The sequence below is a fragment of the Paroedura picta genome, chromosome 3 (genome assembly GCF_049243985.1).
Source record: "Paroedura picta isolate Pp20150507F chromosome 3, Ppicta_v3.0, whole genome shotgun sequence".
Lineage (NCBI taxonomy): Eukaryota > Metazoa > Chordata > Lepidosauria > Squamata > Gekkonidae > Paroedura > Paroedura picta.
Window position 1 is genome coordinate 5,103,136 of NC_135371.1, and position 70,214 is coordinate 5,173,349.

General features: G+C 46.8%; 5 protein-coding genes across 5 annotated transcripts; all 5 read right to left on the reverse strand.

Moving 5' to 3' along the window:
- Positions 1-9,998: 9,998 nt before the first annotated feature.
- Positions 9,999-13,160, reverse strand: LOC143833861 (vomeronasal type-2 receptor 26-like). The gene is made up of 3 exons (XM_077330086.1): positions 13,018-13,160; positions 12,198-12,220; positions 9,999-10,909 (listed from the first exon to the last, which is right to left on the reverse strand). Exons 1-3 carry the CDS (start codon positions 13,158-13,160, stop codon positions 9,999-10,001), a joined length of 1,077 nt encoding a protein of 358 aa, XP_077186201.1.
- Positions 13,161-25,693: 12,533 nt separating this feature from the next.
- On the reverse strand, positions 25,694-29,394 carry LOC143833862 (vomeronasal type-2 receptor 26-like). Its single transcript, XM_077330087.1, has 2 exons — positions 29,343-29,394; positions 25,694-26,604 (listed from the first exon to the last, which is right to left on the reverse strand). The coding sequence occupies exons 1-2, from the start codon at positions 29,392-29,394 to the stop codon at positions 25,694-25,696; spliced, it is 963 nt and encodes a 320-aa protein (XP_077186202.1).
- A 9,898-nt stretch (positions 29,395-39,292) lies between these two features.
- On the reverse strand, positions 39,293-44,040 carry LOC143833863 (vomeronasal type-2 receptor 26-like). Its single transcript, XM_077330089.1, has 5 exons — positions 43,926-44,040; positions 42,731-42,813; positions 41,661-41,888; positions 41,302-41,428; positions 39,293-40,203 (listed from the first exon to the last, which is right to left on the reverse strand). The coding sequence occupies exons 1-5, from the start codon at positions 44,038-44,040 to the stop codon at positions 39,293-39,295; spliced, it is 1,464 nt and encodes a 487-aa protein (XP_077186204.1).
- A 3,865-nt stretch (positions 44,041-47,905) lies between these two features.
- On the reverse strand, positions 47,906-57,289 carry LOC143833864 (vomeronasal type-2 receptor 26-like). Its single transcript, XM_077330090.1, has 6 exons — positions 57,271-57,289; positions 56,841-57,009; positions 55,658-55,946; positions 50,156-50,383; positions 49,824-49,950; positions 47,906-48,816 (listed from the first exon to the last, which is right to left on the reverse strand). Exons 1-6 carry the CDS (start codon positions 57,287-57,289, stop codon positions 47,906-47,908), a joined length of 1,743 nt encoding a protein of 580 aa, XP_077186205.1.
- Positions 57,290-60,928: 3,639 nt separating this feature from the next.
- LOC143833865 (vomeronasal type-2 receptor 26-like) lies at positions 60,929-66,634 on the reverse strand. Its single transcript, XM_077330091.1, has 5 exons — positions 66,592-66,634; positions 66,161-66,243; positions 63,970-64,197; positions 63,611-63,737; positions 60,929-61,839 (listed from the first exon to the last, which is right to left on the reverse strand). The coding sequence occupies exons 1-5, from the start codon at positions 66,632-66,634 to the stop codon at positions 60,929-60,931; spliced, it is 1,392 nt and encodes a 463-aa protein (XP_077186206.1).
- Between the last annotated feature and the right edge of the window lie 3,580 nt (positions 66,635-70,214).

Below are 70,214 nucleotides of genomic sequence, written 5' to 3' on the forward strand. Positions count from 1 at the left end.
AGAATCATAGAGTTGGAAGGGGCCATACAGGCCATCTAGTCCAACCCCCTGCTGGATGCAGGATCAGCTCTAAGCATCCTAAAGCATCCAAGAAAAGTGTGTATCCGACCTTTGCTTGCAGACTGCCAGTGAGGGGGAGCTCACCACTACTTAGGCAGCCTATTCCACTGCTGAATTACTCTGACTGTGAAATTTTTTTTCCTGATATCTAGCCTATATCGTTGTACTTGTAGTTTAAACCCATTACTGCATGTCCTTTCCTCTGCAGCCAACAGAAACAGCTTCCTGTCCTCCTCCAAGTGACAACCTTTCAAATACTTAAAGAGGGCTATCATGTCCCCTCTCAACCTCCTTTTCTCCAGGCTGAACATTCCCAAGTCCCTCAACCTATCTTCATAGGGCTTGGTCCCTTGGCCCCAGATCATCCTCGTCGCTCTGCTCTGTACCCTTTCAATTTTATCTACGTCCTTCTTGAAGTGAGGCCTCCAGAACTGCACACAGTACTCCAGGTGTGGTCTGACCAGTGCCATATACAATGGGACTATGACATCTTGTGATTTTGATGTGATGCCCCTGTTGATACAGCCCAAAATGGCATTTGCCTTTTTTACCGCTGCATCACCCCAAGGTCTCGTTCACACACAGTTTTACCTATAAGCGTATCCCCCATCCAGTAGGCATGCTTTTCATTTTTCTGACCCAGATGCAGAACTTTATACTTATCTTTATTATACTGCATCTTGTTCTCATTTGCCCATTATTCCATTGTGTTCAGATCTCATTGAACTCTGTTTCTATCTTTCGGAGTATTTGCCAGTCCTCCCAATTTGGTGTCATCTGCAAACTTGATGAGTATGTTAAAAAGTACCAGGCCGAGCACCGAGCCCTGAGGTACCCCACTACTCACCTCCCTCCAGTCTGATGAAACACCATTGACAACAACTCTTTGTGCGTTTCTCTAACCAATTCCCTATCCACCTAACTATCTGAAAATCCAGATTGCAGTCCTTCAATTTAATCTAGATTGCAGCCCTCCAGGTTAGGAGTCAGCGTTCTTAACCACTACATACAGCTGGTTCTCTGGAGATCCCTTCTAGCTCTGTGGAGTCAGTTCGGTTCATAGAAATCAAAACACAATCTTTGGATCTGGAAACTGGGTTTGATTCACTCCCAGCCACTTGCAAGCTGCCGGGTGACCTTGAGCTAGTCACAGCCCTGATAGAAGCTGTTCTCAGAGAGCAGAAACATCAGGGCCTCTCCTGTCTGTTGTGGGAGGAGGAAGGGAAGGCGATTGTAAGCTGCTTTGAGACTCAGAGCAAGGTATAAAAACCAATTCTTCTCCTTCTTAATAATCTCTGTGATAAAGAAGTCTGTACATTTTAAAAGCATCAACTTCCTTCAGACGATGGATTTCTCAACCTATGATTGGAGCCCTGTTTTTTATTTGGCAGATTCTAGCCTAGCAGCACCGGAGAACCAAGGAGATTGGGGAGGTATCAGCAACTGAGAGTCAAAGTTCCCTTCCTGCTACTCAAGTGGGACGAGGGATCCTTGAGTCCTCCCATCCCCCTCTGGCCTCTTCTGCTGAAGACCAGCACAGACACCCTATGAAAATATTCTACATTGGGGTGTTGTTATCCTACCGTCAGGTCTTGTTCTCCAGGCCCGTCACTCCAGCCCAGACAAAATTGAATGTGGTAAGGAGGAGGGTTACAGTTCAGTTCAAAGGATGAGCAAGAGGGCCCCCAATGGGAACTACAAGAGATGTTTTCTCTTAAATTCACGAGAGAAAAAAACATTTCTACAGTCCGAGACCAGCAGTGGAATTGTCTGTCTAAGGAGGTGGTGCGCTCCCCCTCACTGGGAGTCTCAAAGCAGCGGCTGGACAGATACCTCTCTTGGATGCTTATGGCTGATCCGCCACTGAGCAGGGGGTGGGACTAGATGGCCCATATGGCCCCCTCCCACAGTAGGGTTCTATGATTCTATGAGGGAGTTCCCCAAGAGAGACAGATACAGGACAGGCCTGAGACATTTGCTAAAGGCTGTGTGACAACCAACTTGATGCACAATAATCCTTTCAAAGAGAAACTGCTGGTTGGCATTCTTCATTCAGGGGGTAATGGATACCTGCCAAGGCTGGATTCGCTCATGTTCTCGTCTCCTTCCTCCAACACTCGTTGTCCTCTCAGACCTGGAGGAGTAGGCATCATGTAATGCTTGTGCCACCGCCTGGATGGAGGAGTAAACATTGCAGGCCCTGGGGGGCAGAAGTTCTTTGAGGACCTCCCAGGGCCTGTCTTGCAGCCCCTCTTTCTCCCTGTACCTCCGGCCCCATCTCCCAGACAAAACGGTTGTTGTGGAGACAGGATCAAATCCTTTTCCCACAAACTCCTCAACAAGAGGGTGACATGCTTGTGAATAGAGAGACATCCTTCTTTTCTTTTTCTGGGTCTCGACGGAGAGAGATCCATGCATAGGGAACAGGTCCATGGGAGGGATACATGCCAAGGTATGCAGATTGTCCAGTAAAAGATTTGTGATCCAAATTTTACCTAGTCTGACATCCATGGCATTTTCAGTATCTATAATTTGTTTTTCAAGATACATTAAGAGGAAAAAATTTCCATAGAACACAAATACATTGACTTGGTCTTGACTGAGGAATGACCTCAAGCGTTGCCTTCTTTCTGTTGACCAAGAATTTGAATAAAGGCCCTCAAAGGATACCCTCTCTTCAAAGGCAATGCAGATGCCGCTCCTGAGCATGAGAGGGGTCAAGGTGCCCTTGAACTTTTCCCCACTGTCAGTGTCTGAAGAAAGGAGACCAACCCACGTCCATCGGAAGTACAGGAGCAGCCTGACCATTCCCCAGTATTGGACTTCTTCTGTGGGAACCAGTTGGTAGAAAAAAGGAAACTGAGTGTTATCCTTAAAAACAATCAAATCCGAATCATGACTGACCTAATGGGGAAAAGGACACATTCTGAATTCATCACATTCAATAAATGTCAATCAAAAGCAAAGTACCTCATACAGCTTTATAATGATGATGATCCGGAAAAAACCCTACAACGGCAGGGATCCATTTCATCCCAGACCTTTTCTGAGAGAGATTTCTTCCTCTGTAGGGGTCCATTTCTGCAGGCGGAGGGATCTGACCTTCCAGCATCCAAATTGGAGGTGGGATTCTGTCCTACGTTTGAACTTATCCCCTAACAACCCAAGACATGCAACCCTCACCAGATCATTGGTGAAGAATCCCTGGAAACAACATTGAAGTTTTAATTAGAAGAGATCCCTTCTGTGTACTGAGACTCAATCCAAATTACATTGATATACAAACTTCTTCCTCACAAAATATCTTTTGCTCCAAAGGGCTCTTCCAAAGACTGTCCCTTCCTGCAGAGAGAGTTTCACTTTGTCTCCCTGCTGCTTCCTAACTCAAAAACGTATGTTCCAAAATCTTGTAAAATCATCTAGAGGGATGCAGATGGAACACCAGAGGACCTGAATCTTCTCTCACATCCCTCTCAACTCTTCAGAAAGTTAGTTTTGAGCTATACCAGAAACATTTAGAAATCCACCCATGTTTCTTCCGAGACACTGCCCCTTTCTTGATTCATACCTCAGGGATTTTGTAGGTGCTCAAGAGTGTTGAAATGTAATTGGAGATGGCAGAATGAGATGATTCAAGAACAGCCAAGAGATTATTCTGTCTGCCACATTTGTAGTTTGGAACAGTCTTCTGGGCAGAGTGTAGCATGTCTATCAAAGCCACATAACTCAGACTGGCATGCACAGTGTTCTCATAGATGGTGTAGCCCAGCGTTAAATTTTTCAGTAAGAGCCTGGGATTTTGGTTGACCTCTTGAATGGCTAAAGAGAAGGCAAGGAGGTGCCATTGCAATGTTAATTGCCTGCCAAAAAACACATATAAATATCACGTAAAAGTGGGTCTTGCTGAGGCCTTACCTGGCATATTCTGATGGTTTGCAGTGATGATCACAATAACTGAGTTAATAGGTGGCAGCCAGGAAAGAGAATATGTATGAGCACAGTTGAAGCTGTCGTTTAGTGAAGAAGACCTCTGCCCCATCAAAGTCAGGACTGTCTGCAAATATTGAGAAGCCGATTCTGCACGGGGACAACGCCCCGACATACCGCTCATCCGGAGAAACTCCTCTCCCCACATGACTTCGACCCCGGCCAAGAGCTTCCCCGCCACCAGCCTGACTCAGCTATGGGGAAGTTGTAGAACAGGGAAACGCATATATCTCCAGCTTTCCCGTAGGGAGCCAGGGCTCCAATGGGGCCTCTGCCAATGCATGGCCGGGTGTCAGAAGACAGTCAGGAACCATGATGGGCCTTTGAGATGCACTACCATCCAGCAACCTTGTGTGTCTGCAGTGCTTCTGGCCACATGGGGAAAAGGGCGGCGTGTGATGGAAGGAAACTCTGAACCACGTCCTCCCAGTGGAAACGCCGGTAGGCAGCCCGATGTTATGCCCTCGGTGCAGAATTCGCCACAGTGGTTCTCCAGGATCTCAGGTTGAAGTCTTTCATGTCATAGGCTGCCTGGTCCTTTATAACTGGAGATGCCAGGGATTGAACCTGGGCCCTTCTGCATGCAAAGCAGAGGCTCCTTGACTAAGCCACAGTCCCTGCCTGTCCTGGTACATGGATGGTATATTTTCCAGTACCCTTAGGGGCAGTATCCCAGTGCTGGGGTACCTGCCGAAATGCAGTATCTATACTATAATCTTACTATAATCATTGCAGCTTTGATTTATTTAAAGTTAGGTACACCAGGGCTGCCCGGCTAATCAAAGGGGGGTTGAAATTTCACCTGAAAGATCTTCTCTCAAATAACAACTGGAAATCTGACCTTGCCCTTTGAAGAAAAGCAAGTCCCCCTGATTCGAACAGAAGGGATGGGGCTTCCATCCTCCCCCCACTCATTCTGCGAGGACACTCATCGGATCCTCATTTTCTCTCGAAGGAATAAAGCTTAGAAATCACCTTGCTGGGGCTCTTGGCTAGCTGTTCATTTTGGTGTTCAAAGACCTATTACACACATTTCATTGTTTCCCCAAGGACTGCCTTACCGGTGATATTTTACATAGGGAGGCTCCCTGAAGGTTGGCCATGGAAGTTCCTTAAGCACAAAAGTGGTAAGGCCAGCAATGAGGTGGTCTCCTCTGCGGAAGAAATTCAAGGGTTCAGGCTCATCCCTGGTCCCAGTGAATGGGCATTTGGCACTCTCCACCCTGCAGGCTGGAAGAAGCATCAAGAAAAGGCGAAGCAAGACCATTCTTGCCTCTGTGCACCTTTCCCCCTTCCCAGAGATGGCTGTCTGAGACTGACAGGAGTTGACCCTGGTAAGACAACGGCTGCTGTCACTGGAAGGGATCACAAGCCTCACACTGACAGTGTCCCCTCCTGCCAGATAACCCTTGAACATACCGGGAGAAAAGTCTTTTATGCCCCAGACTTTCCTTCCTCTTGCAAGACATTACATTACCCTGCTGTTTCTCATGTTTACATTACTACTTTCAGAGTGAACCTTTGAGAAATCCCTTGAGCTTTGCTGGTCTACAGAATAAATCACCATGATATGGATAATTATAAGGGGAAGAATCTGCCCTGGCCTGGACTCTGTGTTTGACCACCTGTGCCGAGAGGGAGAAAACATGTTTCCAAGAAGAGGCAATTGAGTTAGGCCTAACTTTCAGGGTGAAATAACTTTCAGAAGAGGTCGGCATGGAACAAGTTCTGACCAGGGTAATGGGAGGCTGGGTTAAGACCCGGGGTCGTTTGCTTTCCCACTGGCTGCCACAAGAACCACACCAGGTAACAGTAGAGTCATGACCCTAGAATCAGAGCTCACCTTGAGTATCCATCAGCCAGAGGAGCTTAGTGCTGCTAGAGAAAGGAGGACCCTTTTAGCCACCAGGAATGGCCAGTTTCCACCTTGAGGAGCAGATGAGAAGGATCCAAATTCCAATCAGGTAAGCAGGCCACAAGCCATGTAAAGATTTAAAGGTCAAAACTAGTACCTTGAACCTGATCCAGAAGCAGCCAATGGAGATGTTTTAGCAAAGGCTGAACATGGGCCCTCCAGAGTGATCTGGCCAAGACCCGTACCGCCGCATTCTGCAGTAGTTGCAATTTCCGGGTCAGAGACAAAGGTAGGCCAGCATCGAGTGAGTTACAGAAGGTTCACTAGATTAGAAGTTCGCACTCCTAACCACGACACCAAGCTGGCTCGGAGACAGTCTTGCTGGTACAAGGGCCCACTAGATTGCTGCCTGCTCAGTGATTTTGCTGGGGACAGTGCAGGTGGGGGAGGAGTCAGGCCTAGAAGGGCCAGCTCTTCCCTACACACACTAGCCTGTTCCAGCATGGCAGTCGATGGCGCCCACAGCGTAAAAGGGAAGGAGGAAGCTATCCGCATTCCCTTGCAGCAGGGCATCAGAGGCCCTAAACTGAACAAGGCCCAGGAATGGGACGGACCGATGGTAACATCACACGTAAGTGGGGATTAGCCCCACTGCCATGTGAGCACCAACCTGGCCTATCCCCCTGTGGCGGAACCGGCCACCTGCTTGCCAGATGCCAAGTCTGTGGGCCCTGTTCCAGCCCTCCACTCCTTCCTTGGGTGGGGCCTCTCTCTTCTGGTCTGTCACTGCCACCACTCACTGACTGCAATACTTCTTCCCGAGGGACACTGAGACCCCCTCGGCTGGGTTCTTGGGTTAAAACCATCAATGTTTGGGCCCCCCCTGGAGAGTTGGCAACCACCCAGTTTTGCCTTGTTTTCCTCCCCTGCCCCCCCCCCCAACACATTAGTAGTACCAGAGTAGGTGGTCCAAAGCACCAGCCACTTGGTTATATGCAAAAAAAGTTTATTCAACTATTTACACTAAGTGATAAATTTACACTCCCTCCTGCACAACAAATGGAATCAAGCTGAAGCACTTATACACCCTCCCTACTGAATACAGGGAGAGGCTCCTGTGGACACTTGCCTGCCAGGCTCACTGCCCACCTTCTTGGTGCCTGCTTCTCCAGTGGCCAGGCCAGGCCCTGCCCCTCAACTAGAGTTCTTGCAAACATTTTATTCCTTGCTGGGTCACTGTAACCCTGAGTCCACTAGAGGGAGATAGAGAGTTGGGGTATTCCTTTTAAGGAAGAAAAGGCGCAATTTCCCCGGAAGGATTGGAAGCCTGAAGCTGCAGGGAGAAGCCCTCTGTCCTCAGAAGCACTCCTCTGTTTGAAAACTATATATTAAGACTTTAGGTAGGAAAGGTTATTACACTAATTACTGGAAGGGGGGACTGTGTTTATATCAATTGTCTGTCATTCAGGATTTTGATTGTTGTGGGGAATGTTTGAAATGAATGTTATATGAAATGTCCCCACAAGGATTGGAGGCCTGAAGCTGCAGGGAGAAGCCCTCTCCCCAGGGAAGCACTCCTTGGTATGAAAACTATTAATATTTTAAGTAAGGAACCCTGAATGAAAAGATACCAGAGACTTCTGTGAAGGACATGTTCCAAGACAGTACAGCTGCAAGTTGGTGCTTCTTGAAAAGACTGCCTGGACAGAAGTCAGAACGACTGAGGCCCTGGTCTGCCCAAATACAACAGGCCTGAATTGTGAAGCCTTGGTTGCTGTTAGATGTGTTGAATATTGTTCCAAACATGATATCTGTTGAAGTTGGGTTATACCCAGCATCACAAGGTGGGAATCAGTCATGGAGTGCCAGATTGAGGTAATGGTTAGGAGTGCGGACTTCTAATGTGGCGTGCTGGGTTCCATTGTGCGCTCCCCCACATGCAGCCAGCTGGGTGACCTTGGGCTCGCCACAGCACTGATAAAACTGTTCTGACTGAGCAGTGATATCAGGGCTCTCTCAGCCTCACCTACCTCTCAGTGTGTCTGTTGTGGGGAGAGGAAAGGGAAGGCGACTGTAAGCCGTTTTGAGCCTCCTTTGGGTAGAGAAATGCGGCATATAAGAACCAACTCTTTGTCTTCTTCTCCATAGATGTGAACTCTCTCCCTTCTTCAATTAAAAAATAGTATTTTGACGTTGTTTAAACTGAATAGGTTACATGAACATGGCTCTTTATAGTTCACTCATGCGCAGAACTAACGGAAACACATGACATATCACAGAACCAGAAACAATTATTCTGTAAGAACCCATCCTACCTTCAGAGCCCGAGAAATCACGACCTCAAATGCAATACATCAAATGGCTAAGAGAATGTCAAGTGAGTTTCTCTTAACCGGCCCCATAGAAGGAAATTGTGCCCAGAACACTAAAGTGGAGGTCGTGGGAGACTCTAACCAAACCCATGGCAGAAAAGCTCCGTTTTGCAAGCCCTGCAGAATTCAGACAGTCTCATAAGGGTTGTTCGGGAGCTCATTCCACCAGGTAGGGGAAGGACTGAAACGGCCTTAGCCCTGGTCACCAGATTCATATCTGAAGACAGGAGAACCTTGTGGAGAGCATAAGGAGGTAGGCGGTCCTGTAGGTAAGCAGGGCACAAGCCATGTAAATATTTAAAGGTCAAAACTAGTACCTTGAACCTGATCCAGAAGCAGCCAATGGAGATGTTTTAGCAATGGCTGAACATGGGCCCTCCAGAGTGATCTGGCCAAGACCCGTACAGCCGCATTCTGCAGCAGTTGCAATTCCCGGGTCAGAGACAAAGGTAGGCCAGCACTGAGTGAGTTACAGAAGTCTAATCTAGAAGCGACAGCTGCATGGATCACAGATTCCATAAGTCTCCATGAGCAGACGATAATATGTCCCTCACCCAAACAGGGAGGGGGTGCCATCCTCAGCTGAGCCTTCAAGGTATGGTGGTTTGTCCAAGGACGGCGTTGTTAGCCGTTTGTGTCTGATGCAATTCATACATTCAAGTGTTTGGTGCAACTTTCTTTAATATTCAATCATTTCAATCATTTCAAAAATTCTCCAATCTATTGCCCACAAACTTAAACATAAACTTGAATGATCCTTGCCTGGGATACAAAGTCAGAGGGCTGATTCTCTGTCATTCATTGATTTGTTCATTCGTTCGTTTGTTCATTCGTTACAATAATGTGCCACCCTTCCCTGTGGTTCAGGGTGGTTCTCAGGGAATGGAAAAGAACAATGCATCAAATTCATTTTTTGCGCCAAATAGAAATACAGCAAAGGTAACAACAACGACAACAACAATAGGAAATAACAGTTTTACAGGATAAAAAGCAAACGGGTCTATGGTTCAGTTCAGGGACAAGGATTCCTGGGAGCGAGCATCAGGGGCCAGCGGGTATTGCTGCTTCCGGTCAAAATCAAACAAATGCCTGCCAGAAGAGTTCGTTATAAGATTAAATAACAATTTCAGTAATGTCATTACCGTACAGTAGTCTAGAGTTTAGGAGAATGTGCTGCTTTGAAATAGACCAAGAAACTCTTGATTTCAAACATGCTGGTCCTAACAGGGATGCATTGGAGACATAAAATCAGTGGTAGTGGCAGCATTACCCATGCTGCAGTGAGTCACAATTAGATGCCACTGCCCTTTCCTGCCATTGGTTGACCGAGCTCCATCAAAAGATTACCATCTCTTCATGTTCATTGCTTTGAGGAATGTGAGCGGGTGGGAAAGTCTTAATAGAGCTGTTCAAAATAAACAAATGAATGAGACAGCAGGTAATCTTCCACAAATGTCCCCTCATCCAACACTCAAACTCATACAAGACAAGAAGTTCTATAATATTCAAAAGGATACAGGAACACAAATCAACTGGGAAGCAGGGTGAGCTTTAAACAAGTATTATGGAATATAGATGTTGTCATAGCTATAGTGTAAACGTCATGATTTGTGACTCCCAAGCTGGATGTGAAGAAAATTTCCTTCAGTATAACGGCTGAGAGTTAAATTGTAAGTCCATTTCACAGAGAACACAGGTTTAAAGTGAAAAATATCTCCAGAGATTCAACTTCCATCTTGACCTTTCATCCTGAGATGGTCCTTGATATTCAGACCAGACTTCATTACAATGACGTAACATTTGGGGAGGAAGATGCAGCCCAGCAGCCCAGCACTGGAGGCCAAGATGGAGAAGACCTGCACGGCAACCATGTATTTCCCCTTGGTGCTCAGGTAGGTGGGCACAAAGGACACCCAAACACTGCAGAAGACCAGCATGCTGAAGGTGATCAGCTTGGCTTCGTTGAAGGCCCCAGGAAGCTTCCTGGCCAGGAAGGCCACTGTGAAGGAGATGGCAGCCAGGAAGCCCATGTAGCCCAAGGCACCATAAAACATGGCCACAGACCCCTCATTGCATTGCAATATAATCTGTCCATGCTGGGAGTGCATATCACACTCTGGGAAAGGGGGAGAGATGCCCAGCCAGAGGGCACAGAAGCCAATCTGAACAGTGGAACAAGAAAGGACAATGGACTTTGCCAGACTCTTCCCCACCCATTTCCTCATCCTGTTCCCTGGCTGGGTGGCCATGAAGGCCACCACCACAGTGATCGTTTTAGCCAGCACTGAAGAGACAGCAACTGAGAAGATGGTGCAGAAGGCTGTTTGTCGGAGAAGGCAGGTCACCCTCCTTGGCTGACCGATGAATAGAAGGCAGGACAGGAAAGAAAGCAGGAGTGAGATGAGAAGAATGTAGGTGAGGTCTCGGTTGTTGGCTTTGACTATCGGTGTGTCCATATATTGAATGAATATTCCTAGAATTACAAGTGTGGCTATGGACAAGAGCAGGACCAAAACGATGAAGGTAACTCCCAAATTCTCCTCATAAGAAAGGAAAGTCACCTCCTTGGGAATGCACTGAGTGTGGTCAGGATTGGGATACTGATCTTCTGGGCATCTGGTGCAACTTTTTGCATCTGGAAAGGAAAAGGAGAGACTTCAGCATCATATTGATCTAATTCATATCCACCACAATGTGGACTCCTTTGCAATCCATAGAGCGAAATTTCATCAGGGTAAGATTTGGGGTTTTTCTACCTTTATACTAATAACTGTCCGTTCTCTCTTTGGATTTCGTTGTTACTGGTGTAGAATGTCACCAAGAGGACCTGAAGGATCTACAGGTAACAGGATCCATGTAAAAATGCTTACAGTTTTGTCTTCAAACTCCAGTGAAGCCTCAATTGCCCAAGAGAACTGACTGTCATGGATGCCTTCCTGGTACAGCCAGGTGCTCTTCACTTGACTCCTCTCTGATCCCCACCCTCGGATTCTAGGCCAGTGGGCTTTTCTGTACTCCCCCCTTCCCCCTGCTCATCCCACAGTTCATAGCCTACACCAGGGGTAGTCAAACTGCGGCCCTCCAGATGTCCTTGGACTACAATTCCCATGAGGCCATGCCAGCATTCACTGGAGGGCCACAGTTTGACTAACCCTGGACACAGTTGGCTTTCCCGCTGTGGGGAGAATTCCTTATCGCACTCCATCCTTGGTTCCCCCTGATTGTCTTCCTTCAAGCCTGTCCTTCCCGGAAACCAAAGCAATACACGGGGAAATTACTTTAACTCCTCTGCAGATCAAAGGACGCTCTGATCCTACTGTCCTGTGTGAATGCCCGATTCCCACCTATGCTTGTCTCTTGCCTTGCCCCTTTCCCACGGCCCAGGTATATAGGTCTTGCCGCCCCCTACCACGATGTCTCCGTCAAAGTTTCCTGTCTGTGAACATGTGCAGAGAATAGACTGTATTGGCGGAACTTTTCCAATAAAGACTTTATTCTTAAAGCTTCATCCTGAAGCCCGGGAGTGATATCTGTGGAGTGAGATTGCTGTGGTTCAACCGCTTGGCTCCTGACAGTGCCCCCCTATATATAGGCCCCGGGGGGCTTTTCCTTCTTGTCTCTTCCGATGCTCTATTCTACCTGCCATGCTTGATCTCTAAGTTGCTTTAAATAATCCTTAAATAAAGACCATTCCCTCACATAGGATGTGTGTTGATCTGTCCCAATGAAGAGAACTGATATGAGCCTCCGGACTAGCTCGTGGTTGTTGACAATGACCCTGCAAATGAAGGACATTGTAGGGCATTGTAGGGCATTGAAGGACATTGTAGGGCATTGTAGGGCATTGGAAACAACCATGAATGACACTGAAAGCCACAAAGGCTGATGGAGATGAAGTGCTCTTCACACTCACCAACAATTACCCAGAAGCGTCTCCCCAGGAGATCTGTTGGAGAAAGACAGTTTGGTGTAATGGTTAGGAGTGTGGACTTCTATTCTCACAAGCTGGGTTCAATTCTGCACTCCCCCAAATGCAGACAGTTGGGTGACCTTAGGGTTCATAGGACTGATAAAGCTGTTCTGACCGAGCAGGAATATCAGGGCTCGGTCAGCCTCACCTCCCTCACAGCGGGTCTGTTGTGGGAAGGGGAAAGGGAAGGTGAATATAAGCCCCTTTGAGACTCCTTTGGGTAAAGAAAAGCGCCATATAAGAACCAACGCTACTACTTCTTCTTCTTTCCTTTGAAAACTGGAAAAGAAAAGTTAGTGCATGAAATTCTAGAACAATGCTGAAAAAATAAAAAACTGACCCTTGGCTGATCCTGCGTTGAGCAGGGGGGTTGGACTAGATGGCCTGTATGGCCCCTTCCAACTCTATGATTCTATGACGCCCTTTTCCCCCCTCACCCACCTTCCTGAGAGGAGATGGTTCCTTCCCCACACAGAGAACAGTCAAAGCAGCAAATGGGCTTCCCTTCCAGGGCCACCTTCACATATCCAGGGAGGCAGCTGTTGGCACACCTGGAATCAGGCATCCTCTGCAGACATAGACAAGGAGCGTTATCCGGGGAAAGGAGATCTCATTCACTGGGGAAGGGCAATTTTGAAAGTTTTATGAAGGCGGATATGATGAAATGGTCCATTATCACTGGCAACTGTTGATAACTGTTGTCTAAAATTAAATGCTCAGAAGACTCTCAAGCAGGTTTCATGGATTAAACTAAATAGATGTTTAGACCTTACACAACCAGTCTCCCCACCTCCTTATACCAGGGGGGCCACACAATAGCAGCCTGATCCATGGACAGCTTCATCTCCCCGGAGGTCTCTCTTTCGATGCTCCCAACTTTGACGCTCCGGAAGGAAAGGTTGCGCAAGATGATCATGTTCACAATGTCCAAGTTGGCTTCCGGGCCCCCGTTTTCACCCCAATCGATTCCACCCACAGAAGAGTTTTGAAACCGGTAGCGTCTCAGGAAAGGATGAAGCTAGAATCACCGAGAGAAGAACAGTGTTTAGAAGACAGAAGACTCTTCTACGTACTCGTTGCAGATTGATCCATTTGCAGCTTTATGGTACACACACAAACACAGACAATTGATCTTAGCCAAAAGGCCAAGAAGCGATGCAGCTTGATAGGAAGCATCCTGGAAGATGGCTAATAGAATAACAATCTTTGGCCGATGAGCAGATGTGTTGTGTAAATAGGGGGGAACGCCAGGTCCCTCCTGTGATTGAGGTGCAGCCAGCCACACTATTTTCCAACTTTCACAGGAATGGGGGCATTCAGCTTTTCAGAAAGATGCAAAGGAGCGTTTTGTATTATTCCCAGCTGCAATTAAGTAGATATTAGCATTTAGGAGGAGGGCCCGATCTGTATGTATAACCATTCTGCCTGCTTCACTGTATGTTTTGTAGTATTACGTGCTTCCTGTGAGTAACCCTGCTTTACGAGAAATAAGTGGTAGCAAAAAATGGTGGTTTATGCTGGTTAAAAGAAATCCACCCCCAGAGACCCTGGACCAACCAAGACTTTTTCCAATCATGATGTCTATTCTGAAGGCCTTACTTTTTGGGAAGAATAATTAAATTGAGCATAGATGTGTTTCTGGAATTTAGTTTTAAGTTTTCTGCATTGTGCAGGGGGATTTCTTAATCTATGATCGGAGCCCTGTTTTTTATTTGGCAGATGTAGTCTAGCAGCACCTGAGAACCAAGAAGATTGGGGAGGTATCAGCAACTGAGAGTCAAAGTTCCCTTCCTGCTACTCAAGTAGGACGAGGGATCCTTCAAGCCTCCCATCCCCCTCTCGGCTCTTCTGCTGAAGACACCCTATGAAAATATTCTACATTGGGGTGTTGTTATCCTACCGTCAAGTCTTGTTCTCCAGGCCCGTCACTCCAGCCCAGAGAAAACTGAATGTGGTAAGGAGGAGGATTACAATTCAGTTAAAAAGATGAGCAATAGGGCCCCCAATGGGAACTACAGGAGATATTTTCTCTTAAATTCACCAGAGAAAAAACATTTCTACAGTCCGAGACCAGCAGTGGAATTGTCTGTCTAAGGAGGTGGTGTGCTCCCCCTCACTGGGAGTCTCAAAGCAACGGCTGGACAGATACTTATCTTGGATGCTTATGGCTGATCCTCCACTGAGCAGGGGGTGGGACTAGATAGCCCATATGGCCCTCTTGCACAGTAGAGTTCAATGATTGCAAGAGGGAGTTCCCCAAGAGAGACAGATACAGGACGGGGCTGAGACATTTGCTAAAGTCTGTGTGACAACCAACTTAGACCAGATGCACAATAATCCTTTCAAAGAGAAACTGCTGGTTGGTATTCTTCATTCAGGGGGTAATGGATACCTGCCAAGGCTGGATTCGCTCATGTTCTCCTCTTCTTCCTCCAGCCCTCGTTGTCCTCTCAGACCTGGAGGAGTAGACATCATGTAATGCTTGTGCCACCGCCTGGATGGAGGAGTAAACATTGCAGGCCCTGGGGGGCAGAAGTTCTTTGAGGACCTCCCAGGGCCTGTCTTGCAGCCCCTCTTTCTCCCTGTATCTCCGGCAGCCTCCTTGGCACAAAATGGGCTTTGAGTAGACAGGATCAAATTCTTTTTCCACAAACTCCTCAACAAGAGGGTGACATACTTGTGAATAGAGAGACATCCTTCTTTTCTTTGTCTGGGTCTTGATGGAGAGAGATCCATGCATAAGGAACACCTCAGCGCGGGAGTCACACGCCAAGCTAAACAGATTGTCCAGTAGAAGAGCTGTGATCCAAATTTTACCTAGTCTGACATCCATGGCATTTTCAATATCTATAATTTGTTTTTCAAGATACATTAAGAGGAAAAAATTTCCATAGAACACAAATACCTTAACTTGGTCTTGACTCAGGAATGACCTCAAGCGTTGCCTTCTTTCTGTTGACCAAGAATTTGAATAAATGCCCTCAATGGACACCCTCTCTTCAAAGGCAACGCAGATGCCGCTCCTGAGCATGAGAGGGGTCAAGGTGCCCTTGAATTTTTCCCCGCTGTCAGTGTCTGAAACAAAGAGACCAACCCACGTCCATCGGAAGTGCAGGAGCAGCCTGACAATTCCCCGGTATTGGACTTCTTCTGTGGGAACCAGTTGGTAAAAAAAAGGAAACTGAGTGTTATCCTTTAAAACAATCAAATCCGAATCATGACTGACCTAATGGGGAAAAGGAGACATTCTGAATTCATCACATTCAATAAATGTCAATCAAGACCAAAGTACCTCATACAGCTTTATAATGATGATCTGGAAAAAAAAACCTTCAATGGCAGGGATCCATTTCAGCCCAGACCTTTTCTGAGAGAGATTTCTCCCTTTGTAGGGGTCCATTTCAGTGGGGGAAGGGATCTGACCTTCCAAAGTGGAGTTGGGATTCTGTTCTATGGTTGAACTCATCCCCTAACAATCCAAGACTTGCAACCCTCACCATATCATAGGTCAAGAGGTTTTTGGGGCCTTTGGAGCTCCAGAATAGATTTCAGGCCCTTGCAAAGGAGGTGCAAGTGTCAACGAGGGAAGAGGTCTCAAAACAAAGTCTAAGACAAAGTGAAGAGGCCATGGGGATAGAAGGAAATGTTGTTGAGAAGGAGAAAAAAGGAGAGTACTGGTAATTGGAGACTCCCTACTAAGAGGAATGTATCATCATGTGGCTGGGCCCGACCCCCTAACCCGAGAGGTGCCAGGGGCGAAAATTAAAGACATTTCAGAACGGATGCCCAAACTCCTCAAATCTACGGATCGCTACCCATTTGTGATGGTCCATGTGGGAACGAATTACATGTCTGTGAATACCATCACTCCTATTAAAATAGACTATCAAGATCTAGGGAGGAAGCTCAAGCAAATGGGGGCACAAGTGGTATTCTCTTCAATCTTGCCTGTCAAGGGAAGAGGAATGCGTGTGAGAGGACGATAATGGAGGTGAATCAGTGGCTGCGTAGTTGGTGCCAGCAGGACGGATTTGGTTTCTGGGACCATGGGATAGGCTTTCTTGAAGAAGGCCTACTAGCACCTGATGGACTGCACTTGTAGAAGTTGGGGAAGAATGTGTTTGGGAGGAACCTGGGGAGATTCATCAGGAGAGTTTTAAACTGAAGCCACAAGGGGAAGGAGACGTTCAAAATAGGGAGTGTAAGGAAGGGGACCGATAGGGGGCAGCCCAACTGGGGAAGCCAACTCATAGGGAACCAAAAGTTAAAGGATTCAGATGCCTTTATAATAACGCCGAAGCATGGGTAATAAGAAGGAAGAGCTGAAACTTCTCATGCTGATGGAAAGGTATAATCTAGTAGGCATCATAGAAACTTGGTGGAATGATTCTCATGACTGGAATGTAATAGTGGATGGATATGAACTGTTCAGAAAAATCAGAATAGATCAAAGAGGTGGAGGAGTGGCACTGTATGTGAGGAAAGGGCTTACCTGTCAGGAAATTCTAGTGAAGGAGAGTATATCTCCAGTGGAAAGAATCTAGGTGAAAATAAGCGAAGGGAAAACAAACCGTGTGGTGGTTGGTGTCTGCTACCGACTGCCTGACCAACGAGAGGATGTGGATGCTGCACTTTGTGAGCAGCTTGGGAAAATATCCAAGCGGCAGGACCTTGTAATCATGAATGACTTCAATTTCCCAGATGTGTGCTGGGAAACAAACTCTGTGAAGAGTCCTCAGTCATGCAAGTTTCTGACCTGCCTGGCTGACAATTTCATTTATCAAATGGTAGATGAACCCACAAGAGGTTCAGCCATACGGGACTTAATACTGACCAACAGGCAAAATTTGGTGGATGGGGTGAAGGAGGTGGGGACCCTAGGGGGAAGTAACTATGTCCTCATAGAATTCCTCTTGAGATGGGGAGGCAAGGAAGCTTGTAGCCAGATGCGCATGTTGGATTTTCAAAGGCAAACTTTAATAAACTGAGAGACATGATGAGTGTCATACCATGGATGAAAATGCTGGAAGGGAAGGGAGCATGTGAAGGGTGGGCGCTACTCAAACAAGAGCTATTGCATGCTCAATCAATGACTATTCCAGAAATACGAAAACACTGCAGGAGCTCTAAGAAGCCTATTTGGATGAACAGAGAACTTCAAGAGGAACTAAGAAAGAAAAGGAAAATGTTCAGGAAATGGAGGGAAGGACAGAGCTCTAAAGAAGAGTACCTCCAGGTTACTAGGCACTGTAGATCAATCATCAGAAAGGCCAAAGCTGAGAGTGAGCTAAGATTGGCCAGGGAATCCCACTGTAACAAGAAAAGATTTTTCAGTTATGTGAGGAGCAAACGTAAAGTAAAGGAGGCAATAGGCCCACTGTTGGGTGCAGATGAACAAACTCTAACGGAAGATGCAGAGAAAGCAGAAAGGCTCAGTGCCTATTTTACATCTGTTTTTTCCCACAGGTCAAAGGGTTTAGAAACATCTAGAGATGGCAGTAGCCAAAGGATAGTGTCTCGCAGGTTGACATGGACAGAGAGGTTGTCGAGAGGCATTTAGCTGCACTGGATGAGTTCAAATCCCCTGGGCCGGATGAAATGTACCTGTAAGTGCTCAAAGAACTTTCCGGAGAACTTGCAGAACTCTTGTCCATCATCTTCGGGACCTCTTTAAGGACTGGAGATGTCCCAGAGGAAGAGAGCAAACGTTATTCCGATCTTCAAAAAAGGAAGGATGACCCGGAAAACTACAGACCAGTAAGTCTGACCTCTGTTGTGGGGAAGATAATGGAGCAGATATTAAAGGGAGCGATCTGCAAACATCTGGAGGACAATTTGGTAATCCAAAGAAGTCAGCATGGATTTGTCTCCAACAGGACCTGTCAGACCAACCTGGTTTACTTTTTTGACCAAGTAACAGGTTTGCTGGATCGTGGAAATTCGGTTGATGTCGTTTACTTGGATTTTAATAATGCTTTTGATAAGGTTCCCCATGATGTTCTGATGGATAAATTGAAGGACTGCAATCTGAATTATCAGATAGTTAGGTGGATAGGGAATTGGTTAGAGAACCGCACTCAAAGAGTTGTTGTCAATGGTGTTTCATCAGACTGGAGAGAAGTGAGTAGCGGGGTACCTCAGGGCTTGGTGCTCGATCTGGTACTTTTTAACATATTTATTAATGATCTAGACTAGATGAGGGGGTGGAGGGACTACTCATCGAGTTTGAAGATGACACCAAATTGGGAGGACTGGCAATTACTCCAGAAGACAGAGTTCAACGAGATCTAAACAAAATGGAAAAATGGGCAAGTGAGAACAAGATGCAGTTTAATAAAGATAAGTGTAAAGTTCTGCATCTGGGTCAGAAAAATGAAAAGCATGCCTACTGGATGGGGGATATGCTTCTAGGTAACACTGTGTGTGAACGAGACCTTGGGGTACTTATGGATTGTAAACTAAACATGAGCAGGCATTGTGATGCAGCGGTAAAAAAGGCAAATGCCATTTTGGGCTGTATCAACAGGGGCATCGCATCAAAATCACAAGTTGTCATAGTCCCATTGTATATGGCACTGGTCAGACCACCCCTGGAGTACTGAGGTTGAGAGAAGTAATTGAAAGGTTGTCACTTGGAGGAGGGCAGGATGCTGTTTCCGTTGGCTGCAGAGGAAAGGACGCGCCGTAATGGGTTTAAACTACAAGTACTAAGATATAGGCTAGATATCGGGGGGGGGGGGGAATACACAGACTAGATGGCCTGTATGGCCCCTTCCAACTCTGTGATTTTGTGAAGAATCCCTGGAAACAACATTGAAGTTTTAATTAGAAAAGATCCCTTCTGTGTACTTAGAATCAATCCAAATTACATTGATATACAAACTTCTTCTTCACAAAATATCTTTTGCTCCAAAGGGTTCTTCCAAAGACTGTCCCTTCCTGTAGAGAGAGTTTCACTTTGTCTCCGTGCTGCTTTCTAAGTAAAAAAAGTATGTTCCAAAATCTTGCAAAATCATCTACAGAGGGATGCAGATGGAACACCAGAGGACCTGAATCTTCTCTCACATCCCTTTCAACTCTACAGAAAGTTAGTTTTGATCTATACCAGAAACATTTTGATGTCTACCCATGTTTCTTCCGAGACACTGCCCGATCCTTCATTCCTACCTCAGGGATTTTGTAGGTGCTCAAGACTGTTGAAATGTAATTGGAGATGACAGAATGAGATGATTCGAGAACAGCCAAGAGATTATTCTGTCTGCCACATTTGTAGTTTGGAACAGTCTTCTGGGCAGAGTGTAGCATGTCTATCAAAGCCACATAACTCAGACTGGTATGCACAGTGTTCTCATAGCTGGTGTAGCCCAGAGTGAAATTTTTCGGTAAGAGCCTGGGATTCTGGTTGACCTCTTGAATGGCTAAAGAGAAGGCAAGGAGGTGCCATTGCAATGTTAATTGCCTGCCAAAAAACACATATAAATATCACGTAAAAGTGGGTCTTGCTGAGGCCTTACCTGGCATATTCTGATGGTTTGCAGTGATGATCACAATAACTGAGTTAATAGGTGGCAGCCAGGAAAGAGAATATGTATGAGCACAGTTGAAGCTGTCGTTTAGTGAAGCAGACCTCTGCCCCATCAAAGTCAGGACTGTCTACAAATATTGAGAAGCCGATTCTGCAAGGGGACAACTCCCCGACATACCACTCATCCGGAGAAACTCCTCTCTCCACATGACTTCGACCCCGGCCAAGAGCTTCCCCGCCACCAGCCTGACTCAGTTATGGGAAAGTTGTAGAACAGGGAAATGCATATATCTCCAGCTTTCCCGTAGGGAGCCAGGGCTCCAATGGGGCCTCTGCCAACGCATGGCTGGGTGTCAGAAGACAGTCAGGAATCATGATGGGCCTTTGAGATGCACTACCATCCAGCACACTTGTGTGCCTGCAGTGCTTCTGGCCACATGGGGAAAAGGGCAGCGTGTGGTGGAAGGAAACTCTGAACCACGTCCTCCCAGTGGAAACGCCGGTATGCAGCCCGATGTTATGCCCTCGGTGCAGAATTCGCCACAGTGGTTCTCCAGGATCCCAGGTCGAAGTCTTTCATGTCATAGGCTGCCTGGTCCTTTATAACTGAAGATGCCAGGGATTGAACCTGGGCCCTTCTGCATGCAAACCAGAGGCTCCTCGACTAAGCCACAGTCCCTGCCTGTCCTGGTACATGGATGGTATATTTTCCAGTACCCTTAGGGGCAGTATCCCAGTGCTGGGGTACCTGTCGAAATGCAGTATCTATACTGTAATCTTACTATAATCATTGCAGCTGTGATTTGTTTAAAGTTAGGTACACCAGGGCTGCCCGGCTATTCAAAGGGGGGTTGAAATTTCACCTGAAAGATCTTCTCTCAAATAACAACTGGAAATCTGACCTTACCCTTTGAAGAAATGCAAGTCCCCCTGATTCGAACAGAAGGGATGGAACTTCCATCCTCCCCCCACTCATTCTGCGAGGACACTCATCAGATCCTCGTTTTCGCTCGAAGGAATAAAGCTTAGAAATCACCTTGCTGGGGCTCTTGGCTAGCTGTTTATTTTAGTGTTCAAAGACCTATGAGAATTCGGTGCTATCACCAAAGCCATGACTTCATTGCCACTTGGAGAGTCTGAAGTAAGATGCTTCTCCTCCAGACTCTTGGCAGTGGAAACAGTCAAATCTGCTCCTTTCTTAGATGCAGGAGACAGAAGTAAATGGCACCCTGAAATTTGGTAATAAGACACACATTTGAACGTTTCCCCAAGGACTGACTTACCGCTTATATTTTACAAAAGGAGGCTCCCTGAAGGTTGGCCATGGAATTTCCTTAACCACAAAAGTGGCAAGGCCGGCTATGAGGTGGTCTCCTCTCCGGAAGAAATTCAAGGGTTCAGGCTCATGCCTGGTCCCAGTGAATGGGCATTTGGCACTCACCACCCTGCAGGCTGGAAGAAGCATCAAGAGAAGCCGAAGCAAGACCATTCTTGCCTCTGTGCACCTTTCCCCCTTCCCAGAGCTGGCTGTCTGAGACTGACAGGACTTGCCCCTGGTAAGACAATGGCTGCTGTCACTGGAGCCGACCTTCTCTGACTGAAAGGGATCACAAGCCTCACACTGCCATAGTGTCCCCTCCTGCCAGACAACCCTTGAACATACCGGGAGAAAAGTCTTTTATGCCCCAGACTTTCCTTCCTCTTGCAAGACATTACATTACCCTGCTGTTTCTCATGTTTACATTACTACTTTCAGAGTGAACCTTCGAGAAATCCCTTGAGCTTTGCTGGTCTACAGAATAAATCACCATGATATGGATAATTATAAGGGAAAGAATCTGCCCTGGCCTGGACTCTGTGTTTGACCACCTGTGCAGAGAGGGAGAAAACATGTTTCCAAGAAGAGGCAATTGAGTTAGGCCTAACTTTCAGGGCCAAACAACCTTCAGAAGAGGTCACCACGGAAGAAGCTCTGACCAGGGGAATGGGAGGCTGGGTTAAGACCCAGGGGATCGTTTGCTTTTCCACTGGGTGCCACAACAACCACACCAGGCAACAGTAGGAGCTTAGTGCTGCTGGGGAAAGAAGGACCCTTTTAGCCACAAGGTCCCACCAGGGATGGCCGGTTGCCACCTTGAGAAGCAGTTCAGGCAGATCCGAAGTCCAGTGAGACTTAAGCACAAACTGTTCCTTAAGTGTTCCTTAAAGTCATGATGATCACGCTTTCTTCCTACAACCCACTGAATAGTTTCACTGTAGGTGGGGGAGGAGTCAGGCCTAGAAGGGCCAGCTCTTCCCTATGCGCACAGGCCTGTTCCAGCATGGCAGTCGATGGCGCCCACAGTGTAAAAGGGAAGAAGGAAGCTATCCCGTTCCCTTGCAGCAGGGCATCAGAGGCCCTAAACTGAACAAGGCCCAAGAATGGGACGGGCCGATGGTAACATCATCCTTAAGCAGGGATTAGCCCCACTGCCATGTGAGCACCAACCCAGCCTATTCCCCTATGGCGGAACCGGCCGCCTGTTTGCCAGATGCCAAGTCTGTGGGCCCTGTTCCAGCCCTCCACCCCTTCCCTGAGTCAGGCCCATCTCTTCTGGTCTGTCAGTCACTGACTGCAATACTTCTTCCCGAGGGACACTGAGACCCCCTCGGCTGGGTTCTTGTGTCAAAACCATCAATCTTCGGGTCCCCCTGGAGAGTTGGCAACCACCCAGTAGGGGAGACTAGGTGGTCCAGAGCACCAGCCACTTGGTTATAGGCAAAACTCAAGTTTATTGAACTATTTACACTAAGACTGATAAATTTATACTCCCTCCAGCACACCAAATGGAATCAAGCTGAAGCACTTATACACCCTCTGGGCAAAAACTTAAATAGATGATTAAACACAGTCTTCTTTCCCTACACTCCCTACTGAATACAGGGAGAGGCTCCTGTGGACACTTGCCTGCCAGGATCACTGCCCACCTTCTTGGTGCCTGCTTCTCCGGTGGCCAGGCCAGGCCCTGCCCCTCAACCTGGGGCAAGCAGGGCTTTCTCTCTGGAGAGCAGATCTGCCCCCTTCTCCGTTGGAGATCCTGGAGAGACTGCCCCCTCCCAGGAGGTCTGAAACCTAAATACTCAGAAGCTCCTCCTGGTGGAGACTGGCTTCTCCATTCCCATCGGGGCATGTGAGTTGGCAACCACCCAGTTTTGCCTGGTTTTCTCCATTCCCATGTGACCCTCTCCCTTCCCTGAATGTCCTGGGAAGTGTAGGCAATTACGGCCTTTCCACCCCCTAGCAGCCATTTTAACATACAGTCCCAGGGTAGCCAATTTAGGGCATCAACCCCCCCCCCTCCAGGCCTCATTTTGCCGCCAACCCCCCCCCCCCATACTAATTTTGTCAGAAGGAAGAGTCAGCCACAGAAGATCCTGAGAGGCATGGCACATCCTTCTGAGTCCACTAGAGGGAGATAGAGTGTTAGGATATTCCTTATAAGGAAGAAAAGGCGCAATTTCCCCAGAAGGATTGGAAGCCTGAAGCTGCAGGGAGAAGCTGTCTCCTCTCAGAAGCTCTCCTATGTTGGAAAACTATTAAGATTTTAGGTAGGAAAGGTTATTACACTAATTACTGGAAGGGGGGACTGTGTTTATATCAATTGTCTGTCATTCAGGATTTTGATTGTTGTGGGGATTATTAGAAATGAATCTTATATGCAATTTCCCCACAAGGATTGGAGGTCTGAAGCTGCAGGGAGAAGCCCTCTCCCCTGGGAAGCACTCCTTGGTATGAAAACTATTAATATTTTAAGTAAGGCATCCTGCCTTCCATCTGAATGAAATGATACCAGACACTTCTGTGAAGGACAGATCTTCCAAGACAGCACAGCTGCAAGTTGGTGCTTCTTTAAATGACTGCCTGGACCCTGGTCTGCCCAAATGCAACAAGCCTGAATTGTTAACCCTTGTTTGCTGTTAGATGTGTTGAATATTGTTCCAAAGATGATATCTGTTGAAGTTGGGTTATAGCTATTTACATAAAAGCTAGTGTCACAAGGTGAGAATAAAACCGTCATGGAGTGCCAGATTGAGGTAATGGTTAGGAGTGCGGACTTCTAATGTGGCGGGCTGGGTTCCATTGTGCGCTCCCCCACATGCAGCCAGCTGGGTGACCTTGGGCTCGCCACGGCACTGATAAAACTGTTCTGACCGGGCAGTGATATCAGGCTCTCTCGCCTCACCTACCTCTCAGTGTGTCTGTTGTGGGGAGAGGAAAGGGAAGGCGACTGTAAGCCGCTTTGAGCCTCCTTTGGGTAGAGAAATGCGGCATATAAGAACCAACTCTTTGTCTTCTTCTCCATAGATGTGAAGTCTCTCCCTTCTTCAATTAAAAAATAATATTTTTGACGTTGTTTAAACTGAATAGGTTACATGAACTTTATAGTTCACTCATGCGCAGAACTAACGGAAACACATGACATATCACAGAACCAGAAACAATTATTCTGTAAAAACCCATCCTACCTTCAGAGCCCGAGAAATCATATCCTCAAATGCAATACTACAAATGGCTAAGGATGTCAAGTGAGTTTCTCTTAACTGCCCCCTACAGGCGATCCTGTAGGTAAGCAGGGCACAAGCCATGAAGCCATGTAAAGATTTAAAGGTCAAAACTAGTAGGCCAGCATCGAGTGAGTTACAGAAGTCTAATCTAGAAGTGCATGGATCACAGATTCCATAAGTCTTCATGAGCAGACGAAAATATGGCCCTCACCCAAACAGGGAGGCGGTGGCATCCTCAGCTGAGCCTTCAAGGTATGGTGGTCTGACCAAGGACGGCGTTGTTAGCCGTTTGTGTCTGATACCATTCACACATTCAAATGTTTGGTGCAACTTTCTTTAATATTCAATCATTCTCCAGTCGATTGTCCACAAACTTAAACCATAACTTGAATGATCCTTGCCTGGGATACAAAGTCAGAGGGCTGATTCTCTGTCATTCATTGATTCGTTCGTTCGTCCGTTTGTTCATTCATTACATTAATGTGCCGCCCTCCCCTGAGGTTCAGAGTGGTTCACATGGAATGGAAAAGAACAATACATCAAATTCATTTTTTGCGCCAAATAGAAATACAGCAAAGGTAACAACAACGACAACAACAATAGAGAATATCAGTTTTACAGGAGAAAAAGCAAACAGGTCTAGGGTTCAGTTCAGGGACATGGATTCCTGGGAGCGAGCTTCAGGGGCCAGCGGGTATTGCTGATTCCAGTCAAAATCAAACAAATGTCTGCCAGAAGAGTTCGTTAGAAGATTAAATAACAATTTCAGTAATGTCATTACCGTACAGGAGTCTAGAGTTTAGGAGAATGTACTGCTTTGAAATAGACAAAGAGACTCTTAATTTCAAACATGCTGGTCCTAAAAGGGATGCATTGGAGACATAAAATCAGTGGTAGTGGTAGTGAGTGACAGTGGTAGTGCAGTGGTAGTGCAGTGAGTCACAATTAGATGCCACTGCCCTTTCCTGCCATTGGTTGACCGAGCTCCATCAAAAGGTTACCATCTCTTCATGTTCATTGCTTTGAGGAATGTGAGCGGGTGGGAAAGTCTTAATAGAGCTGTTCTAAATAAAGAAATCAATGAGACAGCAGGTAATCTTCCACAAATGTCCCCTCATCCAACACACAAACTCATACAAGACAAGATGTTCTATAATATTGAAAAAGGATACAGGAACACAAATCAACTGGGAAACAGGGTGAGCTCAAAACCAGTATTATGGTAAATAGCTGTTGTCTTAGCTATAATGGAAACGTCATGATTTGTGACTCTCAAGCTGGATGTGAAGAAAATTTCCTTCAGTATAATGGCAGAGAGTTAAATTGTAAGTCCATTTCACAGACAACACGGGTTTAAAGTGAAATATAGCTCCAGAGAATCAACTTCCATCTTGACCTTTCATCCTGAGATGGTCCTTGATATTCAGACCAGACCTCATTACAATGATGTAACATTTTGGGAGGAAGATGCAGCCCAGTAGCCCAGCACTGGAGGCCAAGATGGAGAAGACCTGCACAGCGACCATGTATTTCCCCTTGGTGCTCAGGTAGGTGGGCACAAAGGACACCCAAACACTGCAGAAGACCAGCATGCTGAAGGTGATCAGTTTGGCTTCGTTGAAGGCCCCAGGAAGCTTCCTGGCCAGGAAGGCCACTGTGAATGAGATGGCAGCCAGGAAGCCCATGTAGCCCAAGGCACCATAAAACATGGCCACAGACCCTTCATTGCACTGCAATATGATCTGTCCATGCTGGGAGTGCATGTCAAACTCTGGGAAAGGGGGAGAGATGCCCAGCCAGAGGGCACAGAAGCCAATTTGAATAGTGGAACAAGAAAGGACAATGGACTTTGCCAGACTCTTCCCCACCCATTTCCTCATCCTGTTCCCTGGCTGAGTGGCCATGAAGGCCACCACCACAGTGATCGTTTTAGCCAACACAGAGGAGACAGCAACTGAGAAGATGGTGCAGAAGGCTGTTTGTCGGAGAAGGCAGGTCACCCTCCTTGGCTGGCCAATGAATAGAAGGCAGGACAGGAAGGAAAGCAGGAGTGAGATGAGAAGAATGAAGGTGAGGTCTCGGTTGTTGGCTTTCACTATTGGCGTGTCTATATTTCTCATGAAGATTCTTAGAATGAGAAGTGTGGCTATGGAGAAGAAGAGGACCAAAACCATAAAGGTAACCCCCAAAGTCTCCTGAAAAGAAAGGAAAGTCACCTCTTTGGGAATGCACTGAGTGTGTTCTGGGTTGGGATACTGATCTTCTGGGCATTTGGTGCAACGGTTTGCATCTGGAAGAGAAAAGACAGAGTGTAGCATCATATTTACCTAATTCGTATCCACCACAATGTGGACTCCTCTGCATCCCACAGAGCCCACAGAGTGAGAATTGTTTTTTAAATGTTCTTTTATAGTACTGTTTGTTCTGTCTTTGGGCTTTGTTGTTACTGGTGTGGAGTGTCACTAAGAGTACCTGAAGGTTGACCAGTGAGTCAACCCTATGTCACTCACCCAATCAGCATCATCAGTTAGGATGGCCAAAAGAGTTCAAAAGTCACCAAAATCAAAAATAGGACTGCATGAAAGCACCAATTATGCAGAAGAACAGCAGATGGTCATGGGAGATGGAAAACATTGCAAGGCAGCATTGCTGGTTCAACCTGGATATACAAGGAGTTCCTGGGGTATCAAAACATATGGGAGAGCTGCTGCAAACCCCTGTTGCATTGACAGAGCTCAGCTTTAATATAGGGCTGAGTGTTCTAGTAGAAACAAATAGCTGAAATTATGCCAAGGAGAAACCATGACTTGGCGATTGTGTGTGGAGGTTCCCTTTCACGGAGAATTACATGGAAATCTCCCACTAGACCAACCCAGTAAAAGCACAAGTGGCTCAAAATCATCTACCCCTTGAGGGACATCAACGGGTTGCAGGATTCAAGGGGTTTGCAGATTATTTGGGGGACACATAGCAATGCTTACAGTTGTATCTGCAAAGACCACAAAGAAGTTTGATTTGTCTGACAGAATTGACCCTGCAAATGAAAGACCACCATTTATGGTGTTGCACCAATAACCATGAACACCACTAAAAGCATCAAAAGCTGGTGGAGCTGAACTTCTCTTCACACTCACCAGCAGATACCCAGAAACCTCTCCCCAGGAGGCCTTCCCTTTGAAAACTGGAAAATAATGTTTAGTCCATGAAGTTCTACAACAATGCTGAGAAAATAACAAACTGATTCTCTGGCAGGACACGTGCCTCACTGTCATCTACAACCAGCGGCACCCCTCAATAGTCTCGGCTTGAGCCAAAGCCATCTTTGTCTTAGCTTCAGAATGGCAGCCTCTGCCTTACCCAGGGGCCTCCTGACTCAAATTGTTCTCTCCTCCTAACTCCCACCCCACTCCACTCCACTGTATTGCTGGTCAAGGGGACCATCATGTTTGCCTACGATCTCCTAGGCAAACTTCTTTGTCTTGCATATCACTCATCCTTGGCTACTCTGTGAGGGGAAATCTCATCCCCAAATACTAGCTGCTAGACCGATTCTTAGACCCATTAACACCTTTGTGTAAGCCCATCAATGGCCATCTGCGGACTTGGCCAGGGCATTGCCCAACATCCTGACAAATGGAAAATTCCATCTTGTGCTCACCTAAGGCCACCTCACAGCCCCATCCTCAAAACACTATATAAACCGTGGCTTCACACAGCCACTCTGAGTGCCTTCCAACTCGGGTCCCATTGAAACGTCCCTTCACGCTGGCTCGTGTTGGTTTCCTCTGACGCTCTGCTCTCAAGGAAAGGTAAATATACTGAACCTTCTTTTCCACCCTGATTTATTCTCTATACGACTGCTTGCTAGGAATGTTAGTTATATTTATGCTTCTATTATATTCTTTCTAATAAAGTCTATTTTTAGTATTTTACAATTTGCCAATCTGTATGCCTTGAGTTCCTAAGGGTGTAATTTGCCTCGAAAACACAGGCATTCAATCCTTAACGCTAAGTTATGCCACCTTTTGATGCTCAGCTGCTTTCCCAAGGTTTAATACATGTGTTTTAGGGCATGTTTAATCGCAGGTCGGCTAACCGCTCCATAGCCAGGAGGATGCCCTTTTTCTTCTCCCACCTTCCTTTTTTTTTCACCCACCTTTTCACCCACCTTCCTGAGAGGATATGGTTCCTTCCCCACACAGAGAACAGTCAAAGCAGCAAATGGGCTTCCCTTCCAGGGCCACCTTCACATATCCAGGGAGGCAGCTTTTGGTACACCTGGAATCAGGCATCCTCTGCAGACAAAGACAAGGAGTGTTATCCAGGGAAGGGAGAACTGGTTCACTAGGGAATGGCATTTTTCTAAGATTTATATAATGCTGAAATGATTAAAATGGACCTTCCACACGCTTATTGCTGGCCACTCTGATAATTATTGTCTAAACCAGTGGTTCTCAACCTTTTCTTCACCGTGACCCCAACTTCGGCACCGAAGCCCGGCGGGGACCCAGACGGAGGAGCTGCTAGCTAGCGCTACGGAGGTGCTTCCGCCGATCCCCCCAGGCAAGGCCACGGATGACCCTCCACAGGAGGTGACTGGGGGGGCAAGGGCCCTGCCTGGGGGAGGAGGCTGCTGCTGTCGCTGCCATGGCCACATTGCTCACTGTCCCACTCCGGGCCAGGCTTCGACGCATGTCTTGCTCCCTTAGCTCTCCGCTTCTCTCCTTTCTCCCTTCTAACCATGGGGGGTTCTGTGGCGACCCTGCTGAAGAGCACATGGGGCTCACCGGACGGAGTCGGGCGGAATGGGGTAACTTTGGACCCGTGGGGAGAGGGGGTCCTTTCTTGAAAGCTCTGAAAGAGCAGAGTGAAGCATTTCGGCACATTCCTCAGCAGGCACCTGTGCGACCCTCTGGGCAGACTGGGCAGCTGCAGATGGAGCCAGTGGGGCGCTGGAAATGTGTGTGCAGAAACATGTGCACAACAATTGAGGCAGCTTGGAGACAACCATTGCTATCGCTCCGCTACCTCCGCCCTCCTCCGCCGCCACACGCCTCCACATGCTGCTGCTTTCCGCCATGGCGGCGGGCAAAGTGGCGACCCCGGGGAAGGAACCAGGCGACCCCAAATGTGGTCCCGACCCCAAGGTTGAGAACCAGTGGTCTAAACCGAAAGGCTCAGAAGACTCTCAGGGAAGGTTCATGGATGATACTAAATAGATGTTTAGACCTTACACAACCAGTCTCCCCACCTGCTTGTACCAGGGGGGCCACACAGTAGCAGCCTGATCCAGGGTCAGCTTCATCTCCTCCGAGGCCTGTCTTTCGATACTCCCAACTTTGATGCTCCGGACGGAAAAGTTGCGCAAGATGATCATGTTCACAATGTCCAAGTTGGCTTTCAGGTCTCCATTCTCACCCAAATCCATTCCACCCACAGAAGAGTTTTGAAACTCGTAGCGTCTCAGGAAAGGATGAAGCTAGAATCAAAGGGAGAATAACAGTGTTTAGAAGACAGGGGAATCTTTTACAAACTCGTTGCAGCTTTGCTTTTTTTTTTTCTTACTCGTCAGTTTGAAACATTTGGAGCTTTATAGTAAGCTTTCCTCTACATCAGCACCCGGGAAGATGGCTAATAGAATCTGAACAGGGTTTGCCAGTTGTACAGATCTGTTGAATAAATAGGGGGGAAGGCCAGGGCCCTAATGTGAGTGCGGTGCAGCCTCCCAATCTATTTTCCACTGGAGATGTGATGGAGATGTGATGTAGCTTTTTGTACTATGCCAGCTGCAATTGAGTAGATATTAGTATTTAGGAGGAGTGCCTAATCTGTATGCATAACCATTCTCCCTTCTTGGTTAAATGCTTCCTGCGTGTAATCTTGCTTTATGAGAAATACAATAAATAAGTATGAACAAAAGATGATTCACTGGAGCACGATTATCCCACCTAACAACGAGTGAGGCATGTTAGGCTCAGAGGGAATAAGCAGCCGAAGGTACCGTGGCAGACTGAGGACCCAAATCAGCATCTCCCCAATCCCAGGTGAACCCGCAAACCACTCAACTGGCCCTCCATGAAATTTTCCGCAGATAGGCTTCACCCGCACATCTAGAGGGATGTCCCTGCCCATTGTGGGTCACCGTTTATGTTGGTTAATACAAGAAATGCACAGCCAAAGATCCTAGACCAACTGAGCATAAATGCGTTTCTGAAATTAGTTACTTTTGAGTAAGAGCCTCTTGTGGCGCAGAGTGGTAAGGCAGCCGTCTGACAGCTTTGCCCATGAGGCTTGGAGTTCGATCCCAGCAGCCGGCTCAAGGTCGACTCAGCCTTCCATCCTTCCGAGGTCGGTAAAATGAGTACCCAGCTTGCTGGGGGGTAAACGGTCATGACTGGGGAAGGCACTGGCAAACCACCCCGTATTGAGTCTGCCATGAAAACGCTGGAGGGCATCACCCCAAGGGTCAGACATGACTCGGTGCTTGCACAGGGGATACCTTTACCTTTACCTTACTTTTGAGTTTCCTGCATGTAAAGTGGGTTGAACTAGATGATCCTGAAGAAGAAGAAGAAGAAGAAGTGTTGGTTCTTATATGCCACTTTTTCTTCCCAAAGGAATCTCAAATTGGCTTAAATTCACCTTCCCTTTCCTCTCCCCACCACAGACTCCCAGTGAGAAGGGGATGCTGAGGGAACTGTGATATTACTTCTCAGTCAGAACAGCATTATCAGTGCTGAGTTGAGCCCAAGGTCACCAAACTGGTTACATGTGGAATCAAACATGGCTTTCCAAATTAGAAGTCCACACTCCTAACCACGACACCAAGCTGGCTCTCTGGAGATCCCTTCCAGCTCTGTGATTCCATCATTATGATTACGATTATTTAATTTGTGTGCCATTGTCTTCATATGGATTCGGGTTGGTACATAGCAATAAGACCACATACAGAGTCAAGTACAATAACATAATAACAATACAACGAAATATGGTACTAAAGCACAGTGGTGTAGTGCGGGAGAACAGTGGCTTCTAACCCGGCAAACCTGGTTTGATTTTCACCCCTCCACATGCAGCCAGCTGGGCGACCCTGAGACAGTCACAGAAGTTCTTCTCACAATTGAATAACATCAGGGCTCTCAGTGCCCCAACTGCCTCACATGGTGCCTGTTGTGGGGAGAGGGAGGGAAGGCGATTGTAGCCTGCTTTGAGACTCCTTCTGGGAGAGAAAAGCATGGTATAAAAACCAAGTCTTCTTCATCTTCTCAAAGCTCTCGGTGATGAAAAATTCTGCATGTTTTAAAAACATCAGATTTCTTAACCTAAGATCCAGGCCCTGTTTCTCCTTTGGCAGATTCTAGTGTAGCAGCACCTGAGAACAAGAAGATTTGGGAGTCATAGTTCCCATCCTCCTATATGTTTAGGTTGAGAGATCCTTGAGTCCTTCTATTCCCCCATCCCCCAGACTCTTCTACTGTAGACTAGCATGGACACCCTCTGAAAATATTTTACTTTGAGGTTTTGTTTTCCTGCTGTCAGGTCTTGTTTTCCACGCTAGTAACTCCAGCCCAGACAAAATTGAATGTGGTGAGGATGGTTACAATTCAGTTAAAAGGATGAGTAACAGGCGACCCAGGGAGAACTAGAGGAGATGATTCCTCTTAAATTCATCAGAGAAGAAACATTTTCACAGTCCAAGGAAATTTACAGTAGAATCGTCTGTATATGGAGGTGGTGTGCTCCCCCTCACTGGCAGTCTTCAAGCAGTGGTTGGACCGATATTTATCCTGGATGTTTAAGGCTCATCCTCCATTGAGCAGGGGCTGGGCTAGATGGCCTGAATGGCCCCCTCCAACATTAGGATACTACGATTGTATGAGGGTGTTCCTCGAGGGACTGATACTGGAGGTCCTCGAGACAACCATCTAAGACCAGATGAAAAATAATCATTTCAAAAAGAAGCTGCTGGTTGGTATTCTTTATTCATGGCGTAATGGATACCTGCCAAGGCTGGATTCGCTCATGTTCTCCTCTTCTTCCTCCAGCCCTCGTTGTCCTCGCAGACCTGGAGGAGTAGGCATCATGTAATGCACGGGCCACTGCGTGGATGGAGGAGTAAACATTGCAGGCCCTGGGGGGCAGGAATTCTTTGAGGATCTCCCAGGAACTGTCTTGCAGCCCCTCTTTCTCCCTGCATCTCCAGTGGCTTCTCCCAGAAAACATGCCCTTTGAGTAGACACGCTCAAATCCTGTATTAAAAAACTCCAGCAAAAGGGGGTGACATGCCTGTGAATAGAGAGACATCCTTCTTTTCTTTGTCTGGGTCTTGACGGAGAGAGATCCATGCACAGGGTTATTAAAATTGAAGGGGTGACACATCAAGCTGACCAGGCTGTCCAACAAAAGGGTTGTGACCCATATTTTACGTAGTCTGACTAGCATGGCACCTTCAATAGACATGATTAAATCTTCAAGATACATTACAGCCATAAATGTTCCATAGAACACGTACACATTGACTTGGTCTTGACTGAGAAATGAACTCAAGCGCTGCCTTCTTTCTGTTGCCCAAACATCGGAATTAATGCCCTGAATGGACATTCTTTCTTCAAAGGCAACGCAGATGCCGCTCCTGAGCATGAGAGGGGTCAAGGTGCCCTTGAACTTCTCCCCGCTCTCAGTGTCTGCAGCAAAGAGACCAACCCACGTCCATCGGAAGTGCAGGAGCAGCCTGACAATTCCCCGGTATTCGGCTTCTTCCACTGGAACCAGTTGGTAGAAAAAAGGAAACTGAGTTTTATCCTTAAAAACAATGAAATCCGAATCATGACTGACCTAATAGCGAAAAGGACATATTTGGATTTAATCACATTCAGCAAGCGTCAGTGAAAAGCAAAGTACCTCATACAGCTCTAAGATGATGATCCCCCAAAAAGCCCTTCAACGTCATTGATAAGTTTCAGGCTAGACCTTTTCTGAGAGAGATTTCACCCTCTGTGAGGGCCCATTTCAGTGGGGTGGGAGATCTTACCTTACAGCATCAGACATTTGGCCTGATTTGGAATACTGTGTACAGTTTGGGGCAGATTCTGTGAAGATTCAAGGGGGGGGGGCTGGTTACAGTGGATGAGCGATAGGTTTCGAGAATCCTGCATAGTGCAAGGGGTTGGACTAGATGACCCACAATGTCCCTTCGAACTCTTTGATTCTATGATTCTTAGTGGAGGGGGGTATTTTGTCCTGGGTGTAAACTCTTCCCCTCACAACCTCAGGCCAGTAGCCCTCACCAGATCATTGGGAATGTATCCCTGGAATCAACATTTTTAATTAGCAAAAATCCCGAATGTGCACTTGGAATGAATCCAAATTTTATTGATCTGCCAATTTGTTCCTCAGAAAATATAATTTGTTCCAAAGATGCTTGATCAGACTGGCTCTTCCAAAACCTTTTTTGTCTCCCGCTGCTCCCCAAATCCACAAAGTATGTTCCAAAATCTCGTAACAATCTAGGGAGGAATGCAGATGAATATCCAGAGGACCTAAATCCTCTCCCAACTCACTCTCAACTCTCCTGAAAGCTGTTTTTGATTTGTACCCGAAACCTTTTGATGTTCTCCCATGTCTCTTCAGAGACATTTCCCCATCTCTGATTCATACCTGAGGGATTTTGAAGGTGCTCAGTTGAGCTGAAATGTCAGTGGAGATGACAGAATAAGATGCTTCAAGAACAGCCAAGAGATCATTCTGACTGCCACATTTGTAGTTTGGAACAGTCTCCTGGCCAGAGGGTATCAGGTCTATCAAAGCATCATAGCTCAGTCTGTGATGGATAAAGTTCTCGTAGATGGTGTAGCCCAGGGTGATATTTTTCGGTAAGAGCCTGGGATTCTGGTTGACCTCTTGAATGGCTGCTGAGAAGGCTAGGAGGTGCCATTGTGTCGAAAATTCCCTGCCAAAAAACACATATACATGTCACATTGTCTAGGGATGCCATAAATTTGGGCCTTGCTGGGGCCTTACCTAGGTGTAAACTGCACGAAGCTTTTATTCCAACCCCAGATCGATTCAGTCCCGGCCCTCTACACAGAATTAGATTTCAGTTTGGATTTGGGGCGATTTTAATTTTCCTTCTGCAGCAAGAAGGGTTGATCCGGAGTGACTCTACCTTTATTGTGCCATATCTGAGACTGCTGTTAATCCTGAATAAAGAAAGCTCTGTGGTAGAGGACCTCTGATAGGCTACACCTGGTCATGTGACACGCTTGCCTTAAAGGAGAAGCCCCTAACTTCTCTCAACTTCTGTCGGTCCTGGATTTTTCCTCCCTCCTCTGCCTTTTTCGATCCTCTCCCCCTCCCCTCCAAGAAAAGAAAGAGGCTTCAAGAAAAGAAAGAAAGAGCCCCCCCCCCACCTTCTGAGCCTCCCTAACCACGTGCAGAAAACTTTCCTGTTTCAATGGAGAGGAGGGGGGAGAGGAAGACCCGAGTTCAAAGCGATCTGAATTCAACAGGATTGACAATGGAATAAAGAAAGTAAGTGCAGACTCTGCCCTAGTATTGATGATCACACAAACTGGGTTGATTGGTGACAGCCAAGAAAGGGAATATATATGAGCATGGATGAAGCTGCCCTTAGTGCAGCCTTTGCTCCATCAAAGCCGGTAATGTCTGCACAAACTGTCCATGACCTCAGGCTATAGTCTTTCACGTCATCGACTGCCTGGTCCTTTTTCATGGGAGATGCCAGGGATTGAACCTGGGCCCTTCTGCATGCAAAGCAGAGGCTCCCCCACTAAGCCACAGTCCCTGCCAATCCTGACCCTTGGAGGATGTATTGTACAGTAGCCTTTGGGGCAGAATCTCAATGCTGGGCTACCTGTCAAAATGCGGTATCGTATTATAAAACGCAGAGCAGCTTTGATTCATTTAGAGTTAGGTATATCCAGGCTGCCTCTCCAGTCAAATAATGACTGGCAATCTAAACCTTACCCTTGGAATAATTCTAAGTCCCCCTGATTCCAACAGGAATGGGGCTTTCATTCTCCTTCACCTTATTGCATAAGGACAGTCATCAAGTCCTCTGCTTCTCTTGTAGGAACAATGCTTACAATTCCCAATTCTTTGCTGGTTGTTCATTTTGGTGTTCAAAGACCTATAATAATTCGGTGGTGAGCTCACCAAATCCATGACTTTTTTTGCCAGTAGGGGAGGATGTTGTGAGATGCTTTACCCCCAGCCTCTTGTAATGGAAAACACTTATTAGATGCAGGAGATGGAAGCAAAATAGCACACTGAAGTCTGGTACTAAGAAAGAACCCAGAATTCTTTCCCATCACATTGAGAAGATCTACTGAGGACTCACTTACCACTGATAATTTACAAAGGGAGGCTCCCCGAAGGTTGGTGATGGAAGTTTCAAAGTCACATAAGTGATAAGCCCAGCAATGAGGTGGTCTCCTGTCCGGAAGATATTAAAGGGCCCATATTCCTCCCTGGTCCCAGGAAATGGGCAATTGGTACTCCCCACCCTGCAGGCTGGAAGAAGGAGCAAGAAAAGCCGAAGCAAGGCCATTCTCTGCCTGGGTGCACCTTTTCCACTACATGAAGCCAGCTCTCAGACACTGACAGAAGGAGCTTCCCCTGGTAAGACCGGGCCTGTAGTCATTTGAGCATTCCTGGCCTCTCTTGGTCAGACTGAAAGGGAAGGATCGCAGGCTTCACACTGACATAGTGTCCCCTCCCGCCGGACAACCCCTGAACACACTGGGAGAAAAGTCTTTTATGCACCAGACTTTCCTGGCCAGTTGTAAGACATTACATCACCTTGTTGATGCTCCTCATGATTACATCACTGGTTTCAAAGTCAACCTTTGAGGAATCTCTGGAGCTTTGTGGATATACAGAATGTATCACCATGATATTGATAATTATAAGGGTCTCTGCACTGCCCTGGACAATCCCTGTGGATTTGATCACAGGTGCGGAGATAGAGAAAACATGTTTGCCAGAACTCACCAACATGGCCCCAGGTGACTTGGGTCATGGAAGAAGCAATGGAGTTTAGTCTAACTTTGAGGGGAAAACAACCTTCAGCAGAGGTCAGCATGGCTGCAGCAATGAGCTGGTGAATGAGATGCTGGGTTAAGACCTGGTGGTCAATGCTTTCCCATTGGATGCCATGACAGCCACACCAGGTACTCGCAGAGTCATGACCCCAGAACCAGAGTTCAACTGGAACATCCCTTGTCTGCTGGGAAAACGAGGACCCTTTTCCCCACAGAGTCTTACCGGGGTGGCCACCTTGAATAGTAGACCAGTCATGTTCAAAGTGAAATGAGATTTAAGCACCAAGTGTGCATTCAAGTCATTCTTTTCTTATAATTGACTCAATATTTGATACATCCAGTCTCAACACAGTCACACTTCCTGTTGAATTCTATATCTTCTCAAGTTTTCTTTAAGAGATCCAACATGGTTCATTTAAACCAGCCTTTCTCAACTTTCTTACCATTGAGAACCCGTTGAAACAGCCTTCATGTTTCAAGAAACCCCAGAAGTAGCATGATCATGGAGAATATAGTTGAGGAAAAAAAGCTACCAACCCAGAGGCCCTCCCCTTCCTACGTCCCCCCCCCGGCCGGTCATTGGCCATTTAAGATAGTTGACATGTCCATATATGGTCATATCATCCAATAACAAATGTGAAGAATATATTTTTATGTAAACCACCCTATGGGAGGACAGTATAGGAATTCAAGAAAACAAATAAATATTGAAAATCCCTTAATTCCAGCCCATTTAGGAAATCCTTCCAGGGTCATCAAGAAAAAAAGCCTGATTTAAGTGGATCAGTTCGGCAAATCCCTTCAAATTTCCATTCGCTACTAAAGAGCAAGCCCTGCTGACTTCACTGACCAATCCTGTGGCTTCTAGAATTTGTCATACAAATTGGGAAGGGCTCGGTTCTACCCAAATGACCTCACTGACTGGATTAGGAGGAGTCCCATTCTCCTGACTTTTGGAGAACGGGGCAAAATCTCATTAGTCCAAAGGGATTCTGACCTACACACCACTGTATTGCTCTCCATCCCAATCAGCACCCTCCAGACTAAGTAGCTTCTGCTCCTCTTGATGTATCGTGTTCAAAACCTCCTGCTCCCTTTCACCTCTGTCTGAGACTTCCATTGGTTTTCATCCCTCTATACTCCTATTGCATTGTTCACCAAGTGTGACTCCCACTATACAATCTGCCTTGGAGCCAAAAACTTGAACTCTTCCAGGCCAAATTCAATTCAGGCAGGTGTGAAATTTTGAGATACAAAAGCAAGGCAGCAGATCAAAAGGTCCCATAGAGCCCAGATGTCATGTATGCAAAGAGGTGGGAGGTGGTGGATTCTCCAACTTTGGGAATTTTTAAACAGAGGCTAGACATCCATCTGACGGAGGGGCTGATTCTGTGAAGGTTTGAGGTTCTGTGAAACCGCACCGCGGGTGGGGGGGGGTGCTGGTGTGCCGGTCAACTCACATGCAGCTGCAGAGTTCTCCACCTGCACGTGTGCTTCGAACGGCGCAACTGCACCTGCACCTCCCCCCCTGCTGCTGGCAAGAACAGCTGTTTCAGGAGCTGAATTGCACAACCGTACTCTCGGGGTTGGGGGGCCTAGACAGACGAATGGCCCCGCAGATATGCTGCATCTGTTGCTCGATCCAATTCCACAGGTGTAGATCCTGATTTTTCCACTCCCTCTTCCTCAGAGGAGGAGGCTGCTGACTAACTCACAACAGGTTCCCATGCTCCTAACTAGGCAAGTTAGCACTGAAATTTGGACTGTGAGCCAGTTTGTGCCCATCCCTCATTGTAAGGTTACAAAGATCTATTATGCTGGGCAGCAGCCGTGCCTTGCCGATGCCAGCTTCTTGCAGCAGGGCAACATGCCCCGCCATGTCCCCTTTACGAAGTGGAGAACATTTCCCTTGATGGACTCCATGTTGCCTGGGCACACTCATTGCCGGGGTGGATAGGTGCCTCCGTGCTTCACCACATGGTTTGAAGTGACTTCTTTGTGTCTCCTATAATTCATACATGCAATTGTTTGGTGCATCTTTCTTTAATATTGAAGTATTTCAAGAATTCTCTGATTGATTGTCCACAAATTTAACTATCACATGAAAGGTCCTTGCTTGGGATACAAAGTGTTCATTTCATACCAGGAATGAATAGACTTCTGTTCAGTCAGAGGGTTGATTCACTGGCATTCATTCATTCATTCATTCATTCATTCATTCATTCATTCATTCATTCATTCCTTTTGTGTTCCGTCCTCCCCTGAGGCTCATGGCGGTTCATATAGAACATAAAAGAACAATACATCGAACTCTGTTTTTGCATCTAATAGAAATACAGCGATGGTAATCATAACAGCAACAACAAAGAATAACAGTTTTGCAGGATAACAATCAAACAGGTCTATGGTTCATTTCAGGGATTCCTGGAACAGAGTTTCAGGGCCCAGCGGGTGTTGTTGGTTCCAGCCAACCTCAAACAAATGCCTCGCTGACCTCTATCAATTGACTGAGTTCCATCAAAATGGTACCATCTCTTCATGTTCATGGCCTTGAGGAACCTGAGCAGGTGGAGAAGACTTAATAAAGATGTTCTAAATAGACAAATCAATGAGACAGCACGTATTCTTACCCAAAAATCCCTTATCTCATGCACAAAAAACTACACGATACTAGATGTTCTATATAATTGAATGAGTACAAAGCAAAACAAGTCAACTGGGAAGCAGCTTGAGCTCGAAAACAATTTTATGGAAATTAGCTGATGCCATAGTGGTACTGTAAAGCCTGTACCTTCATGATTTGTGCCTCTCAAGATGGATGTGAAGAGAATTTCCTTCAGTAGTATAGCTTAGAGTTAACTTGTGAGTCCATTTCACAGACAACACTGGTTTAACATGAAAAATATCTCAAGAGAATCAACTTCCATCTTGAACTTTCATCCTGAGATGGTCTTTGATATTCAGATCAGGCCTCATTACGATGATGTAACATTTGGGGAGGAAGATGCAGCCCAGCAGCCCAGCACTGGAGGCCAAGATGGAGAAGACCTGCACGGCGACCATGTATTTCCCCTTGGTGCTCAGGTAGGTGGGCACAAAGGACACCCAAACACTGCAGAAGACCAGCATGCTGAAAGTGATCAGCTTGGCTTCGTTGAAGGCCCCAGGAAGCTTCCTGGCCAGGAAGGCCACTGTGAAGGAGATGGCAGCCAGGAAGCCCATGTAGCCCAGGGCACCATAAAACATGGCCACAGACCCTTCATTGCATTGCAATATGATTTGTCCATGCTGGGAGTGCATGTCAAACTCTGGGAAAGGGGGAGAGATGCCCAGCCAGAGGGCACAGAAGCCAATCTGAACAGAGGAACAAGAAAGGGCAATAGACTTTGCCAGACTATTCCCCACCCACTTCCTCATCCTGTTCCCTGGCTGGGTGGCCGTGAAGGCCACCACCACAGTGATCGTTTTAGCCAACACAGAGGAGACGGCAACTGAGAAGATGGTGCAGAAGGCTGTTTGTCGGAGAAGGCAGGTCAGCCTCCTTGGCTGGCCGATGAATAGAAGGCAGGACAGGAAGGAAAGCAGGAGTGAGATGAGAAGAATGTAGGTGAGGTCTCGGTTGTTGGCTCTGACTATCGGTGTGTCCATATATTGAATGAATATTCCTAGAATTACAAGTGTGGCTATGGACAAGAACAGGACCAAAATGATGAAGGTAACCCCCAAATTCTCCTCATAAGAAAGGAAAGTCACCACTTTGGGAATGCACTGAGTGTGGTCAGGATTGGGATACTGATCTTCTGGGCATCTGGTGCAACTCTTTGCATCTGAAAGGGAAAAGGAGAGACTTCAGCATCATATTGATATAATTCATATCCACCACAAAGCGGATTCCTTTCCAATCCATACAGCCAAATTCCATCAGGGTGAGAATTGGGGGTTTTGTACCTTTATAGTAATAACTGTTCTCTCTTTGGATTTCATTGTTACTGGTGTGGAATGTCACCAAGAAGACCTGAAAGAGCTACAGGTAACAGGATCCATGTAACAATGCTCACAGTTTTGTCTTCAAACTCCAATGAAGCCTCAATTGCCCGAGAGAACTGACTGTCATGGATGCCTTCCTGGTACAACCAGGAGCTCTTCACTTGGCTCCTCTCTGATCCCCACCCTTGGATTCTAGGCAGTGGTCCCCAACCCCCGGTCCGGGGAAGGGTAGCAGTCCGTCAATCAGTCGGTACCGGGCTGCGGCTCTTCCTCGTCCTCCTCCATGGCAGCTGCCTCGGGGGCTGCCCTGCCACTTGGGGGCTGCCCTGCCACCTTTAGTGATCTCTGGCGGCCACCATGGCTGGGGCCCCCCTCAGCATGGCACTGTGCAGCTGCTGCTGGCAGCGTACCTCAGTGAGCGGCGGGAAGTCAGGGGTGCCGGCGGGAAAGCAAGCAGAGCAGGTGCTCAGGTGGCAGTGGCGACATCCCTTGGCAAAAGACTACCCCCCCCCCGGGCCTCAGTAAAATTGTCAAGCATTGACCGGTCCTTGGAGATAAAAAGGTTGGGGACCACTGTGTTAGAGAAAGTTTGGAAATCTCGCAAGCCGGGTTCAATTCTGCACTCCCCCAAATGCAGACAGTTGGGTGACACAGCACTGAAATAGATGTTCTGACCAAGCAGGAATATCAGGGCTCTGTCAGCCTCACCTATCTCGCAGGGTGCCTGTTGTAGGGAGAGGACAGGGAACGCAACTGTAAGCCATTTTGTGACTCCTTTGGGTATAGAAAAGCGGCATATAAGAACCAACACTATTACTTCTACTTTCCTTTGAAAACTGGAAAAGGTTAGTGCATGAAATTCTAGAACAATGCTGAGAAAATAAAAAACTGACCCTTGGCTCCATAGCCAGGAGGATGACCTTTTCCCCATCACCCACCTTCCTGAGAAGAGATGGTTCCTTCCCCACACAGAGAACAGTCAAAGCAGCAAATGGGCTTCCCTTCCAGGGCCACCTTCACATATCCAGGGAGGCAGCTGTTGGTGCACCTGGAATCAGGCATCCTCTGCAGACAGAGACAAAGAGCGTTATCCGGGGAAAGGAGATCTCATTCACTGGGAAAGGGCAATTTTGTAAGATTTATGAAGGCGGATATGATGAAATGGTCCATTCCATGCACTTATCACTGGCAACAGTTGATAACTGTTATTTCAAATGAAAGGCTCAGAAGACTCTCAAGCAGGTTTCATGGATTAGACTAAATAGATATTTAGACCTTACACAACCAATCTCCCCACCTCCTTATACCAGGGGGGCCACACAATAGCAGCCTGATCCATGGACAGCTTCATCTCCCCCGAGGCCTCTCTTTCGATGCTCCCAACTTTGATGCTCCGGAAGGAAAGGTTGCGCAAGATGATCATGTTCACAATGTCCAAGTTGGCTTCCAGAGCCCCATTTTCACCCAAATCAAGTCCACCCACAGAAGAGTTTTGAAACTGGTAGCGTCTCAGGAAAGGATGAAGCTAGAATCACAGAGAGAATAGCAGTGTTTAGAAGAAGGGGGTGGGACTAGATGGCCCATATGGCCCCGTCCCATAGTAGGGTTCTACAATTCTATGAGGGAGTTCCCCAAGAGACACAGATATGGGACGGACCTGAGACATTTGCTAAAGTCTCTGTGACAACCAACTTAGACCAGATGCACAAAAATCCTTTCAATGAGAAACTGTTGGTTGGCATTCTTCATTCAAGGGGTAATGTATACCTGCCATGGCTGTATTCTCTCATGTTCTCGTCTCCTTCCTCCAGCTCTTGTTATCCTCTCAGACCTGGAGGAGTAGGCATCATGTAATGCTTGTGCCACCGCCTGGATGGAGGAGTAAATATTGCAGGCCCTGGGGGGCAGAAGTTCTTTGAGGACCTCCCAGGGCCTGTCTTTCAGCCCCTCTTTCTCCTTGTATCTCCGGCCCCCTCTCCCAGACAAAACGGGTGTTGTGGAGACAGGATCAAATCCTTTTTCCACAAACTCCTCAACAAGGGGGTGACATGCTTGTGAATAGAGAGACATCCATCTTTTCTGTGTCTGGGTCTTGACGGAGAGAGATCCATGCATAGGGAACAGGTCCACGGGAGGGAAACATGCCAAGCTATGCAGATTGTCCAGTAAAAGATTTGTGATCCAAATTTTACCTAGTCTAACATCTGTAGCATATTCAATATCTATAATTTGTTTTTCAAGATACATTAAGAGGAAAAAATTTCCATAGAACACAAATACCTTAACTTGGTCTTGACTGAGGAATGACCTCAAGCGCTGCCTTCTTTCTATTGACCAAGAATTTGAATAAAGGCCTTCCATGGATACCCTCTCTTCAAAGGCAATGCAGATGCCGCTCCTGAGCATGAGAGGGGTCAAGGTGCCCTTGAACTTTTCCCCACTGTCAGTGTCTGAAGAAAGGAGACCAACCCACGTCCATCGGAAATGCAGGAGCAGCCTGACCATTCCCCGGTATTGGACTTCTTCTGTGGGAACCAGTTGGTAGTAAAAAGGAAACTGAGTTTTATCCTTAAAAACAATCAAATCCGAATCATGACTGACCTAATGGGGGAAAGGACACATTCTGAATTTATAATGTTCATCCGAAAAAAAACCCTTCAACGGTAGGGATCCATTTCAGCCCAGACCTTTTCTGAGAGAGATTTCTTCCTCTGTAGGGGTCCATTTCAGTGGGGGAAGGGATCTGACCTTCCAGCATCCAAAGTGGAGGTGGGATTCTGTCCTACGTTTGAACTCATCCCCTAACAACCCAAGACATGCAACGCTCACCAGATCATTGGTCAAGAATCCCTGGAAACAACATTGAAGTTTTAATTGGAAAAGATCCCTTATGTGTACTTAGAATCAATCCAATTACATTGATATACACATTTCTCCCTCACAAAATATCTTTTGCTCTAAAGGGTTCTTCCAAAGACTGTCCCTTCCTGTAGAGAGAGTTTCACTTTGTCTCCCTGCTGCTTCCTAACTCAAAAATGTATGTTCCAAAATCTTGTAAGATCATCTACAGAGGGATGCAGATGGAACACCAGAGGACCTGAATGTTCTCTCACATCCCTCTCAACTCTCAAGAAAGTTAGTTTTGATCTATACCAGAAAAAATTTGACATCCACCCATGTTTCTTCAGAGACACTGCCCCATTCTTGATTCATACCTCAGAGATTTTGTAGGTGCTCAAGAGTGTTGAAATGTAATTGGAGATGACAGAATGAGATGATTCAAGAACAGCCAAGAGATTATTCTGTCTGCCACATTTGTAGTTTGGAACAGTCTTCTGGGCAGAGTTTAGCAGGTCTATCAAAGCAACATAACTCAGACTGGTATGCACAGTGTTCTCATAGATGGTGTAGCCCAGGGTGAAATTTTTCAGTAAGAGCCTGGGATTCTGGTTGACCTCTTGAATGGCTAAAGAGAAGGCAAGGAGGTGCCAATGCAATGTTAATAGCCTGCCAAAAAACACATATAAATGTCACATAAAAGTGGGTCTTGCTGAGGCCTTACCTGGCATGTTCTGATGGTTTGCAGTGATGATCACAATAACCGAGTTAATAGGTGGCAGCCAGGAAAGAGAATATGTATGAGCACAGTTGAAGCTGTCGTTTAGTGAAGCAGACATCTGCCCCATCAAAGTCAGGACTGTCTACAAATATTGAGAAGCCGATTCTGCACGGGGTCAACACCCCGATATACCGCTCATCCGGAGAAACTTCTCACCCCACATGACTTCGACCCCGGCCAAGAGCTTCCCCGCCACCAGCCTGACTCAGCTATGGGGAAGTAGTAGAACAGGGAAACGCATATATCTCCAGCTTTCCCGTAGGGAGCCAGGGCTCCAATGGGGCCTCTGCCAACGCATGGCCGGGTGTCAGAAGACAGTCAGGTTCTGCTGCAGGAACCATGATGGGTCTTTGCGATGCACTACCTTCCAACACCCGTGTGTGCCTGCAGTGCTTCTGGGAAAAAGGGGGGCGTGTGATGGAAGGAAACTCTGAACCACGTCCTCCCAGTGGAAACACCAGTGGGAAGCCCGATGTTATGCCCTCAGTGCGGAATTCATCACAGTGGTTCTCCAGGATCTCAGGGTGAAGTCTTTCATGTAATAGGCTGCCTGGTCCTTTATAACTGGAGAGGCCAGGGATTGAACCTGGGCCCCTCTGCATGCAAAGCAGAGGCTCCCCACTAAGCCACAGTCCCTGCCTGTCCTGGTACCTGAATGGTATATTTTCCAGTACCCATAAGCGCAGTATCCCAGTGCTGTCGAAATGCAGTATCTATACTATAATCTTACTATAATCGTTCCAGGTTTGATTTGTTTAAAGTTAGGTGCACAAGGGCTGCCCGGCCAATCAAAGCAGGGTTGAAATTTCACCTGAAAGATCTTCTCTCAAATAACAACTGGGAATCTGACCTTGCCCTTTGAAGAAATGCAAGTCCCCCTGATTCGAACAGAAGGGATGGGGCTTCCATCCTCCCCCCACTCATTCTGCGAGGACACTCATCGGATCCTCATTTTCTCTCGAAGGAATAAAGCTTAGAAATCACCTTGCTGGGGCTCTTGGCTAGCTGTTCATTTTGGTGTTCAAAGACCTATGAGAATTCGGTGCTGAGCTCACCAAAGCCATGACTTTCATTGCCGCTTGGAGAGTCTGAAGTAAGATGCTTCTCCTCCAGACTCTTGGCAGTGGAAACAGCCAAATCTGCTCCTTTCTTAGATGCAGGAGACAGACGTAAATGGCACCCTGAAATCTGGTAATAAGAAACAAGCAGAATTCTGACACTTTACACACATTTGAACGTTTCCCCCAGGACTGACTTACCGCTGATGTATTACAAAGGGAGACTCCCTGAAGGTTGGCCATGGAAGTTCCTTAAGCACAAAAGTGGTAAGGCCGGCTATGAGGTCGTCTCCTCTCCGGAAGAAATTCAAGGGTTCAGGCTCATGCCTTGTCCCAGTGAATGGGCATTTGGCACTCTCCACCCTGCAGGCTGGAAGAAGCATCAAGAAAAGGCGAAGCAAGACCATTCTTGCCTCTGTGCACCTTTCCCCCTTCCCAGAGATGGCTGTCTGAGACTGACAGGAGTTGACCCTGGTATGACAACAGCTGCTGTCACTGGAGCCGACCATCTCTGACTTGATCAGACAGAAAGGGATCACAAGCCTAACACAACCCCTGAACATACCGGGAGAAAAGTCTTTTATGCCCCAGACTTTCCTGCCTCTTGCAAGACATTACATTACCCTGCTGTTTCTCATGTTTACATTTCTACTTTCAGAGTGAACCTTCGAGAAATCCCTGGAGCTTTGCTGGTCTATAGAATAAATCACCATAATATTGATAATTATAAGGGAAAGAATCTGCCCTGGCCTGGACTCTGTGTTTGACCACCTGTGCAGAGAGGGAGAAAAGATGTTTCCAAGAAGAGGCAATAGAGTTAGGCCTAACTTTCAGGGCTCAAAACAACTTTCAGAACAGGTCGCCACGGAAGAAGCTCTGACCAGGGGAATGGGAGGTTGGTTAAGACCCAGGGGGTCTTTTGCTTTCTCACTGGCTGCCACGACAACTACACCAGGCAACAGTAGAGTCATGTCCCTAGAAACGGAGCTCACCTTGAGTATCCATCAGCCAGAGGAGCTTAGTGCTGCTGGGGAAAGGAGGGCCCTTTTAGGCACAATGTAGCCAGTTGCCACCTTGAGGAGCAGATGAGGAGGATCCAAATTCCAATCAGACTTCAGCACAAAGTATTTTGTGCTGAAGTCTGATTGGAATTTGGATCTGCCTTATAGCCACAAGGTCCCACCAGGGATGGCCTGTTGTGTTCTTGAGAAGCAGATATGGCACATCCAAAGTCCCATCAGACTTAAGCACAGTTTCTTAAAGTCATGATAATCACGCTTTCTTTTCTTCCTAAAATCCACTCAATAGTTTATACATCCAGTCTGAACATCGTCACACTTCCCATTGAATTCTATATGTTCGCAAGTTTTCTTTAAGAGATTTAACTTGAATAAGAGTTTTCTCAACTTTCTTTCCATCGAGAAACTCCTTAAACATCCCTCAGACTCCGAAAAACCCCAGATAAACAGTTTTATCAGTGCTGCGACAAGCCCAAGGTCACCCACCCAGCAGCATGTGGGGGAGTGCAAAATCATACCCGGTTCACTAGGTTAGAAGTCCGCACTCCTAACCACTACACCAAGCTGACTCGGAGACAGTCTTGTAGGTACAAGGGCCCACTAGATTGCTGCCTGCTCAGTGATTTTGCTGGAGACACCGTAGGTGGGGGAGAAGTCGGGCCTAGAAGGGCCAGCTCTTCCCTATGCGCACAGGCCTGTCCCAGCATGGCAGTCGATGGCGCCCACAGCGTAAAGGGGAAGGAGGAAGCTATCCGCATTCCCTTGCAGCGGAGCATCAGAGGCCCTAAACTGAACAAGGCCCAGGAATGGGACGGACCGATGGTAACATCACCCATAAGCAGGGATTAGCCCCACTGCCATGTGAGCACCAACGTGGCATATCACCCTGTGGCGGAACCGGCCACCTGCTTGCCAGATGCCAAGTCTGTGGGCCCTGTTCCAGCCCTCCACCCCTTTCATAGGTGGGGCCTATCTCTTCTGGTCTCTCACTGCCTCCACTCACTGACTGCAATCCAGAGTGATCTGGCCAAGACCCGTACAGCCGCATTCTGCAGCAGTTGCAATTTCGGGAAAAGAGACAAAGGTAGGCCAGCATTGAATGAGTTACAGAAGTCTAATCTAGAAATGACAGCTGCATGGATCACAGATTCCATAAGTCTCCATGAGCAGACGAAAGTATGTCCCTCACCCAAACAGGGAGGGGGTGGCATCCTCAGCTGAGGCTTCGAGGTATGGTGGTCTGACCAAGGACGGCGTTGTTAACTGTTTGTGTCTGATACAATTCATACATGCAAGTGTTTGGTGCAACTTTCTTTAATAGTCAATCATTTCAAAAATTCTCCAATCGATTGTCCACAAACTTAAACCATAACTTGAATGATCCTTGCCTGGGATACAAAGTCAGAGGGCTGATTCTCTGTCATTCATTGCTTCATTTTTTTGTTCCTTTGTTGACTCACTTACTCATTCACTCATTCATCCATTCATTACATTAATGTGCCGCCCTCCCCTGAGGCTCAGGGTGATTCACATAGAATGTAAAAGAACAATACATCAAGTCTTAAAAAAGATGTCCAAAATAAACAAATCAATGAGACAGCAGGAAACCTTCCACAAATGTCCCCTCATCCAACACACAAACTCATACAAGACAAGATGTTCTATAATATTGAAAAAGGATACAGGTATACAAATCAACTGGGAAGCAGGGTGAGCTCACAACTAGTATTATGTGGTCATAGCTATAATGTAAAGAATTAGATGTCATGATTTGTGACTCTCAAGATGGATGTGAAGTCCATTTCACAGACAACACTGGTTTAAAGTGAAAAATATCTCCAGAGAATCAATTTCCATCTTGACCTTTCATCCTGAGATGGCCCTTGATATTCAGACAAGACCTCATTACAATGATGTAACATTTGGGGAGGAAGATGCAGCCCAGCAGCCCAGCACTGGAGGCCAAGATGGAGAAGACCTGCATAGCGACCATGTATTTCCCCTTGGTGCTCAGATAGGTGGGCACAAAGGACACCCAAACACTGCAGAAGACCAGCATGCTGAAGGTGATCAGCTTGGCTTCATTGAAGGCCCCAGGAAGCTTCCTGGCCAGGAAGGCCACTGTGAAGGAGATGGCAGCCAGGAAGCCCATGTAGCCCAAGGCACAATAAAACATAGCCACAGACCCCTCATTGCACTGCAATATGATCTGTCCATGCTGGGAGTGCATGTCAAACTCTGGGAAAGGGGGAGAGATGCCCAGCCAAAGAGAACAGAAGCAAATCTGAACAGTGGAACAAGAAAGGACAATGGACTTTGCCAGAGTCTTCCCCACCCATTTCCTCATCCTGTTGCCTGGCTGGGTGGCCATGAAGGCCACCACCACAGTGATGGTTTTAGCCAACACTGAGGAGACAGCAACTGAGAAGATGGTGAAGAAGGATGTTTGTCGGAGAAGGCAGGTCACCCTCCTTGGCTGACCAATGAATAGAAGGCAGGACAGGAAGGAAAGCAGGAGTGAGATGAGAAGAATGAAGGTGAGGTCTCGGTTGTTGGCTTTCACAATTGGCGTGTCTATATTTCTCATGAAGATTCTTAGAATCAGAAGTGTGGCTATGGACAAGAACAGGACCAAAACAATGAAGGTAACCCCCAAAGTCTCCTCATAAGAAAGGAAAGTCACCTCTTTGGGAATGCACCGAGTGTGGTCTGGGTTGGGATACTGATCTTCAGGGCATTTGGTGCAACGATTTGCATCTGGAAGGAAAAGAAGAAACTTCACTATCATATTTACCTAATTCATATCCACCACAATGTGGACTCCTCTGCATCCCACAGAGCCAAATTCCATATGGGTGAGAATTGTTTTTTGAAGGTATTTTTATAGTACTGTTTGTTGTCTCATTGGGCTTTGTTGTTACTGGTGTGGAGTGTCACTAAGAGGACCTGAAAGTTGACCAGTGAGGCGCTCCCCATGTCACTCACCCAATCAGCATCATCAGTTAGGATGGCCAAAGGAGTTTTGGCTTCAGAAAGACTTTGGTTCAAAAGTCACAGCTGCTGCTGGCAGCCCCCCCTAGTGGGCGGAGAGAAGTCAGGGGCGCTGGTGGGAAAGCAAGCGGAGCAGGGGCTCAGGCGGCAGCAGCGTCCCTCGGCAAAAGACTACCCCCACCCCGTGCTTCAGTAAAATTGTCAAGCATTGACCGGTCCCCGGTGATAAAAAGGTTGGGGACCACTGTTCTTGTAGAAACAAATAGCTGAAATTATGCTAAGGAAAAACCATGACTTGGCGATTGAATGAGGAGGTTCCCTTTCACTTGGAAGAACATGGAATTCTCCCACTAGATCTTAACACCAACCCAGTAAAAGCACAAGTGGCTCAAAATCATCTACCCCTTGAGGGACATCAACGGGTTGCAGGATTCAAGGGGTTTGCAGATTATTTGGGGGACACATAACAATGCTTACAGTTGTATTTGCAAAGACCACAGAGAAGTTTGATTTGTCTGACAGAATTGACCTGTCTGTTCTTAGTATTTTACAATTTACCGATGTATATGCCTTGAGGTCTTAAGGGTGTAATTTACTTTATAAACACAGGCATACAATCCTGAACACTAAGTTACCCCACCTTTCAATGCTCACCTGCTTCCCGAAGGGTTAATACATGTGTTTTAGGGCACGCGTAATCGCGATTCGAGTGACAGCTGCATAGCCAGAAGGATGCCCTTTTTCTTCTCCCACCTGCCTTTTTTTTCACCCACCTTCCTGAGAGGAGATGGTTCCTTCTCCACACAGAGAACAGTCAAAGCAGCAAATGGGCTTCCCTTCCAGGGCCACCTTCACATATCCAGGGAGGCAGCTTTTGGCACACCTGGAATTAGGTAGCATCTGGAGACAAAGACAAGGAGTTTTATCTGGGGAAAGGAGAACTGGTTCATTGGGGAAGGGCATTTTTCTAAGATGTACATTCCCCGCACTTGTTGCTAGCCACTTTGATAACTTTTGTCTAAATTGAAAGGCTCAAAGACTCTCAGGGAGGTTTCATAGATGATACTAAGAAGATTTTTAGACCTTACACAACCAGTCTCCCCACCTGCTTGTACCAGGGGGGCCACACAATAGCAGTTTGATCCAGGGTCAGCTTCATCTCCCCCGAGGCCTGTCTTTCGATGCTCCCAACTTTGATGCTCCGGAAGGAAAGGTTGCGCAAGATTATCATGTTCACAATGTCTAAGTTGGCTTCCAGAGCCCCATTTTCACCCAGATCGATTCCACCCACAGAAGAGTTTTGAAACTGGTAGCGTCTCAGGAAAGGATGAAGCTAGAATCACAGGGAAAATAACAGTGTTTAGAAGACAGAAGACTATTCTACAAACTTGTTCCAGCTTTGCTTTTTTTCTTACTCATCAGTTTGATAAATTTGGAGCTTTATAATAAGCTTTCCACTACATAAGCAACCGGGAGGATGGCTATCTGCAATGGAGTAGATCTTACTATTTAGGAGGAGCGTCTGAACTGTACGCATAACCGTTCTCCCTTCTTGATGACATATTTTGTTGCATTACATGCTTCCTGTGTGTAATCTTGCTATATGAGAAATACAATAAATATGAACAAAAGATGATTAACAGGAGTATGATTATCCCACCTTACAACGAGTGAGGCATGTTAGTCTCAGAAGGAATAAGCAGCCGAAGGCTTCGTGACAGACTGGGGTCCTAAACATGCATCTCCCCAATCCCAGGTGAACCAACGAACCACTCAACTGTGTTGGCCATCCATGAAATTTTCCACAGCTAGGCTTCATCCTCAAATCTAGAGGGACGTCCCTGCCCATTGTGGGGCACAGTTTGTTGGTTAATACAAGGGGCCATTCCGCACAACTTAAATATAGCAAGTCTTACCTTTGGTAAACGCTACAAATTCAACGTTCCGCATGACGTTGCACACAATCTGCAACACTCCTGCACCACTCCCGCAAAAAGCGCTTCGTTGTAGCGCTTTTCGGGGAATTGGGAAAAGTGGATTAACCCTGAAAAAAACGCTACACTTCTGCGCACAAGCTGCAACAAACCAGCAAAAGACATGTGCGTTCTCAATGCAGCAGTAGAAAAAAGTCCCTCCCATGTACTTGCCCCGAAATTCTGGAGAAGCGATTGCCATTTTCCCCCCTTAAACCTGCAAAAGCAACGAACGAGTCAGGCTTCACTGCCTAAAGTCCCTCCACAGAAGTCATTTAAAGTAAAACAAAGCTCCCTAAGTTCCCAAGCACAACACATCCCCCTGTTCGGCACTGCCTGTAATTTCAGCCGCAAATCACGCCCGTGGGGGGGGGGATTTTTTTTCTACTTGAGCGTGTAAACGATTAATCGCCAGCTCCTACGCCAGCAAAAAGGTCTTTCCGATGCAACAATTGAATGCATTTTCGTTGGAACGGTTGTGTTTGGTTTTTTAAAAAATAGTTCTTAAAGGGAAAGGAGCTCTTTGTTCTGTTTGATTGATGGTCAGGGGCGGGAAGAAGCGCAGAAAAAATTTGCTTCCTTTGTTGAGACCGGAAACCTGTGGGGAATGAATGAAACGCAACTGGGACTTCTATATTCCTCTAAAAATAAAGGTATGCGGAATGACAAAATTCCAGTATGTAATATAGCGTTTCTGCATTCTGTGAACAATTGGCAACATTGGTCCTTGTGCGGAATCGCCCAAGAAATCCACCACCTAAGATCCTGGAACACCCAATATTTTTTTCCTACTATGCTGTCTATTCTGAAGTCCTCACTATTTGGGAAGAATATTTCAACGGAACATAAATGAGTTTCTGAAATTATTTACTTTTGAGTTTCCTGCTTGTGAAGTGGGTTAAACTAGATGACGAAGAAAAAGAAGAAGGAGAAGAAGAAGAAGAAGAAGAGTTGGTTCTTATATGCCGCTTTTTCTACCCGAAGGAATCTCAAATTGTCTTACATTCACCTTCCCTTTTCTCTCCCCACCACAGAAACCCAGTGAGGTAGGGGAGGCTGAGGGAGCTCTGATATTACTTCTCAGTCAGAACAGCATTATCAGTGCAGTGGTAAGCCCAAGGTCACTGTACTGGTTGCATGTGGAATCAAACACGGCTCGCCAAATTAGAAGTCCACACTCCTAACCACAACACCAAGCTGGCTCTTCATATAACTTGGTCTGAACGACTGTAATAAAGCTTGAATCTTTAAAGATGGCTCTCTGGAGATCCTTTCCAACTCCATGATTCCATAATTATCATTATGATTATTTATTTTGTGTACCACCATCCTCATATGAATTCCGGTTGGTTCACAGTAATGAGATCACATGCACAGTCAAGTACAATAACAGAATAAGAATACAATGAAATATAGAACAAAAGCACAGTGAAATGAATGGATGGTGTGGTGGGTAAGAGCACTGGCTCCTAATCTAACAAACCGGGTTTTATTCCCACCCCTCCACATGCAGCCAGCTGGGCATCCTTGAGCCAGTCACAGCCCTGTTAGAAGCTGTTCTCACAAAGTAGTAACATCAGTGCTCTCACCGCCCCACCTACCTCACCTGGTGTCTGTTGCAGGGAGAGGAAGGGAAGGTGATAGTAAGCTGCTTTGAGATTCCTTCTGGGAGAGAAAGGTAAAGGTAAAGGTATCCCCTGTGCAAGCACTGGGTCATGTCTGACCCTTGGGGTGACGCCCTCCAGCGTTTTCATGGCAGACTCAATACGGGGTGGTTTGCCAGTGCCTTCCCCAGTCATTGCCGTTTACCCCCCAGCAAGCTGGGTACTCATTTCACCGACCTCGGAAGGATGGAAGGCTGAGTCAACCTTGAGCCGGCTGCTGGGATCGAACTCCCAGCCTCATGGGCAGAGCTTTCAGACTGCATGTCTGCTGCCTTACCACCCTGCGCCACAAGAGGCTCTCTCTCTGGGAGAGAAAAGCAAGGTATAAAAAAAAAAACAAAACAAAACCAAGTCTTCTTCATCTTCTCAATGCTTTTGATGATTACAAATTCTGCATGTTTTAAAACCTTCAGATTTCTTCAAAAAGTGGATTTTTTAACCTAAGATTCGGGCCCTGTTTTTCCTTTGGCAGATTCTAGTCGAGCAGCACCTGAAAACCAAGAAGATTTGGGAGGTATCAGCATTTGAGAGTCATAGTTCCTTTGCTCCTATATGTGTAGGATGAGAGATCCTTGAGTCCTTCTATCGCCCCCGGAATCTTCTACTGCACACTAGCACGGGCGCTGTCTGAAAATATTTTACTTTGGAATGTTGTTATCCTGCTGTCAGATGGTTTTCCATGCTAGTTACTCCAGCCCAGGCAAAATTAAAATGTGGTAAGGAGGAGGGTTACAATTCAGTTAAAAGGATGAGTAATAGGGGACCCAGGGGGAAACTAGAGGAGATGTTTTTTCTTAAATTCATCAGCACTGGAATCGTCTATATATGGAGGTGGTGTGCTCCCCCTCACTGCCGGTCTTCAAGCAGTGGCTGGACAGATATTTATCCTGGATGATTAAGGCTGATCCTCCATTGATCAGGGGGCTTGGCTATATGGCCTGAATGGCCCCCTCCAACATTAGGATACTATGATTCTATGAGCGTGTTCCTTGGGGGAGTGAGATACTGGACATCTTTGAGACAATAATATTGGACTAGATGAGCAATAATCCTGATTGAGGCTTTTGAACTCTGGTGCTGGAGAATTCTCTTGAGAGTCCCGTGGACTGCAAAGCGAACAAACCGGTCAGTCCTAGAGGAGATCATCCCTGACTGTTCTTTAGAAGGCCAGATCCTGAAGATGAAACTCAAATTCTTTGGCCACCTCATGCGGAGGAAGGAGTTCCTAGAGAAAAGCCTAATGCTGGGAGTGATTGAGAGCAAAAGAAGAAGGGGACGACGGAGAATGAAGTGGCTGGATGGAGTCACTGAAGCAGTGGGTGTGAAGTTAAATGGACTCCGGGGAATGGTAGAGGACAGGAAGACCTGGAGGATCATTGTCCATGGGGTCGCGATGGGTCGGACACAACTTCACAACTAACAACAACAATCCTTTCAAAGAGAAACTGCTGATTGGTATTCTTAATTCAAAGGTAATGGATACCTGCCAAGGCTGGATTCGCTCATGTTCTCCTTTCTGTCCTCGAGCCGTCATTGTCCTCTCAGACCTGGAGGAGTAGGCATCATGTAATGCACGTGCCACTGCCTGGATGGAGTAGTAAACATTGCAGGCCCTGGGAGGAAGGAGTTCTTTGAGGACCTCCCAGGGCCTGCCTTGCAGCCCCTCTTTCTCCCTGCATCTCACATGGCCTCTCCCAGAAAATATGGTCTTTGAGTAGACAGGATCAAAGCTTCTTCCCAGAAACTCCTGCAAAAGGGGGTGACATGCCTGTGAATAGAGAGACATCCTTCTTTTCTTTGTCTGGGAATCGATGGAGAGAGATCCATGCATAGGGACCTTAAGAAAGGGGCTACACGTCAAGGTGAACAGGTTGTCCAGCAAAAGGGTTGTGATCCAAATTTTACCTAGTCTGACTAGCATGGCATCTTCAATAAGTGTTATTAAATATTCAAGAAATAATACAGACATAAATGTTCCGTAGAACACATATACATTGACTTGGTTGTGACTGAAGAATGAACTCAAGCGCTGCGTTCTTTCTGTTGACCAAGTACGGGGTTCAAAGTCCTGAGTGGACATCCTCTCTTCAAAGGCAACGCAGATGCCGCTCCTGAGCATGAGAGATGTCAAGGTGCCCTTGAACTTTTCCCCGCTGTCAGTGTCTGAAGCAAAGAGACCAACCCACGTCCATCGAAAATGCAGGAGCAGCCTGACAATTCCCCGGTATTGGACTTCTTCCATTGGAACCATTTGGTAGAAAAAAGGAAACTGAGTTTTATCCTTAGAAACGATCAAATCTGAATCATGACTGACCTAGTGGGGAAAAGGACACATTTGGAATTCATCACACAAACAAGTGTCAATCAAAAGCGAACTACCTCATATAGCTTGATGATGATCCCAAACAAAACCCTTCAACTCCAAAGATCAGGCTAAACCTTTTCTGAGAGAGATTTCACCCTCTGAGGGGTCCATTTCAGTGGGTGTGGGGAATTTGACCTGGTTACAGTAGGTGAGCGATAGGGTTGTGAATGTCCTACATTGTGCAGGGGGTTGGACTAGATTACCCAGGAAGACCCTTCCAACTCTATGATTCTATGATTCTTAGTAGAGGAGGGATTTTTCCTAATGTGCACTTAGAATGAATCCAAATTACATTGATATGCAAATTTCTTCCTCGCAAAATATAATTTGTTCCAAAGATGATTGATTAGACTGGCTCTTGCAAAAGACTGTCCCTTTTTGCAGAGAGAGTTTCTTTCGTTTCTCCCTCCTGCTCCCCATCAACAAAGTCTGATCCAAAATCTTGTAAAATCATCTAGGGAGGGATGCAGATGAACCACCAGAATACCTGAATTTTCTCCCAAATCCCTCTCAACTCTCCCGAAAGCTAGTTTTGATCTGTATGAGAAACATTTTGATGGGCACCCATGTGTCTTCAGAGACATTTCCCCGTCTCTGATTCATACCTGAGGAATTTTGTAGGTGCTCAAGTGAGTTGAAATGTCAGAGGTGACAGAATAACATGCTTCAAGAACAGCCAAGAGATGATTCTGTCTGCCACATTTGTAGTTTGGAACAGTCTCCTGGCCAGAGGGTATCAGGTCTATCAAAGCATCATAGCTCAGTCGGGGATGGGCAATGTTCTCGTAGATGGTGTAGCCCAGGGTGATATTTTTCGGTAAGAGCCCGGGATTCCGGTTGACCTCTTGAATGGCTGCTGAGAAGGCAAGGAGGTGCCATTGCGTCGAAAATTCCCTGCCAAAAAACACATATACATGTCACATTGTCTAGGGATGCCATAAACTTGGGCCTTGGTGGGGCCTTTCCTAGTATGGACAGAAGCTGTTCTGAGGGTTTCTAGGGATGATCACACAAACTGTGTTAATTGGTGACAGCCAAGAAAGGAAATATATATGAGCATGGTTGAAGCTGCCCTTAGTGAAGCCTTTGCTCCATCAACTGTCTACAAAAACTGTCCATGATCTCAGGCTATAGTCTTTCACGTCATCGACTGCCTGGTCCTTTTTCATGGGACATGCCAGGGATTGAACCTGGGCCCTTCTGCATGCAAAGCAGAGGCTCCTTCACTAAGCCACAGTCCCTGCCAATCCTGACCCTTGGAGTATGTATTGTGCAGTAGCCTTTGGGGCAGTATCTCAATGCTGGGCTACCTGTCAGAATGCTGTATCGTATTATAAAACGCAACAAACACAACAAACAACAACAAATATCCGGGCTGCCTCTCCAGTCAAATAATGACTGGCAATCTGACCTTACCCTTGGAATAATTCTAAGTCCCCCTGATTCCAACAGGAATGGGGCTTTCATTCTCCCTCAACTTATTACATAAGGACAGTCCTCTGCTTCTCTTGTAGGAACAATGCTTACAATTCCCAATTCTTTGCTGGTTGTTCATTTTGGTGTTCAAAGACTGATGATAATTCGGTGGTGAGCTCACCAAATCCATGACTTTTTTGCCAGTAGGGTAGGATGTTTTGAGATGCTTTACCCCCAGCCTCTTCTAATAGAAAACAGCTATTAGATGCGGGAGATGGAAGCAAAGTAGCACACTGAAGTCTGGTACTAAGAAAGAAACCAGAATTCTGGCCCATTACATAAACTGAGAAGGTCTACTGAGGACTCACTTACCACTGATAATTTACAAAGGGAGGCTCCCCGAAGGTTGGTGATGGATATTTCAAAGTCACGTAAGTGAGGAGCCCAGCAATGAGGTGGTCTCCTGTCCGGAAGATATTATAGGGCTCATGTTCATCAGTGGTCCCAGCTAATGGGCATTTGGCACTTCCCACCCTGCAGGCTGGAAGAAGGAGCAGCAGAAGCAGAAGCAAGGCCATTCTCTGCCTGGGTGCACCTTTTCCCCTCCCAGGATCCTGTTCTCAGAGACTGAGAGAAGGAACTTCCCCCGAAAAGATGGGGCCTGTAGTCACTTGAGCAGTACAGGCCTCTCTTGGTCAGATTGAAAGGGAAGGATATCACGCTTCACACTGACACAGCATCCCCTCCCTCCGGACAACCCCTGAACACATCGGGAGAAAAGTCTTTTATGAACCAGACTTACCTGGCCTGTTGCAAGACATTGCATCACCCGCTGTTGGTCCTCATGTTTACATTACTGGTTGCAAAGTCAACCTTTGAGGAATCCCTGGAGCTTTGTGGATATACAGAATATATCACCATGATATGGATAATTATAAGGGACTGCACTGCCCTGGACTGTCCCTGTGGATTTGACCACAGGTGTAGAGATGGAGAAAACATGTTTGCCAGAACTCACCAATATGGCCCCAGGTGACTTGGGTCATGGAAGAAGCAATGGAGTTTAGTCTAACTTGGAGGGGAAAGGGGAACCTTCAACACAAGTCAGCGTAGCTGAAGCCATGAGCAGGTGAATGGGAAATTGGGGTGAGACCTGGTGGTCAATGCTTTCCCATTGTTTGCCATGACAGCCACACCAGGTACTCGCAGAGTCATGACCCCAGAAATAGAGTTCAACTGGAACATCCCTTGTCTGCTGGGAAAACTAGGACCCTTTTCCTCACAAGGTCGCACCGGGGTGGCCACCTTGAATAGTAGACCAGTCATGTTCAAAGTGAAATGAGATTTAAGCACCAAGTGTGCATTCAAGTCATTCTTTTCTTATAATTGACTCAATATTTAATGCGTCCAGTCTCAACACAGTCAAACTTCCTGTTGAATTCTATATCTTCTCAAGTTTTCTTTAAGAGATCCAACATGGTTCATTTAAACCAGCCTTTCTCAACTTTCTTACCACTGAGAACCCGTTGAAAGAGCCTTCATGCTTCAAGAAACCCCAGAAGTAGCATGATCATGGAGAATATAGTTGAGGGAAAAAAGTTGCATACATGCCAACCCAGAGGCCCTTCCCTTCCTACCCCCTCCAGGCTGATCACTGGCCCTTTAAGGGAGTGACATGTCCATATATGGTCATATCTTCCAGTAACAAATTTTAAGAATATATTTTAATGTAAACTACCCTGAGCCTTATGGGAGGGCAGTATAGAAATTCAAGGAAACGAATATTAAAAATCCCTTAATTCCCACCCTTTTAGGAAACCCTTCCAGGGTCATAGAATCATCGAATCATAGAGTTGGAAGGGGCCATATAGGCCATCTAGTCCAACCCCCTGCTCAACGCAGGATCAGCCCAAGGCATCCTAAAGCAAGAAACCCCAGGGTTTCACAAAACCTTGACTGAAGAAGCCTGATTTAAGCGGATCAGCTCGGCAAATCCCTTCCAATTTCCATTCGCTACTAAAGAGCAAGCCCCGCTGACTTCACTGACCAATCCTGTGGCTTTTAGAATTTGTCATACGAATTGGGAAGGGCTCGGTTCTACCCAAATGACCTCACTGACTGGATTAGGAAGAGTCCCATTCTCCTGACTTTTAGAGAACGGGGCAAAATCTCATTATTCCAAAGGGATTCTGAGCTACACCACTGTATTGCTCTCCATCCCTGTCAGCACCCTCCAGACTAAGTAGCTTCTGCTCCTCTTGATGTATTGTGATCAAAACCTCCTGCTCCCTTTCACCTCTGTCTGAGACTTCCATTGGTTTTCATCCCTCTATACTCCTATTGCATTGTTCACCGAGTGTCCCATCCTGACTCCCATTATACAATCTGCCTTGGAGCCAAAAACTTGAACTCTTCCAGACCAAATTCAATTCAGGCAGGTGTGAAATTTCGAGATACAAAAGCAAGGCAGCAGATCAAAAGGTCCCATATAGCCCAGATGTCATGTATGCAAAGAGGTGAGAGGTGGTGGATTCTCCAACTTTGGAAATGTATAAACAAAGGCTAGATAGCCATCTGACGGAGAGGCTGATTATGTGAAGGTTCAAGATTCTGTGAAACCGCACCGCGGGGGGGGGGGAGGTGTGGGTGCTGGTGTGCCAGTCGACACACATGCAGGCGCAGAGTTCTCCACCTGCGTTTGTGCATCGACCAGCGCACTTCCGCCTGTGCCTCCCCCCCGCCCCTGCGGCGCGGGGCTGGCTGCTACCGGCAGGAACAGCCGTTTCAGGAGCTGAATTGCACAACCGTACTCTCGGGGTTAGGGGGCCTAGACAGACGGATGGCCCCGCAGATATGCTGCATCTGTCGCTCGATCCCATTCCACAGGTGTAGATCCTGATTTTTCCACTCCCTCTTCCTCAGAGGAAGAGGCTGCTGACTAACTCACAAAAGGTTCCCATGCTCCTAACTAGGCAAGTTAGCACTGAAATTTGGACTTTGAGGCAGTTTGTGCCCATCCCTCATTGTAAGGACACAAAGATCTATTATGCTGGGCAGCAGCCGTGCCCTGCCGATGCCAGTTTCTTGCAGCAGGGCAACATGCTCCACCATGCCCCATTTACGAACTGGAGAACATTTCCACGGTGTGGCCTGGATTTTGCCATGCACACACACTGCTGGGGAGAAAAGACCTCCGTGCTTCGCCACATGGTTTGAAGTGTCTTCTTTCTGTCTCCTGTAATTCATACATTCAGATGTTTGGCGCATCTTTCTTTAATATTGAATCATTTCAAGAACTCTCTGATTGATTGTCCATAAATTTATTCCACAACTTGAAAGGTCCTTGCCTTGGATACAACGTGTTCATTTCATACCAAGGCTTAGTCTGCACACACAGGATAATGCACTTTCAATGTGTTTTGGCAGCTGGATTTTCCTGTGCGGAACAGGAAAATCTACTTCGAAAGTGCATTGAAACTGCATTATCTGTTGTGTGCAGACTAGGTCCAGGAAAGAATAGACTTCTGTTCAGTCAGAGGGCTGAATCACTGTCATTCATTCATTCATTCATTCCATTTGTGTTCCGTCCTCCCCTGATGGCGGTTCATATATATAGAACATAAAAGAGCAATACATCGAACTCCGTTTTTGCATCTAATAGAAATACAGCGATGGTAATAATAACAGCAACAACAAAGAATAACAGTTTTGCAGGATAACAATCAAACAGGTCTATGGTTCATTTCAGGGATTCCTGGAATGGAGTTTCAGGGCCCAGGGGATGTTGATGGTTCCGGCCAACCTCAAACAAATGCCTGGCGGAAGAGCTTGTTACAAGATTAAAGAACCATCTCAGTGCTGTCAGTACAGGCCTGTAGTTTAGAGGTTAGGATAATGTGTAGCTTTCAAATAAACAATGAGACTCTTGGTTTCAAGCATGCTGGTCCTAAAGGGGATGCTTCCCACATAGAAGATATAAAACCAGTGGTGGTGGTCGTCTGTAAAGACAGAAAATTATCCTTCCTCCAGTGAGTCAGGATTAGACGCCACTGCCCTTTCCCTCTCTTGGTTGACTGAGCTCCAACAAAATGGTAGTCTCTTCATATTCATGGCCTTGAGGAACCTGAGCAGGTTCCTCAAGGTTCCTTGATCAATGAGACAGCACGTATTCTTACCCAAATATCCCTTATCTCATGCACAAACCTGCATGATACTAGATGTTCTATATAATTGAATGAGTACAAAGCAAAACAAGTCAACTGGGAAGCAGCTTGAGCTCAAAAAACTATGTTATGGAAATTAGCTGATGCCATAGTGGTACTATAAAGCCTGTACCTTCATGATTTGTGCCTCTGAAGATGGATGTGAAGAGAATTTCCTTCAGTAGTATAGCTTAGAGTTAACTTGTGAGTCCATTTCACAGACAACACTGGTTTAACATGAAAAATATCTCAAGAGAATCAACTTCCATCTTGACCTTTCATCCTGAGATGGTCCTTGATATTCAGACCAGATCTGATTACAATGACATAACATTTGGGGAGAAAGATGCAGCCCAGCAGCCCAGCACTGGAGGCCAAGATGGAGAAGACCTGCACGGCGACCATGTATTTCCCCTTTGTGCTCAGGTAGGTGGGCACAAAGGACACCCAAACACTGCAGAAGACCAGCATGCTGAAGGTGATCAGCTTGGCTTCGTTGAAGGCCCCAGGAAGCTTCCTGGCCAGGAAGGCCACTGTGAAGGAGATGGCAGCCAGGAAGCCCATGTATCCCAGGGCACCATAAAACATGGCCACAGACCCTTCATTGCATTGCAATATGATCTGTCCATGCTGGGAGTGTATGTCAAACTCTGGGAAAGGGGGAGAGATGCCCAGCCAGAGGGCACAGAAGCCAATCTGAACAGTGGAACAAGAAAGGACAATGGACTTTGCCAGACTCTTCCCCACCCACTTCCTCATCCTGTTCCCTGGCTGGGTGGCCATGAAGGCCACCACCACAGTGATCGTTTTAGCCAGCACTGAAGAGACGGCAACTGAGAAGATGGTGCAGAAGGCTGTTTGTCGGAGAAGGCAGGTCACCCTCCTTGGCTGGCCGATGAATAGAAGGCAGGACAGGAAGGAAAGCAGGAGTGAGATGAGAAGAATGTAGGTGAGGTCTCGGTTGTTGGCTTTGACTATCGGTGTGTCCATATATTGAATGAATATTCCTAGAATTAGAAGTGTGGCTATGGACAAGAACAGGACCAAAACGATGAAGGTAACCCCCAAATTCTCCTCATAAGAAAGGAAAGTCACCTCCTTGGGAATGCACTGAGTGTGGTCAGGGTTGGGGTACTGATCTTCTGGGCATTTGGTGCAAGTTTTTGCATCTGGAAAGGAAAAGGAGAGACTTCAGCATCATATTGATCTAATTCATATCCACCACATAGTGAACTCCTTTGCAATCCATAGAGCGAAATTTCATCAGGGTAAGATTTGGGGGTTTTCTACCTTTATACTAATAACTGTCCGTTCTCTCTTTGGATTTCGTTGTTACTGGTGTGGAATGTCACCAAGAGGACCTGAAGGATCTACAGGTAACAGGATCCATGTAAAAATGCTTACAGTTTTGTCCTCAAACTCCAATGAAGCCTCAATTGCCCAAGAGAACTTCCTGTCATGGATGCCTTCCTGGTACAGCCAGGCGCTCTTCACTTGGCTCCTCTCTGATCCCCACCCTCGAATTCCTGGCCAGTGGGGTTTTCTTTACTCCCCCCTTCCCCCTGCTCATCCCACAGTTTATAGCCTACACCAGGGGTAGTCAAACTGCGGCCCTCCAGATGTCCATGGACTACAATTCCCATGAGGCCATGTCAGCATTCACTGGCAGTGGCTCATGGGAATTGTAGTCCATGGACATCTGGAGGGCCGCAGTTTGACTAACCCTGGACACAGATGGCTTTCCCCCTGTGGGGAGAATTCCTTATCGCTCTCCAGCCTTGGTTCCCCCTGATTGTCTTCCTTCAAGCCTGTCCTTCCCGGAAACCAAAGCAATACACGGGGAAATTGCTTTAACCCATTTGCATATCAAAGGATGCTCTGATCCTACTTTCCTGTGTGAATGCCCAATTCCCACCTATGCTTGTCTCTTGCCGTGCCCCATTCCCACGGCCCAGGTATATAGGTCTTGCCGCCCTCTACCACTGTGTCTCTGTCCAAGTTTCCTGTCTGTGGACATGTGCAGAGAATAGACTCTATTGGCTGAACTTTTCCAATAAAGACTTGATACTTAAAGCTTCATCCTGAAGCCCGGGAGTGATGTCTGTGGAGTGAGTTTGCTGGAGTTCAACCGCTTGGTTCCTGACAGTGCCCCCCTATATGTAGGCCCCGGGGGGCTTTTCCTTCTTGTCTCTTCCGATGCTCTATTCTACCTGCCATGCTTGATCTAGTTGCTTTAAATAATCCTTAAATAAAGACCATTCCCTCACATAGGATGTGTGTTGATCTGTCCCAATGAAAAGAACTGATATGAGCCTCCAGACTAGCCCGTGGTTGTTGACAATGACCCTGCAAATGAAGGACCGCCTTGTAGGGCATTGGACACAACCATGAATGCCACTGTAAGCAACAAAGGCTGATGGAGATGAACTTCTCTTCTCACTCACCAGCAATTACCCAGAAGTGTCTCCCCAGGAGGTCTGTTAGAGAAAGACAGTTTGGTGTAATGGTGTGGACTTCTATTCTCGCAAGCTGGGTTCAATTCTGCACTCCCCCAAATGCAGACAGTTGGGTGACCTTAGGGTTCATAGGACTGATAAAGCTGTTCTGACTGAGCAGGAATATCAGGGCTCGGTCAGCCTCACCCACCTCACAGGGGGTCTGTTGTGGGAAGGGGAAAGGGAAGGCGAATATAAGCCCCTTTGAGACTCCTTTGGGTAAAGAAAAGCGGCATATAAGAACCAACGATCCTACTTCTTCTTTCCTTTGAAAACTGGAAAAGAAAAGGTAGTGCATGAAATTCTAGAACAATGCTGAAAAAATAAAAAACTGACCCTTGGCTGATCCTGCGTTGAGCAGGGGGGTTGGACTAGATGGCCTGTATGGCCCCTTCCAACTCTATGATTCTATGATTCTATGACGTCCTTTTCCCCCCTCACCCACCTTCCTGAGAGGAGATGGTTCCTTCCCCACACAGAGAACAGTCAAAGCAGCAAATGGGCTTCCCTTCCAGGGCCACCTTCACATATCCAGGGAAGCAGCTGTTGGCACACCTGGAATCAGGCATCCTCTGCAGACAGAGACAAGGAGGGTTATCCGGGAAAAGGAGAACTGGTTCACTGGGGAAGGGCAATTTTGTAAGATTTATGAAGGCGGATATGATGAAATGGTCCATTCTACGCACTTATCACTGGCAACTGTTGATAACTGTTGTCTAAAATTAAATGCTCAGAAGACTCTCAAGTAGGTTTCATGGATTAAACTAAATAGATGTTTAGACCTTACACAACCAGTCTCCCCACCTCCTTATACCAGGGGGGCCACACAATAGCAGCCTGATCCATGGACAGCTTCATCTCCCCCGAGGCCCCTCTTTCGATACTCCCAACTTTGACGCTCCGGAAGGAAAGGTTGCGCAAGATGATCATGTTCACAATGTCCAAGTTGGCTTCCGGGCCCCCGTTTTCACCCAAATCGATTCCACCCACAGAAGAGTTTTGAAACCGGTAGCGTCTCAGGAAAGGATGAAGCTAGAATCACCGAGAGAATAACAGGGTTTAGAAGACAGAAGACTCTTCTACGTACTCGTTGCAGATCGATCCATTTGCAGCTTTATATTACACACACACAAACACAGACAATTGATCTTAGCCAAAAGGCCGAGAAGCGATGCAGCTTGATAGTCAGCTTTCCTCTGCATGAGCATCCTGGAAGATGGCTAATAGAATAACAGTCTTTGGCCGATGACCAGATGTGTTGTGTAAATAGGGGGGGAAGGCCAGGTCCCTCCTGTGATTGAGGTGCAGCCAGCCACACTATTTTCCAACTTTCACAGGAACGGGGGCATTCAGCTTTTCAGAAAGATGCAAAGGAGCGTTTTGCATTATTCCCAGCTGCAATGGAGTAGATATTAGCATTCAGGAGGAGGGCCCGATCTGTATGTATAACCATTCTGCCTGCTTCACTGTATGTTTTGTAGCATGACGTGCTTCCCGTGAGAAATAAGTGGTAGCAAAAAATGGTGGTTTATGCTGGTTAAAAGAAATCCACCCCCAGAGACCCTGGACCAACCAAGACTTTTTCCAATCATGATGTCTATTCTGAAGGCTTTACTTTTTGGGAAGAATAATTAAATTGAGCATAGATGTGCTTCTGAAATTTAGTTTTACGTTTTCTGCATTGTGCAGGGGGATTTCTTAACCTAGGATCGGAGCCCTGTTTTTTATTTGGCAGATGTAGTCTAGCAGCACCTGAGAACCAAGAAGATTGGGGAGGTATCAGCAACTGAGAGTCAAAGTTCCCTTCCTGCTACTCAAGTAGGACGAGGGATCCTTCAAGCCTCCCATCCCCCTCTCGGCTCTTCTGCTGAAGACACCCTATGAAAATATTCTAGATTGGGGCGTTGTTATCCTACCGTCAAGTCTTGTTCTCCAGGCCCGTCACTCCAGCCCAGACAAAACTGAATGTGGTAAGGAGGAGGATTACAATTCAGTTAAAAAGATGACCAATAGGGCCCCCAATGGGAACTACAGGAGATATTTTCTCTTAAATTCACCAGAGAAAAAACATTTCTACAGTCCGAGACCAGCAGTGGAATTGTCTGTCTAAGGAGGTCGTGTGCTCCCCCTCACTGGGAGTCTCAAAGCAACGGCTGGACAGATACCTCTCTTGGATGCTTATGGCTGATCCTCCACTGAGCAGATAGCCCATATGGCCCTCTTGCACAGTAGGGTTCAACGATTGCAACAGGGAGTTCCCCAAGAGAGACAGATACAGGACGGGGCTGAGACATTTGCTAAAGTCTGTGTGACAACCAACTTAGACCACATGCACAATAATCCTTTCAACGAGAAACTGCTGGTTGGCATTCTTCATTCAGGGGGTAATGGATACCTGCCAAGGCTGGATTCGCTCATGTTCTCCTCTTCTTCCTCCAGCCCTCGTTGTCCTCTCAGACCTGGAAGAGTAGGCATCATGTAATGCTTGTGCCACCGCCTGGATGGAGGAGTAAACATTGCAGGCCCTAGGGGGCAGAAGTTCTTTGAGGACCTCCCAGGGCCTGTCTTGCAGCCCCTCTTTCTCTCTGTATCTCCGGCAGCCTCTCTGAGACAAAATGGGCTTAGAGTAGACAGGATCAAATTCTTTTTCCACAAACTCCTCAACAAGAGGGTGACATACTTGTGAATAGAGAGACATCCTTCTTTTCTTTGTCTGGGTCTTGACGGAGAGAGATCCATGCATAAGGAACACCTCAGCGCGGGAGTCACACGCCAAGCTAAACAGATTGTCCAGTAGAAGAGCTGTGATCCAAATTTTACCTAGTCTGACTTCCATGGCATTTTCAATATCTATAATTTGTTTTTCAAGATACATTAAGAGGAAAAAATTTCCATAGAACACATATACCTTAACTTGGTCTTGACTCAGGAATGACTTCAAGCGTTGCCTTCTTTCTGTTGACCAAGAACTTGAATAAATGCCCTCAATGGATACCCTCTCTTCAAAGGCAACGCAGATCCCGCTCCTGAGCATGAGAGGGGTCAAGGTGCCCTTGAATTTTTCCCCGCTGTCAGTTTCTGAAACAAAGAGACTAACCCACGTCCATCGGAAGTGCAGGAGCAGCTTGACAATTCCCCGGTATTGGACTTCTTCTGTGGGAACCAGTTGGTAAAAAAAAGGAAACTGAGTGTTATCCTTTAAAACAATCAAATCCGAATCATGACTGACCTAATGGGGAAAAGGAGACATTCTGAATTCATCACATTCAATAAATGTCAATCAAGATCAAAGTACCTCATACAGCTTTATAATGATGATCTGGAAAAAAAAACCTTCAATGGCAGGGATCCATTTTATCCCAGACCTTTTCTGAGAGAGATTTCTCCCTTTGTAGGGGTCCATTTCAGTGGGGGAAGGGATCTGACCTTCCAAAGTGGAGTTGGGATTCTGTTCTATGGTTGAACTCATCCCCTAACAATCCAAGACTTGCAACCCTCACCATATGGGTCAAGAGGTTTTTGGGGCCTTTGGAGCTCCAGAATAGATTTCAGGCCCTTGCAAAGGAGGTGCAAGTGTCAACGAGGGAAGAGGTCTCAAAACAAAGTCTAAGACAAAGTGAAGAGGCCACGGGGATAGAAGGAAATGTTGTTGAGAAGGAGAAAAAAGGAGAGTACTGGTAATTGGAGACTCCCTACTAAGAGGAATGTATCATCATGTGGCTGGGCCCGACCCCCTAACCCGAGAGGTGCCAGGGGCGAAAATTAAAGACATTTCAGAACGGATGCCCAAACTCCTCAAATCTACGGATCGCTACCCATTTGTGATGGTCCACGTGGGAACGAATTATATGTCCGTGAATACCATCAGTCCTATTAAAATAGACTATCAAGATCTAGGGAGGAAGCTCAAGCAAATGGGGGCACAAGTGGTATTCTCTTCAATCTTGCCTGTCAAGGGAAGAGGAATGCGTTGGGAGAGGACGATAATGGAGGTGAATCAGTGGCTGCGTAGTTGGTGCCAGCAGGACGGATTTGGTTTCTGGGACCATGGGATAGGCTTTCTTGAAGAAGGCCTACTAGCACCTGATGGACTGCACTTGTAGAAGTTGGGGAAGAATGTGTTTGGGAGGAACCTGGGGAGATTCATCAGGAGAGTTTTAAACTGAAGCCACAAGGGGAAGGAGACGTTCAACATAGCGAGTGTAAGGAAGGAGACCGATAGGGGGCAGCCCAACCGGGAAGGCCAGCTCATAGGGAAACAAAAGTTAAAGGATTCAGATGCCTTTATACTAATGCCGAAGCATGGGTAATAAGAAGGAAGTGCTGAAACTTCTCATGCTGATGGAAAGGTATAATCTAGTAGGCATCATAGAAACTTGGTGGAATGATTCTCATGACTGGAATGTAATAGTGGATGGATATGAATTGTTCAGAAAAAACAGAATAGATCAAAGAGGTGGAGGAGTGGCACTGTATGTGAGGAAAGGGCTTACCTGTCAGGAAATTCTAGTGAAGGAGAGTATATCTCCAGTGGAAAGAATCTAGGTGAAAATAAGCGAAGGGAAAACAAACCATGTGGTGGTTGGTGTCTGCTACCGACTGCCTGACCAACGAGAGGATGTGGATGCTGCACAGCTTGGGAAAATATCCAAGCGGCAGGACCTTGTCATCATGGGTGACTTCAATTTCCCAGATGTGTGCTGGGAAACAAACTCTGTGAAGAGTCCTCAGTCATGCAAGTTTCTGACCTGCCTGGCTGACAATTTCATTTATCAAATGGTAGATGAACCCACAAGAGGTGGGTTTCCTGACCAGCAGGGTGAAGGTGGTGGGGACCCTAGGGGGAAGTGACCATGTCCTCATAGAATTCATCTTGAGATGGGGAGGCAAGGAAGCCTGTAGCCAGACGCGCATGTTGGATTTTTGAAGGGCAAACTTTAATAAACTGAAAGACATGATGAGTGTCATACCATGGACAAAAATGCTGGAAGAGAAGGGAGCATGTGAAGGGTGGGCGCTACTCAAACAAGAGCTATTGCATGCTCAATCCATGACTATCCCAGAAAGACGAAAACACTGCAGGAGCTCTAAGAAGCCTGTTTGGATGAACAGAGAACTTCAAGAGGAACTAAGAAAGAAAAGGAAAATGTTCAGGAAATGGAGGCAAGGACAGAGTTCTACAGAAGAGTACCTATAGGTTACTAGGCACTGTAGATCAATCATCAGAAAGTCCAAAGCTGAGAGAGCCAAGATTGGCCAGGGACGCCCACAGTAACAAGAAAAGATTTTTCAGTTATGTGAGGAGCAAACGTAAAGTAAAGGAGGCAATAGGCCCACTGTTGGATGCAGATGGACAAACTCTAACGGAGGATGCAGAGAAAGCAGAAAGGCTCAGCGCTTATTTTACATCTGTTTTTTCCCACAGGTCAAAGGGTTTAGGCACATCTAGAGATGGCAGTAGCCAAGGGATAGTGTCTCGCAGGTTGACATGGACAGAGAGGTTGTCGAGAGGCATTTAGCTGCACTGGATGAGTTCAAATCCCCTGGTCCGGATGAAATGCACCCGCAAGTGCTCAAAGAACTTTCCGGAGAACTTGCAGAACTCTTGTCCATCATCTTCGGGACCTCTTTAAGGACTGGAGATGTCCCGGAGGAAGAGAGCAAACGTTATTCCGCTCTTCAAAAAAGGGAGGAAGGATGACCCGGAAAACTACAGACCAGTGAGTCTGACCTCTGTTGTGGGGAAGATAATGGAGCAGATATTAAAGGGAGCGATCTGCAAACATCTGGAGGACAATTTGGTAATCCAAAGAAGTCAGCATGGATTTGTCTCCAACAGGTCCTGCCAGACCAACCTGGTTCACTTTTTTGACCAATTAACAGGTTTACTGGATCGTGGAAATTTGGTTGATGTCGTTTATTTGGATTTTAATAAAGCTTTTGATAAGGTTCCCCATAATGTTCTGATGGTTAAATTGAAGGACTGCAATCTGGATTTTCAGATAGTTAGGTGGATAGGGAATTGGTTAGAGAACCGCACTCAAAGAGTTGTTGTCAATGGTGTTTCATCAGACTGGAGGGAGGTGAGTTGCGGGGTACATCAGAGCTTGGTGCTCGATCCGGTACTTTTTAACATATTTATTAATGATCTAGACTAGATGAGGGGGTGGAGGGACTACTCATCGAGTTTGAAGATGACACCAAATTGGGAGGACTGGCAAATACTCCGGAAGATAGAGACAGAGTTCAACGAGATCTAAATAAAATGGAAAAATGGGCAAGTGAGAACAAGATGCAATTTTAAAAAGACGTTTAAAGTTGTGCATCTGGGTCAGAAAAATGAAAAGCATACCTACTGGATGGGGGATATACTTCTAGATCAGTGGTCCCCAACCCCCGGTCCGGGGACCGGTGCCGGTCCATGGATCAGTCGGTAGCGGGCCGCAGCTCCTCCCTGGCTGCTGCCTCAGTGGCTGCCCTGCCACTCTGCAGCCAGCTCACCTTTGGTGCTCTCCAGCAGCCGCCATGGCTGGGGCTCCCCCTTGGCGTGGCACTGCACAGCTGCTGCTGGCAGCGCCCCCCAGCTGGTGGTGGGAAGTCAGGGGCACCAGTGGAAAAGCAAGAGGAGCAGGGGCTCAGGCGGCAGCGGCGACGTCCCTTGGCAAAAGACTACCCCCCCCCGGGCCTCAGTAAAATTCTCAAGTGTTGACCGGTCCCCGGTGATAAAAAGGTTGGACACCACTGTTCTAGATAACTCTGTGTGTGAACGAGGCCTTGGGGTACTTATGGATTGTAAGCTAAATATGAGTAGGCATTGTGATGCAGCAGTAAAAAAGGCAAATGCCATTTTGGGCTGTATCAACAGGGGCATCGCATCAAAATCACAAGTTGTCATAGTCCCATTGTATACGGCACTGGTCAGACCACATCTGGAGTACTGAGGTTGAGAGAAGTATTTGAAAGGTTGTCACTTGGAGGAGGGCAGGATGCTGTTTCCGTTGGCTGCAGAGGAAAGGACGCGCAGTAATGGGTTTAAACTACAAGTACTA

Coding starts and splice junctions, on each gene's coding strand:
- LOC143833865 (XM_077330091.1), bottom strand. CDS start 66,634: ATGAGTTCAACCATAGAACAGAATCCCAACTCCACTTTGGAAG. Junction 66,244..66,591: donor TCCCAACTCCACTTTGGAAG/GTCAGATCCCTT, acceptor TCTTTGTTTCAG/AAACTGACAGCGGGGAAAAA. Junction 64,198..66,160: donor GCGTTGCCTTTGAAGAGAGG/GTATCCATTGAG, acceptor CGGTGATTCTAG/CTTCATCCTTTCCTGAGACG.
- LOC143833864 (XM_077330090.1), bottom strand. Junction 49,951..50,155: donor GGCCCCCCTGGTACAAGCAG/GTGGGGAGACTG, acceptor CTTTGTCTCCAG/ATGCTACCTAATTCCAGGTG. Junction 48,817..49,823: donor AACCATCTCCTCTCAGGAAG/GTGGGTGAAAAA, acceptor TTTTCCTTCCAG/ATGCAAATCGTTGCACCAAA.
- LOC143833863 (XM_077330089.1), bottom strand. CDS start 44,040: ATGTCTGCTTCACTAAACGACAGCTTCAACTGTGCTCATACATATTCT. Junction 42,814..43,925: donor AAACCATCAGAACATGCCAG/GTAAGGCCTCAG, acceptor TCCTTTCTTCAG/ACACTGACAGTGGGGAAAAG. Junction 41,429..41,660: donor GGCCCCCCTGGTATAAGGAG/GTGGGGAGATTG, acceptor CTCTGTCTGCAG/AGGATGCCTGATTCCAGGTG.
- LOC143833861 (XM_077330086.1), bottom strand. CDS start 13,160: ATGATCATCTTGCGCAACCTTTCCTTCCGGAGCGTCAAAGTTGGGAGC. Junction 12,221..13,017: donor GAGGTGGGGAGACTGGTTGT/GTAAGGTCTAAA, acceptor TTTCTCCAACAG/ATCTCCTGGGGAGACGCTTC. Junction 10,910..12,197: donor TCCTGGGGAGACGCTTCTGG/GTAATTGTTGGT, acceptor TTTCCTTTCCAG/ATGCAAAAAGTTGCACCAGA.
- LOC143833862 (XM_077330087.1), bottom strand. CDS start 29,394: ATGGCGGAAAGCAGCAGCATGTGGAGGCGTGTGGCGGCGGAGGAGGGC. Junction 26,605..29,342: donor GGCGGCGGAGGAGGGCGGAG/GTAGCGGAGCGA, acceptor TTTCTCTTCCAG/ATGCAAACCGTTGCACCAAA.